The sequence below is a fragment of the Silene latifolia genome, chromosome 7, assembly GCF_048544455.1.
Source record: "Silene latifolia isolate original U9 population chromosome 7, ASM4854445v1, whole genome shotgun sequence".
In the NCBI taxonomy this organism is placed as follows: Eukaryota; Viridiplantae; Streptophyta; class Magnoliopsida; order Caryophyllales; family Caryophyllaceae; genus Silene; species Silene latifolia.
In genome coordinates, this window is record NC_133532.1 from 18,353,163 (window position 1) to 18,425,251 (window position 72,089).

General features: G+C 40.0%; 1 protein-coding gene across 1 annotated transcript; it reads left to right on the forward strand.

The window, feature by feature from the left end:
- The first annotated feature begins 25,956 nt into the window (after positions 1–25,956).
- On the forward strand, positions 25,957–57,916 carry LOC141589812 (uncharacterized). Its single transcript, XM_074410436.1, has 4 exons — positions 25,957–26,083; positions 30,597–31,092; positions 56,887–57,178; positions 57,389–57,916. Exons 1-4 carry the CDS (start codon positions 25,957–25,959, stop codon positions 57,914–57,916), a joined length of 1,443 nt encoding a protein of 480 aa, XP_074266537.1.
- Positions 57,917–72,089: the final 14,173 nt, after the last annotated feature.

A 72,089-nucleotide genomic window follows, 5' to 3' on the forward strand; every position in this document is an offset into this window, starting at 1 on the left:
TCGATGGAGGGGAGCAACAGGCATAGGGATACGGGCGGTCGTCACGGACTCACCCGGCATCTCGGATAGCCTTAGCTGTTCGGGGGCCAACTATTGAGCCTTTCCTCCCTGCCATCTTTTGGCGCTTCAATTGACATGCTCGTAATCTTTTGCTTTTCTTTTCCCTTGTTTGTAAAAACTTTCTTGGTAGGTTGTGTTTAGGCTTACCCCTATGGGGACGGCCGTCGTCTGTATTCTTCTTACAACTCTTTTAACAAAGTTTATCCTTTTGGCCTTTGGCTTGGCCGAGGCATTGATCAACCATCTTTGTTTGTCCTTTTTGCGTTATTAATTGAGTGCCTTCGTTTTTACCTTTGGTATGGCCGAGGCAGTTCGAATGTATATCTCAACTGCGTAACGTCTTTGGTGTACTGACCGGTGCGTCCCCGTCGCTCTCGGCAAGTTGCGGAGGTAACGGGGGTTATGGCTCGATAGCAATTCTTCTAGCGTACCGGTCATCGTGTCCCCGTCGCTCTCGGCCAATTGCCAAGGTAACGGGGTTATGGCTCGGTAGCAATTCTTCTAGCGTACCGGTCATCGTGTCCCCGTCGCTCTCGGCCAATTGCCAAGGTAACGGGGTTATGGCTCGGTAGCAATTCTTCTAGCGTACCGGTCATTGTGTCCCCGTCGCTCTCGACCAATTGCCAAGGTAACGGGGTTATGGCTCGGTAGCAATTCTTCTAGCGTACCGGTCATTGTGTCCCCGTCGCTCTCGGCCAATTGCCAAGGTAACGGGGTTATGGCTCGGTAGCAATTCTTCTAGCGTACCGGTCATTGTGTCCCCGTCGCTCTCGGCCAATTGCCAAGGTAACGGGGTTATGGCTCGGTAGCAATTCTTCTAGCGTACCGGTCATTGTGTCCCCGTCGCTCTCGGCCAATTGCCAAGGTAACGGGGTTATGGCTCGGTAGCAATTCTTCTAGCGTACGGGTCATTGTGTCCCCGTCGCTCTCGGCCAATTGCCAAGGTAACGGGGTTATGGCTCGGTAGCAATTCTTCTAGCGTACCGGTCATTGTGTCCCCGTCGCTCTCGGCCAATTGCCAAGGTAACGGGGTTATGGCTCGGTAGCAATTCTTCTAGCGTACCGGTCATTGTGTCCCCGTCGCTCTCGGCCAATTGCCAAGGTAACGGGGTTATGGCTCGGTAGCAATTCTTCTAGCGTACCGGTCATTGTGTCCCCGTCGCTCTCGGCCAAGTGCCAAGGTAACGGGGTTATGGCTCGGTAGCAATTCTTCTAGCGTACCGGTCATTGTGTCCCCGTCGCTCTCGGCCAATTGCCAAGGTAACGGGGTTATGGCTCGGTAGCAATTCTTCTAGCGTACGGGTCATTGTGTCCCCGTCGCTCTCGGCCAATTGCCAAGGTAACGGGGTTATGGCTCGGTAGCAATTCTTCTAGCGTACCGGTCATTGTGTCCCCGTCGCTCTCGGCCAATTGCCAAGGTAACGGGGTTATGGCTCGGTAGCAATTCTTCTAGCGTACCGGTCATTGTGTCCCCGTCGCTCTCGGCCAATTGCCAAGGTAACGGGGTTATGGCTCGGTAGCAATTCTTCTAGCGTACCGGTCATTGTGTCCCCGTCGCTCTCGGCCAATTGCCAAGGTAACGGGGTTATGGCTCGGTAGCAATTCTTCTAGCGTACCGGTCATTGTGTCCCCGTCGCTCTCGGCCAATTGCCAAGGTAACGGGGTTATGGCTCGGTAGCAATTCTTCTAGCGTACCGGTCATTGTGTCCCCGTCGCTCTCGACCAATTGCCAAGGTAACGGGGTTATGGCTCGGTAGCAATTCTTCTAGCGTACCGGTCATTGTGTCCCCGTCGCTCTCGGCCAATTGCCAAGGTAACGGGGTTATGGCTCGGTAGCAATTCTTCTTTTTGGGTGGCGATTATGGAGGACAGGCACTTGGATGGAAAACTTGGTTGTTTCTTCATTCAAGATCACGCGTTGGGGTGTCCACATTGGGTTTGGACACCTCCGCCGCTATACAAAGTACTTTCTTAAGTTGTCGGTGTTCCAATGGCTCATCAAAGGCACACCCTCCATGTCCGTCAGCCGGTATGTACCCGGTCTCATTTCTTCAATCACCTCATAGGGACCTTCCCAGTTGGCCGTTAGTTTACCGTGAATATTTCCTTTGTTGGTGGCGGCCGACTTTCTTAGGACTAGATCTCCTACTTTTAAGTCCCTCTTGTGGACTCTTCGGTTGTAGGCTCTTCTCATCCGGTTTTGGTATACTGCCAAGTTGAGGCGTGCCGTATCTCGGCTTTCTTCGACCAGATCCAGGGAGGCTTTAAGGCCTTCCTCATTTTCGACTGGATTAAAGGTAGCCGTTCTGAATGTCGGCACCGTCGCTTCAATTGGTAGGGCGCCGGATCCGTAGTAGACTAAATGGAAGGGAGTGTACCCCCGTTGCTTCTTTCTCGGTGGTCCGTAGGGACCACGGGGACGCCGGTAACTCATCGGCCCATCTTCCTTTAAGGTCTTCCACTGTCTTCTTCAAACCGTTGAGGATTGTCTTATTGGTCGCCTCACTTTGTCCGTTGCTCGTGGGTGGCAGACGGAGGAATACGCATACTTGATGCCAAGCTCTTCTAACCAGTTCATTATCAGGTCACTCCAAAATTCTCGGCCGTGGTCAAATACCATGACTTGGGGCAATCCAAAACGGGTTATAACATTTTCCCAGATTACCTTTCTGACGGCCGCTGTGGTCTTTGCCGGTACTGCTACAGCTTCAACCCATTTGGTGAAGTAATCAACGGCGACGATTAGGAACTTCCTTCCTCCGGAGGCCGTTGGAAACGGCCCTAGCATATCCATCCCCCACTGTGCGAAAGGGAGGGGGCTAAGCACCGGTTGTAGGTCTCGGGAAGGAGCATGTATCACCGGGGCATGCATCGACGGTTCGTGCACTTCTTGGTCTTTGTTCGGAGTCTTGAAGCATGGTGGGCCGAAGTAGCCGGCTCGGAGAGCTTTGTGGGCTAGTGTTCTTGCCCCCATGTGGTGTCCGCATATGCCCTCGTGAATCTCTGTCGATTAGCTCTGCGTCGGTCGGGCCGACACATTTCAAGAGTGGTCTTATTACGGACCTTCCGTACAGTTCCCCTTCGAATACCAAGTACCTGGCGGAGATCCTTTTGAGCTTAGCCGAGAGATTGCGGTTATCCGGTAACTCACTTGTGAGTTTGTATTTCATTATCGGAGTCATCCACGTTGTCTCGGTTTCTACGTCCCCTATCATGCCGATGGTCTCGGTGATGCTCTTCGCATTCCTGATGTCTACAAGCACGGTTCGGCTGACGTTTTTGACGGTTGAGCTGGCAAGTTTTGAGAGAGCGTCGGCTCGGTTGTTCTCGGACCTGGGGACACATTGGATTTGGAAAGATTTCAATTTTGCTATGTCGGCTTTTACCCTTTCTAAGTATCTTACCATCCCGTCATCCCGAGCCTCAAACTCTCCTCTGATTTGGTTAGTAACCAAAAGTGAGTCTGTCTTCAACACAATGTGTTCTGCTCCGGCGGCTCTGGCCATCTCGACTCCGGTTATCACCGCTTCGTATTCGGACTCGTTGTTCGACGCCGAGAAGGTAAATTTCAAAGCGTACTCAAACTCGTCTCCGTTTGGGCTGATGATAAGGATGCCGGCTCCCGAGCTGTTCGTCGTGGAGGAGCCGTCGGTGTAAACCTCCCATACACCTGGGTTTGGCTCTTCTTGATATGTGCATTCGGCCAGGAAATCTGCAAGTGCTTGCCCCTTTATCGAAGGCCTTGGTTTGTCGAATGCCGAAGCGAGAGAGTTCTACCGCCCATTTGATAAGCCTACCGGATTGTTCGAATTTCTCCAAAGCTTTTTCCAAAGGCTGGTCGGTTAGGACCGTCACGGGATGAGCGTCGAAGTAGGGTTTTAACTTCCTTGCGGCGACGACGACGGCGAAAGCTGCTTTTTCAATTAGCGGGTAATTTCTCTCGGCGGGCAGCAAGTGTATGGTGACAAAGTAGATTGGGTGTTCTTTGTTTGTCTTCTTCCCCGATGATCACGGCAGACCGACCGTGGCCGAGGTAATCGCTATGTAAAGGTATAGCGTCTCCCCAAAGATCGGCCTGGACAGAGTTGGGAGAGTCTGAAGATGAGCTTTTAGCTGCTTGAAAGCTGTGCTTTGTTCCTCCCCCCAGCTGAAGTCTTTATTCCCTTTCAACACTTTGAAGAATGGAGTACTTTTGTCGGCTGACCGAGAGATGAAACGGGCGAGAGCCGCCATTCTCGGTCAAGCATCATAACCTCTTTTCGATTCCTTGGTTCCGGCGTGATTTAGGATTGCTTGGACTTTAATCGGATTAGCATCAATGCCTCCCGCACCGACGAGTACACCGAGGAATTTACCTGCCCGGACACCGAAGTTGCACTTCATTGGGTTGAGCTTCATCTTGTATTTCCTTAGCGAACAAAACGTTTCCCGTAAATCGGCCAGGTGCTCGCTGTCGGACTTGCTTTTCACGATAGCGTCGTCGACGTAAGCCTCAATGTTTCGCCCTTTTTGACTTTGGAATACTTTGTCCACCAGTCTGGTGTACGTTGCACCGGCGTTTTTCAAACCAAACGGCATCATTTTGTACATGTATGTGCCGTTCGCGGTGATGAATGCGCATTTAGGCATGTCCTCCTCATCCATGAATACCTGGTGATATCCCGAGAAGGCGTCTAGCAGGCTCAGCATGGTGTAGCCTGCCGTGGCGTCGATTAAGCTATCTATCCGAGGCAAAGGGTAACAATCCTTGGGGCATGCTTTATTAAGGTTGGTAAAATCTACGCACATTCTCCATGCCCCCGATGATTTCTTCACCATTACGACGTTGGCTAACCACTCAGGATAAGTACAAGGCATAATAAAGCCCGCTGCTAGTAATTTATCTACCTCGGCTTTGATGGCGTCATCTTTCTCGGCCGAGGAGTTTCTCATCCTTTGCTTGACAGGGCGAGCGGTGGGGAGTACGTTTAGCTTGTGAATGATTACCTCCCGGCTCACGCCTGGCATCTCGGCCGCTGAGTAGGCGAAGACGTCTTTGTTTTCCCTCAGCAGATCTAGGAGAGCGGCTCTGAACTTTGGTTCCAAGTCGACACCGATAGTCACGGTGCGGCCTGGGTCAATCTCTACCTCCTCGGTCTCCGCTCCCTCTACCATGCCGACGGTGGTATCCGTGTGTTTGCCATCCTGTCGTAAGGATGGGCTCTTCCCCTTTTCTGATTTCTTCGCCGCTTTGAAGGATTGCAGGTTGCACCCTCTGGCGGATACTTGGATATTGACCACCTCATCGGTCTCGTTCTTCGAGACGAGCTTATGCGCTTCCCCCCGGTCCGAGACATACATCAATGTCAGAGCCCGGATGGACATCACCGCGTCTACCTCACTCAGGGTGTCTCGGCCTATGAGGACGTTGTAGGCGGATGATCCGTCAATGACCACGAATTCCGACATAACGCTCTTGGCTGCACCTCGCTCTCCGAACGTTACTGGCAGCCTGATTGACCCCAGGGGTACCATGCCGGCCCCAGAGAAGCTGTACAACGGGCTGGTGCAGGGGGTCAAGTCCTCAACCTTCAGACCGAGGCTAAGAAAGCATTCCCCGTACATAATATTTGTGTAAGCGCCTGTGTCAATTAGGCACCTCTTCACCAAGTGGTTGGCTATGTCCAGGTGGACTGTCAGTGGATCGCTGTGAGGAGCGACGACTCCTTCGTAGTCCTTCTTCCCGATTGTCATATCGGGGACGTTGGAAGCGGGGGTTGCTAAGTTGGGCACAAAGTTGATGGCTTGATATAGCTCATTCAGGTGCCGTTTGTACCCACGAGTGGACTCGCCGCCCTCGTTGCCCCTGATGACGACATTAATTACTCCTTTTTGTTCTAAGACGGGTTTTTTATTTGATCCGCCGGCATCTTGCTCTTCGACCTCCGGCAATATATTTGCCTAGGCTTCCCTTCCGGATCAGTTCCTCAATGGCATTTTTCAGATGTCGGCAATCGTTTGTTAAGTGGCCGGTGTAGCCGTGGTACTCGCAATATTGGCTTGTGTCACCGTCGCCCCTTGGCTTAGGGGGCCTTTCCCACTTCTGACCTTCGCTTTTGCTCAGAGCGAAGACTTCTGCGGCGGATACAACCAGGGGGGTGTGATCATCGTACTGCTTTCGGTAGTGAGGTGCCGAACTCCCCCCGGCGCCCGCCGAGTTCTGTTTCCTGGCGGACTTATCGGACCGTGACCTATTGTCGCCGCGGCGTCTCTCATCCGGGCTATCATCCCGGCGGCTTTTCCTCTCTGAGGGCTCGGCGTCGCTGGGGCCTACCCAGGTCTTGTGGTAATCTTCTACCTTGATGGCCTGATCGGTCATTTTCTGGCGGCGTCCGTGCCCAAACCCCGTGCTTTATGAGCTCGTCTTTTAAGTTTCCCTTTGGGAGGCCCTTCATCAGTGCGAAAGCCGCAAGTTCGGGGTTGATTTCTCGAATCTGCTGGACCTTGCCGTCGAACCTCTTCATATAGCTTCGTAGAGACTCGCCCTCCTCCGCTGATAGTCGGGAGGTCCGACGTCTCCACGACCGTCCTTTTGTTGCAAGAGTCTTGGGCTAAGAAGGCGTCTTTTAAGTCGGCGAAACAAGATACCGAACCGTCGGGAAGCCCCTTGTACCGGTTTTGAGCTATCCCATGCGAGTCGTTGGGAAGACTCGGCACCAGACCTCATCAGGCTGCTCCCATACCGACATGTAAGACTCGAAAGCCTCGGCGTGGTCGGTCGGGTCGCTGTCTCCTTTATATGTGAACGCCGGCAACTTCAGCTTGGTTGGCACGGCGGTGTCCAGGACATAATCACTGAGGGGCTGTTTGACCACGTGTCGGATGACACGCGGCGACCGACTCCTCGCGTTCCTAGTCCGGCTTCTCTCCTCGTAGCGGGAAGGACTTCTTCTCCGGCTCGGGCTTCTTCTCCGGCTCTCCTGAGTCGGGCTTCGCTGGTTCCCCCGGGGTGTGCCTCGTCGGTGTTGCGGCGGCGATGTCCTCTCCCGAGTACGAGAAGGACTTACGTTTACCACGACCACTTTGGGCTCCTCCGGCGTCTTGGTAGGGTCTGCTTCTCCCAGTGCTCCGTTCAGGTTTCTTGGAGTCACGCTCTGAGCTGGTGCACTCCCAATTAGGTCCAGGAGTGTCTTCAGTTTTGCTACGTCAACCACCTGTCCCATGATGGTGACCTGGTTGGCGGGCGGCGGCGTGTCCGATGTTATCGGCATTCCGAATTCCGGTTGGACTACTCCGCCGGTGGAGGGTTGCACTACTCCAGAATGGTGAAATGTATCATCTTGGTAGAATGTGGCTTCGTCGGTTGCGACTATCTCTTGTTGTTTCGACATCTTAGCTTTTTGGGTGGGTTTTTTGTGTTTTTGTTTTTGTTGTTTGGGAATGAATGTGACTAGCTTCTAGTTTGCTCTTCCCACAGACGGCGCCAATTGTTCCGGGTTTAATTCCAGAGCAGGTGTTTGTTACCACTCGTAGCTAGTAGAATGATGTCCTTGCTTGAATCCTCCTTGCGGTCTCCTGAAACGATGAACAAACTGAGGGCTCGGCTTTGGCCGAGCGTACTCACTCCGACGCTCAAGTCAGTGAACTTAGAGAGAGGTTGTTGTAACCTGGCTAAGAGTGTATTGTAGAGAGATAAGGAAGATATTACCAGATGAATAGTGGTTATTAGGTCAATTTGTGGATCCTTTCCTCAATAAAGGTTGAGGAGTATTTATAGGCTTTCGCCTTTTGTCACGTAGTGGCCAAGTGGCTATCAGGTGAAAAGACCGTTATACCCTCGGCCGATGGACCTGTGGCAGGCTCGCCGAGGGTCTTGGATATGAGTACGCGGATTTGTGTCCCGGCTGGCTAGATGTCTGGCCGAGACCCAGGTGACAGGCCGATGGGCTTCACCGGCTAGACTGTCTAAGTCGTTGACTTTGCTGTGAATACCCTTGACCTTGCTCAATGTGTTGACTTGGTCAGCGGTGCAGAATATGCCCCATCAAAAATATTACACCCCATGATCAATTAAACCCAGTTTAAAAACAGTACAAACAGGATGATCAAAAGCCAAAACACAACTTCCTCAGAAAAACAAAAGAAGCCAATACACAATGGCTCTATATATACACACTCGTACATAAAGCATGAGAAAACTATTGAGACTCCGCTAATGAAACAACATAACTTGCCCACATATTTTCCCAACTGGGTGATGTCCTCTGGCGAATATTCTTGGGCTTTGTTGAGTATTAGTGGAAACTACAATTCAAAATATACATAATCAAAATAGATATAATACATGGAAGTATACAGAATTGAACTCAATTTACGTCTGAAATAGTTTTCAAATCACACTAACCCGTATCAGAATGGTAGAAAGTTTTCTGTTGATAACCTCCCACAAGGACTGACAAACGTAAAAGGCGCATTGTTTGTCGTCTGGTGCTTTAGGAGACTATTATATAAATCACACACAAATCAGCTGATTTAGATAATCAACCTCTTGCAAAAACATAAATTAAATGATACGATTAATTATTAAGAATACACTTACTAATGGCGTGATAAAACTGGGAACATCGTTGCTTTCATATTTCCCAAGTGGACATAATCTTTTTTTCTTGCTTCAAAAACACTAATTCATAAATATACACACATGCCATTATTATTTACATATATATGGCTCAAGTAAAAAACGTGTACTGAGATGAATAATTATAAACTAGCAGCTATTACCTTTTTCGGTGTTGAGAAGAACGTCTGATCATCAACTACCTCAATCTCATCATGTGTCACGACCTTCCTGGCTTCCTCTTCCTCTTCAACTGCCTGATATAGATCCTCGGCTCCCACCTCAGTCTCCTTTGCCATTTCCTTCTCCCTTGCCATGTGCTCCTCGGTTTCCTTCTGTACATTAACACTTGTCCATATAACACGTACTGATTTTCCAAATCATATAACACATTGTATATATATAAGACATAAATATTATTACCTCTTTTTCCTCCTCCCCCCCCTCCTCCTCCTCCTCCTCCTCCTCCTTCTCCTCATCCTCCTCCTCCTCCTCCTCCTCTGCTTCCTTTATGACTTCTTGAACCATATCCAACTCTTTTTCTGATAGCTTTTCCCCAGTTTCCAACATTCTCACCATCAACCTGGCTATATTCTGTAGCTGTGTAGTAGAAATTAATGTCACCATATATAGTTAAAAATTACGTTGGTTCAAATACAGTATTTATATATTACCTTCTTGGAATCATCACCACTTCGAGTAGTTTTCCCAAAATACTTAATGATACCAACATGTGTCGATACCCCTCTCACACGACCTGGATACTCTGCTTTGCCGATTGCCCTAGCAAGAATGTCATCACGTCCTTGAGGCTTCCATTTTCCTTCCTGTACCTCCTTCTCACAGATCCTCTACATACACATAAAACCATTAAGCAACTAAATTTTATTTAAACTCACAATTATATAAACCCGACCACCATTTTGCCGTAGGAGTGACATATTAAGTCAAACTTACAATTTTCTCTTTGATGTCCTTATCATATTCAGTTTCCGTCTTTCCGTTCTCAGGAGTGTGACCTTCCACCCAAGCGTCGTGACGACTGAATTTTCCAAGTTTTGTCTACAATTCATTCATCACATTGATATCCTCTCAAAATATGTATGATTACTATGGACATATATAACTTCCGACTAAAACACCTAATAGTCTAATACTATAAGAATTATGTACTTACAAGTTTCGTCTTAATCAATCTATAACCACCTCGGGAGCCGTAAAAGACGGTCTTTTCTTTGAAATGTTCGCCTTGTTCCTCTCACTCATAGCCTTCATCAAATAAATTGTATCAAGAAACGTAAGCATGACCAAACACTAAACTAAGTACACTTCTTTACTTATTATTATTAAGTTACCTTAAACTTTTAAAATTGCCTATAAGCGATATAGCTATCCTAATGGTCCTGACTGACATACGGATACTTCTTTGTTGGTGGTTTCTTGTTCATCTCCTCGCTTTCCTTGTTGAACAAGTGGTTCTCAGCAATCTTTAACATTCAAGAACTGAGGGCTTCCTCTGTCTTTTTTTTAGCTTATCATACTTTTCGGGGACAACGTAAGCTAACTGCATATATGATGAGCATAGTTGGTACAATTGTTTCGGCTAATACACATATCAAGTAGTAACTTAATTTTAGCTAAAACATTTATTATTGTATATACATACCTTTATTCTGTTTATTAGCATGGTGTTCCGTATTTTACTCAGTTCACTGATACGCGGCGTACCGAGAGGCACATACTGTCTTACACAACAACTAATCCACCTCGCAAAATACCCGGCATTCTCACCATATGGCAACCCCGTATCTTTATCCCATTGTAAAGGATTAGGTATCTTTGAATGTATTACTTCTAGGGAAACCCTGTGGCGCATTCGACCCGCAGTGTGTTGCAAATTATTCTCATCACCTGAGTCGTCGCCTGACGCATTTCCATCGTTTCTTTTCCGCTTTTCGACCATATCTAAAGCATAAATTAATAAACAAATAATAACAATGCATACTTATAATAACAAACAAATCTGTAGAGAGGGAGGTTTATTACTTCTTTAAAGAGGAGAATCCGGATTGATCTTGCGGCGGCAATGGCGATAATGACGATGACTGCGACGGTAATGGGGTAGGCTGGTGGTTGAGGGGAATCTCAGTGTTTGAGGATATTATGTGGGGCAGGGGAAGCTCGGAGTATATATGTGTGATACAACACTTGCAAGACTTTGTTTATTGGAATGTAATAAACACGGTATAAGAAAAACCGTTATATTTTGTTTCCAAACAGACAACGGTTTTGTTTGAAACTGTAATTGATTAGTATTATCTACAACGGGTTAGAAATAACCGTTGTCTTAAAGATTTTCATTTTGTTTTATTTTTCCGCCAAGAAATAAAGCATCATTTTTATATACATAACAACGGCATGAACCGTTATAACTGTATATGTCCTGAACAACGGTTTAGGTATAACCGTTTTATTTTATATTTTATTGTGTTTGATTTTATCGTCAAGAAATAAAGCATCGTTTGGTATATGCCAGCTAATTTCAATATGTTTCTCAGAAAATCTTGCTTATTTCCATTAATTTAAAGGATTACAAATTTACACATAAAGAGTACAAACTACCACCATAAATAATAGGGTTATTTCATGGGAATAATCCAACCTATACCTCTCCTTCTTATATTAATCCAACCTATGTTTTAACCCATATTAATCTCACCAATACACTCATTTATCTTTCACTGAACTTACCCTAATTTTTACCTGTTACAACCTGTAAAGTTTCCAGTCATAAGGCTATCGACTCTATTTTCTTTTGTTCTTCTTTACTAAACTGAGCCAATTCATCTTTTTCTTTCAACTTTTCCCAAATTAAAAACAAAATCCAGAAAATCACTTCTCCCTTTTATCTTATTCTTCTTCTTCCTGGATCTATTTCCTCTTCATTCATTTCTTCTTCTTACTTCTTCATTATCATTTTCCAATAATCAAAATGCACAACTGAAATCAATAATAAACAATACCTGCAAATCCCAAATCTTAATATTAAGCATAAACCTTAAATCTCAAAATTAAACACAATACTTATCCATCAAAATGTATAACTACGACAACTCTAAATAATTGAAATATAAATGCAAAAAATCAGAAAAGGGGAAATCGAAAGGTTAAAACTTAGCTTGATTGTAAAATGCAATACCGTGAGATTTGACTATGCGAGGTTGATTGTATTTGGTGGCATAACTATGACGCTTACGATAACTGAGACATTCCATCATTTTCCCAAATTTATTGATTTATGACTTGCACTCTCTAAATTGAGCTGCAAATTCTCCTACAAGTCACCACCACCATTATCCACATAAATTTCCATTGATTAGCCGTATAAATTCATTAAATAATCACCTTTGTGCCTTAACAATCTCTCTATAAACCCTCATTTGATGGGGTTCGATGATGGTGGAGCAGATTTATGGTGCGGTTTAGTAGCAGTGGTTTTGGGTGTTTGTTGTTTGAAGATTGTTGATGGAGGAGACAAGAGAATGAAGATTGAAAAGGATGAAGGACTGTTAGTCTGTTATTATTGCCGCTTTATTGATTTTATTATTTATTTTTTCTTAAAGGGTGACCTGACAAACAAGTAGTCGGTAACCTGGGGTATTGGGAGATAAATGAGTGTATAGGTCAGATTAATATGGGTTAAAACATAGGTTGGATTAATATAAGAAGGAGAGGCATAGGTTGGATTATTCTCATGAAATAACCCTAAATAATAAACTAGGTAAATAACAATTAGAAGAAGAATTTTGACAATTAACTTGAGCCATGCCTCATTATTTTCGAGTTCTACGATATCCATGGTTAACTTCTTGCATTCTTCTTTTGCCTTCAATATTTCACTGTCATTTCCCCGCTTCGATTCTTCAAGTTGATGTAGTATACTTCTCACTTGAGTAATCTCGATAGCCATGCTCTTTTTCTCATTCACTAACCAGTTTATAACCTTCCTCTGCCACTCAATCATTGGTTCATCAACCCACTTGATGTAATTGCATCCACGCATTTTAGTCTCGGGATTATAGAATTTGCAAGTAAGAAATTTTATTCCCGAATTTTGCAAAGTCCAAGAAGTCCGCAATGCTGCCGGAACTGAGCAATTACATGTCCCTGTTGAAATAGAGGAAGAAGAAGAGCTAGCACTTGACATAATTTGAGTAATGAGAGAGAGAGAGAGAGAGAGATAGAGAGAGAGAGAGAGAGAGAGAGATAGAGAGAGAGAGAGAGAGAGAGAGAGAGAGAGAGAGAGAAAGAAAGAAAGACAGAAGGTTATTTAAAATATATGTTATTCAGTAATTGCATAATCTAACATGGTTCTTGTAAGAACCGTTGTAATTATCTTATTAATATCTTCCAATTTTCATTTATTTTTAGAGGTGTTTATATTCTAACACGGTTCTTATGCACTACCGTTGTCATTATATTATATGTTATTGTTTCATTCATTTGTCTATTTGCAAGTTATTTAAAATCTATGTTAATATATAATCATTTGCATGTAATAAAGAGTAGAACTATATATTAAAACGTGCATATTATACAATGGCACAAAAAAAAAGTACAAGAAGGGAAAAAAAAGGAAACACAATAACAAATAAAAAACCACAAAAGCATATAGCTAACTAAGTAAATTAATTAGACACCCTAACATGAGTTTGACTAGGAGGTGGGTACTGAGGATAAACTTGATTATAAATCAAGCTTACTACATCGGCATCAAGACGGTGATCAAAATGAGGCACTCTTCGTCTTCCCATAATTTCGGTACATTAATAAACCTGTACGAAATGAACCTTCTCATCAGATAAGAGTCCTCAGCGGTGGGAACCCATAATTAAGGCCCAGCGTGTACATAACGATCCTTAGGGTCATCGGCATAAAAGTCACTTTTTCCCCTTTGATGGTCACGTGATGCATACCTTGCATCGAGTTGTTTTGCTTGGCGAAAATCGTCAAGACCATCCCCTCGAAACTCGATCAGAGCATATCCAAGAAACCCACGACCAGAAATCCAAGCCGGGTGGATTGCCCTAACATTTGAAAACCCATTCTCAATGAGGATGTCTCTTAATGGGGTAAGAGACTTAGAAGCTGGCTTCCCAGCAGCATCGCGTATGACTGGGAGATTGTGAATTATGCACGTAATCGGGTTGATATAGCAGGTTACCGATTGCTGAGGAGGTGCGACGGCGGATGATGAAGTCGACGACATTTTTATTATGATATGCATGTATATGTATATTATTTAAAAAGTGAAGTATAAAGGTTAGTAATAATAAAGTGATTCTTATTCTTACTGCAAATGTGATGCTATTTATAGTATAATAAAGCTATAATTAATTAGATTAATTTCATCCATACGTTAAATTCAAACTTCTATTAATTGTGCATGCATGCATGAGGTGAATAATGGTCAAACAACCAATAATAATAGGGTATGCATTGGCAAAACCACAAACTTTTCAGTTTTTACAGTGGATCTGTATTTACAACGGTTATAAGAAAAACCATTGTTTATTGGTGTAATATGACAACAGATTTAAAATAACCGTTGTTGATATATGAAATATGATAACGGCTAAACAAAGAACCGTTATCATTTTGTGTTATACATACGGTCAAACAATCAATACTGCAACTTTGAATCAGAAAAAGTAAAAATTACAGGGCATGCATTAGTCAAATCACTAACACTAGAAAATCACAAATAATTAAACAATTTTTTTTAAAACGGGTTCTGTCCAACCGTTGTTGATATATATCATGTGATAACGGCTTAACAAAGAACTATTATCATTTTGTGTTATACATATAGTCAAACAATCAATACTACAACTTTGAATCAGAAAAAGTAAAAATTACAAGGCATGCATTAGTCAAATCAATATCGTTGTGTTTTTAGTCATTGGACAACGGTTTTTTGATAACCGTTTTGTTTTTACTAATTGGACAACGGTTTTTGATAACCGTTGTGTTCTTACTCATTGGACAACGGTTTTTTGGATAGTCGTTGTAAGGTTATATGTTTAACACGGTATAGTTGACCGATTCTTATTTAACTTGTACCGTTTCCACTTTCCAATTCTTAACTTGTTAAGTTTCCAATTCTTATCTTATTATTATACCGGTTCCAATTCTTACTATCTTAATATACCATTTCCAATACAACCCAAACTCATTATAAGTAGAATTATAATTTTCACAATCTTAACTTGTACCGTTTGAACTTTCCAATTCTTAACTTGTTAAGTCCTCCATTAATTTTCCACATCGATTATGTCGTCAAGTTCATCAACTTATAGTGGTTCATATTATTCATCCACTGATGATGATGATGATGAAGCATCATATGAACCTTTTCCAGGACCCCCAAGTAGATTTATGTACGCTAAACCGTTTACGTGCGTCATTCACAATCTCTCGTATAGCCTTGACTGGTTAATAGGTTTGATTCGATTAGCTGAATTGAATTTGGTTCAAACTATCTACCCGGACAATGATGCGCATGATGGCTTCGGGCTGTGCGCCCTCATCGAGTTTGGCGGGGTTGAGGAGCGGGAATGCTTTCGCCAGGCTCGCAAACTTGAGCGGGCATTCTATAACAATGACTCTTCAAGACTCGGGTTTGATCACGATGATCAGCGGTAGGCCCATATTTATGGGTTGCGAATGAATCTAACCGTCTCCTACTACTTCTGATTCTGCACCGCCAACGTTGCATTGCCGAGCAAGGGACAACGCCGTTGGAATGGGAAAACGTCTCTGTGGATTGGGCTGAAGGTAAAAGAGACATATATGGTGATATTGTCTCTGAATTCCAGAGGATAGTGATACGCGCATTTTATATAGTCTTATTAGCCTACTTTATGCACGTATTTCTATGCTTTTATCGTGGTTTTATGCTACGAAATGCCCCGAATATGCTACTTTGGTTTGTTTTGTCTTATTTGCAGGAATGAACCCAAAAGTAGTGAGATCAAGCCTTTTACCATCCTTTTAGCATGCATTTGGAGGAAGAGTGAATTTGGAGCAGGAATGAAGCTATTTTGAGATGCGCATTGGAGTAAGGAAGTTAGGCGAGCCAAGAGAGTGCTTCAATTTGATAGTTCCTGATTTTAAGAGCCATATCTCGAGTTCTACAATAGATATTCAGGTGATTCCAATTGGAGATGAAATTTTGTCCTTTTAGCTTTCCAATGCCACCGGAATCACCCTGTTTGACCAAGTAACGAAGAAATGGCAGCCGTTTGAAGTTCAGTGCGCAAAGCAGGAAAAGTACTCGATCGAGTACATAAATCACTCGATCGAGTACTAGCTACAGCGAGAACAATAGTGTCGAGTACAATTAGATTTTATCTTATGTTTATCTTATATCTAGTTAATAATAATGATACTACTTAGTATAAATAAGAGTAGTTTAGACCTAATAGAAAATCATTCATTCCCTGGACTCAGTAGAGGGGATGGACGACGCTTCTTCTTTTTTCTCTATTTTCGGATTAATTGTTACTGGTACTTTTCATTCTTCTTTAATCTCTTAATAATTTTTATTGCTTTAATTCCTTCTTCCCTATATTAGTTATCGTAATTACTTTAATTCAATTCTTATTAGTCTTTTATAATGCTGAATTTCAATTATCTATTTGTTGTTGTTGTTAATTCGATGGTAGTGAATAGCTAATTTTCTCATGCTAAGACTATAGGGGATCCATAATTATGAAGGGAGAGTAATCGATTTATTGGGTTAATGCTGGTATTGTCTTTGTTGGTTAAATCTTTTGCAGATTAATTGTATCTGTCTCGATTGAGTCGACGCAATTAGGCATTTATTTCTTAGTGATCCTCGACCTGGACCGAAAGGTTGGAAGAGGCGAGACTAGTAGCGAACAATAGGGTATTGCAGTGAGGGCGAAAGTTAAGCTGTTTACACTTTAGGGTGAATTAAGGACCGAAAGGTGACGTTCGCTACCCCTTAGAGCGTAATTGCATTGACCTGAGACCTAGATTACTTAACTGAACGATTATGGTGAACCGTCTGTCTTAGCTGTTCCTCTTTATCTGTCTGCTTCCTTCTTTTTATTTCCCTCTTCCTTATTCTCTTTAGTTTAGAAAATCACTTTTAAAACCCCCACATTGTGACATCCGGCTGCAGACCAAATTAGACAGATATTTAGCAACTTAGCCTCCCTGTGGAGATCGACCCTACTTTTCGCTAAAACACATTAGTTGTAACTTAGGTATTTATTTTTGGTACATAACGACCGTATCAAATTTTGGCGCCGTTTCCGGGGAGGCGACGCTTTTTAACTGTTTAAATTTTGTCATTTTTCCGCCTCAAGGGAAGACCGAGTACCTTGAGGCCGCTCTTATCTTTTTCTTTAGTCTTTGTTTTGATAGGTCTTACAGTCTATTAGACAGATTTTAGAAAGAGATTGTCGAAGGGAAGGCTTGAGTACCTTCGACCCTTTTGCCAAGATGACGTCCGTCTCTCGACTTATTGCTCAGTTTGAAGCTCAAACTGAAAGATCTACTAATTGGGAGAGGAAAGAATCTTGGGGTTGTGGTAATCATTACGACGCTGCTCCTCTACCGAGGCCTAGACCGCAACCGTTGCTGCAACAAGGCTACCCACCACCTTGTTATTCTTTCTCACCGCAACCAATTCCCCCACTTGCTAGGAATTACGCGCTGAGAAGTGCTCGATCGAGAACTATTTCTATTCGATCGAGAGCCCATTTGCTCGATCGAGAGCCACTTCTTCTCGATCGAGTGGTTTAGGATGAATAAGTACTCGATCGACTATTTTTCCTTTCGATCGACCAGTTCCTTTTATGCCTTTGCTCGATCGAGTGATTTAGTTACTCGATCGAGTGGATTTTATTTGTGGCTGGGCTTTTTAGTTATTTTCCGTCATTAGGTTTAATTAAACTCCTAATTTCTTATAAATAGGAGTGAGGTCGTCAGTTTATGTATCTCCTTTTATCCAAGGATCACCATACGTTACTTTTCTTCTTTATACACTGTTACTTTTATGCTTGCTCAAATTCCGGATCTCTTTAATTCAGTAACTTACTTCTTCCTTTCTCTCTTTTTATTTAAAAGTTATTATTCCCTCTCCCTCTTTATTTATTGCTCTTATTAATTCTATGTCTAGCTAATTTCCCCGTAGTATGTTAGGATTAGGGAAGCCGTGGTAGCATGCTTTAATTGTATTAAATAGATTAGCCCTGCGATAAGAATTGTATTAGGCAATTTAATTGTTATCCGGTCGAATGAATGCATGCAGGAGACCATAAATCTAGTTAACCCCGACCTAGATCGAAAGATTGGAAGGGAAGGCTTGCTTAATTACAATAGGGTATTGCAGTGAGGGCGAAAGTTAAGCTGTTTACGCTCTAGGGCGGTTTAAGGACCGAAAGGTGACGACCATAGCTCTTCTTATCAATAGTCTAATCGCCTTAGTATTCTCGATAGTATAAGATCTGATAGCTGCCACGGTGGACCGACTCCTAGCATACTCCCTTTCCTTCTGTTAGTTTCTCCTTTTTATTTCCCTCACTTTAGTCTCTAGTTAGTTAAATCAATTAAAACCCCCATTTCTGTGACACCCTGACAGACCGAGTTTAACAGATAGATAGCAACTTAGCCTCCCTGTGGAGATTATCGAAGGGAAGGCTTGAGTACCTTCGATTCTTTTGCCAAGATGACGTCCGTCTCTCGACTTATTGCTCAGTTTGAAGCTCAAACTAAAAGATCTACTAATTGGGAGAGGAAAGAATCTTGGGGTTGTGGTAATCACTATGAAGCTGCTCCTCCACCGAGGCCTAGACCACAACCGTTGCTGCAACAAGGCTACCCACCGCCTTGTTACTCTTTCTCACCGCAACTAATTCCTCCACTTGCTAGGAATGATGAGGCTGAAGAAGTTAAGTCACTGATATTGGCACTTGCACTACAGTGTCATAATTCTAGTGCGGAACTTGATAGCCGTATGAAGAAGCTAGAGGCTCGGTATGATCAATTAATTACCGAGCAAGAGCAATGTGAGACGGTGTATGCTATCAACACCGACACCATTCCATTTCATGAAGATACCCCGGAGGATGATTTAGACGAGTTTTTGGAATTAATACTTGCTGCGTGCAATGCAGACACTCGATCGAGTGAAAAATCAACTCCATCGAGTGAACTTCTTCATCCCATCACTCGATCGAACGAAGCTGTAAGGGATCACCACGATCGAACAGACTCGAATCTTGTTCGATCGATCACGCTGGGAAGGAGAACCTCGATCGAACAGTCACCAAGTCTGTTCGATCGAGCACGGCTGAAGAACAAGATCTGGATCGAACAGTCTCTGTGACTGTTCGATCGAGCAATATGAGTGAAGAAAGCTCTCGATTGAGTACTGTGATACCTCGATCGAATTGCCTTGCTATGGACAGCACTGATACGTCAATAATGCCTATTTCTAATGACGATAAAAAGGAACATATAGTCAACTCCTATTCTGTTCAAGTTCCTTATCCACAACAATTGCTACCACACCGTGCATTCCTGGACCGTATCCGAGATCTCAATGTCGCTGATCATTACAATGCAATGATTGCTCAGGTACCCTCTTATTCTGAATTTCTTGATCAAATTGATTGGTCTAAGAGGGATGTTAGTAATGTTAAGACGGTAATGAATGTTTCTATGATGAAGAGTGCGGCGCACTTCTTGAAATGGGACTCCACCCAAATTGTCGACCCGGTCGTTTTTCTATACCATGTTCAATAGGGACCCATTCGTTTGATAATGCTTTATATGACCTCGATTCTAGTGTCAACATTTTACCTTTGTCTCTTGCCTTGAAATTGGGTTTGACTAAGTTTACACGCGCTAGAACGACTGTTCAGCTAGCTGATCATTCTTATGTTCGGGTCAAGGGAGCTTTACATGAGGTACCTGTTAGGATCGGGAATTTCTTTATTCCCGCAGATTTTATTGTCTTAAATATACCCGAAGACCGTGACATTCCCGTTATTTTGGGAAGACCATTTTTGTGCACTGCTGGCGCAATTATCGATGTCGGGGTTGGGACACTTACCTTTCAGGTCGGAGGGGAGGACTTGGTGTTTACTAAGTCTGATGACCCTAGGGAACCCATACACATCACGCCATGTGATGATGTCCCTCATGAAGAGTCCTTTGATATACCGTCCGATAGTCCTTCTGAGTCACATATTGTTCTTTGCCGTTATGACACCTCCGCCCCATTCGGGAGCAAATTGGAGGAACATTTGTTTGTTTCTCTTTCTACAGTCGCGACGAGTTCAAAGACCAGGGAGGTGAGATGGGTACTCCTAGTTTGAAATCCGGAACTGCCTGGATAGACGACCCGGGAGGAGGTGTTGATAAAGCTACACCGTCTAGGAAAAAGCTGCGTGATGAGGTGATAGATTGGGACCGGATCTTTGTGGGAAGTCGTTGTTCTTACATTGCCAAGTTGTGGAGACCGGATGTCCGTTTGACGATTCTTTGAAAGCTACCGCGTCCGATCGAGGCCTAGTAGTGGACCAATGATTTGTGGTGTTGGGTGAGAAGAAGAAGGTCGAGCGGGACGATGAAGCTAGTGCTACCGGGAGGCAACCCGGCGATTTTATTCTGCATTTTATTTAATTTCAGTTGAATTCTGCTCGTTCGAGTTACTCGATCGAGTAACTTCCTGCTCGATCGAAAAAAAAAAAAAAAAAAAAAAAAAATAATTTTTACTCGATCGACCGCTTTTCTACTCGATCGACCACTATTCCTCTCGATCGAGCTGTTTTGGACGCCCATTGCTTGGATAGCTTCTTGTGACGATGTTTCGGAGCTATTAGTGCCCTCCCATTTCATGGTCGGTTTGGGGAGGTCCCCTTATTCGCGCATTTTGTGAGTTTTTTTTTTTTCGCTTTTACTCTCTTTCTCCTTTAGTTTGCATTTTCCTTTCCATGTTTTGGTACAATGGGGGCATTGTACAGTTTGGTTTGGGGAGGTTATGCATCCATATCTGTGTCTGCATGTTGTTTTCATTGCATTTCAGTTATCACGTCTAATTTATGTTTGCATTGTTGTTTATTTTTGTTGAAAATTCAAAATCACATAAAAAATGAAAAATTTTCAAAAATTCAAAAAATTTCATGTTTATTTTAGCATATAGGTTGAGTCGGAACGGTAGATTTCAATGATGAAATTGCACTATATCTGTCTTTTTGCTTAAGCCTTGCATTGAACTATTATCTTATTAGCTTTGTCTTATTGCATATCTACGAGTTAATGTTTAATTTAGCTGAACATATAGACTTGACCTGAAATTTTGGCAACCTACTTATAATTTCTAAGGATTTAGAGCCTTATAAACTGGTGTCACTTGTGACCGATTTCATGTAGGATTGTGAGTAGTATACTCCTTGCATATCATGTATCATTAATTTGCACATATATGAAATTCAATTGCTTTTTGCCGTCATACATTCGGGTTAGTGGTTGGTGTCACATGCAGGGAGGTGCTTACATTTTCCCCTTTCTTTCATTTTTACCCATTTAACTCCACATTAGCCAAATTTGCCTGTTGACCTTTAGCTACATCCCAAATTTAGCCTGCCTTGTCAAGCTAGTTTAGTGTTTGTTTTGCGGTATATATTTCATTGCGCCGAGTTTGGCTCGTATTCTGTTGATTCGGAGTTGGTAATCTAAGAAGAAAAGAAGGTTGATGAAAAAAAAAGTTGAAAAAAGAAAGAAAAAAAAAAAGAGAATTTGAAAAAGGAATTCGAAAAAACAGGAAAAGAAAAAGAAAAAAAAATGAAAAGAAAAATTAGAAAAAAAAAGGATTTCGAAAAAAAGATGTTGTTTGTTAGTCAATTTCACTCTTATGCTTTATCTATATCTTTTGAGGAGTTAGTTCAGTTTGGTTTGGTGAGATTTTATGCCAAGTGAAGGGCATTGTATTTAGTTCATAATTGAGTTGGAAATGGATATGTCTCATATGTTTTTTTTTAGGTACTAGCTTGACCGCCTATACCTCCACATTCCCATAAATGTTTTGCCTTTTCTTACCCATTGCCTCACTTTACCATATTTTTGTAAGCCCTCGGCTGTGACAGGACCTTGTTTGGTTGGAATGTGTGTACGGTAGCTAGAATTGTCTATCATATTAGTTGCATGCATGTTTATGTGGGTCGTAGTTTAGGTGAGCGACTATTTTTCTTTCTCTCTTACATATATATGTTCACCCTTTGCTTCATGAGAGAAAGAGTGAACCGTGAGAGTCCACTATTAAAGGTCTTGCAAGGTCGACGGCTCAGCTTTATTATAAACATCCTATAACTCGTTTGCATTTGACTGTCTGTTATAAGTGTTAGTTTGCTTGCATTAAATTGGCTTAAGTGGGCATTTGTAGCTAGCTCTGAGTTATCTTTTTCCGTTCCTTTAGTTGCATTTTAGTTTACTCGGGGACGAGTAAAGGTTTGGTTTGGGGAGATTTGATACGTGCATTTTATATAGTCTTATTAGCCTACTTTATGCACGTATTTCTATGCTTTTATCGTGGTTTTATGCTACGAAATGCCCCGAATATGCTACTTTGGTTTGTTTTGTCTTATTTGCAGGAATGAACCCAAAAGTAGTGAGATCAAGCCTTTTACCATCCTTTTAGCATGCATTTGGAGGAAGAGTGAATTTGGAGCAGGAATGAAGCTATTTTGAGATGCGCATTGGAGTAAGGAAGTTAGGCGAGCCAAGAGAGTGCTTCAATTTGATAGTTCCTGATTTTAAGAGCCATATCTCGAGTTCTACAACAGATATTCAGGTGATTCCAATTGGAGATGAAAGTTTGTCCTTTTAGCTTTCCAATGCCACCGGAATCACCCTGTTTGACCAAGTAACGAAGAAATGGCAGCCGTTTGAAGTTCAGTGCGCTAAAGGGAAAAGTACTCGATCGAGTACATAAATCACTCGATCGAGTACTAGCTACAGCGAGAACAATAGTGTCGAGTACAATTAGATTTTATCTTATGTTTATCTTATATCTAGTTAATAATAATGATACTACTTAGTATAAATAAGAGTAGTTTAGACCTAATAGAAAATCATTCATTCCCTGGACTCGAGAGGGGATGGACGACGCTTCTTCTTTTTCTCTATTTTCGGATTAATTGTTCTTTGGTACTTTTCATTCTTCTTTAATCTCTTAATAATTTTTATTGCTTTAATTCCTTCTTCCCTATATTAGTTATCGTAATTACTTTAATTCAATTCTTATTAGTCTTTTATAATGCTGAATTTCAATTATCTATTTGTTGTTGTTGTTAATTCGATGGTAGTGAATAGCTAATTTTCTCATGCTAAGACTATAGGGGATCCATAATTATGAAGGGAGAGTAATCGATTTATTGGGTTAATCTTTGGTATTGTCTTTGTTGGTTAAATCTGCGAGATTAATTGTATCTGTCTCGATTGAGTCGACGCAATTAGGCATTTATTTCTTAGTGATCCTCGACCGGACCGAAAGGTTGGAAGAGGCGAGACTAGTAGTGAACAATAGGGTATTGCAGTGAGGGCGAAAGTTAAGCTGTTTACACTTTAGGGTGAATTAAGGACCGAAAGGTGACGTTCGCTACCCCTTAGAGCGTAATTGCATTGACTCGAGACCTAGATTACTTAATCGAACGATTATGGTGAACCGTCTGTCTTATTTCGTTCCTCTTTATCTGTCTGCTTCCTTCTTTTTATTTCCCTCTTCCTTATTCTCTTTAGTTTAGAAAATCACTTTTAAAACCCCCACATTGTGACATCCGACAGACCAAATTAGACAGATATTTAGCAACTTAGCCTCCCTGTGGAGATCGACCCTACTTGCTGCTAGCTTCTGTTAGTTGTAACTTAGGTATTTATTTTTGGTACATAACGACCGTATCAGATAGGGTAACAAAAAACTTACTCCCTCCATTCAACTTCACACTACACATTTGCTTTTTCACCTTTGTCAATGCTTGTTTTACGCGATAAATATCTTTAGCTTGATATTTTAATGTACTCCTAAAAACCTAAGTCATTATAATAAAAGTTAGATATTTTTCTGGTGATATTGTCTCTGAATTCCAGAGGATGGGGTAACAAAAAACATAAATAATTAAACTTTAATCAAACAACCACCATAATCCAAATACAACTTACAATGCCAGATAATAATTAAAGACTTAATTATTAGAATCTGATGAAGTATTAGGATACTCATCATGAATTTAGGTATAGAGCAAGTTGTAGATTGACCCTTCATTATCACCGGGAAACGCAGGTGGAATGACCTCTTTCTCCCATGACATAGGCACGGTGGCAAGAATGTGATGCTTCCTGCAATGTTTCAGCAGATGATGATCAAGATGGGTCGCAACCCATAGATAAGGGCCTTGTTGTTTATCATCCGAATAGAAGTCCTCTTTCTCCGCATCTTCCCCCGTAAATCTATCCCCTAAATTTCTTGCCTGACGAAAACTATCATGGCAGTTGGCTTCGTCAAACACGATAAAAGCCAAGCCTACAAAACCTTGCTTGTTTGTAGACACGGGGTACACTTTTTTAACCGTGGTGAAACCGGAGTCATGAAGCATTTGCGTCAATCACCCAAAATTAGGGTTTAAACCCTTTCCATTCACCCCATAATGAACTGGGAGATTATGGAGAATGCAAGTAAAAGGCTGTGCGTAACGAGAATGTGATTGTAGCTCCGATACACCAGCCATATTTTTTTAGAGAGAAATTTAGAGAGAAATTAAAGAGTAAATGTTTGATAATTTAGAATTTGACCTAAAACATTATGAAGATATATTTATAGAATTATTTTGGTCAAATTGAATATTATTGGTCAAATTGAATATTTTTTAAAGTTCTGATAAAGTTTTGAATGCAGTAGTCAAACTGAAAAATCTAATCAAATACTGACAACGGTTGAACTGAAAAACCGTTATTTCATAATAGAAAATAATAACGGTTACAAAAACTCCGTAGCTATAACATAACAACGGGTAACAAAAACCGTTGCTGGTGTTAATTTAGTAACGGTTTTCGAAATGCCGATTTCTTAAATTGGTAACGGTTTTCTAACAACCGTTGATAAGAGTGATTCTATAATGACTTTTTGAAAATCGTTAAACGTTTTTGACAACGGTTTGTTAAGCAGCCGTTGTCAAATTATAATAACAACGGTTTTCCAGGGAAACCGTTATTCCTATTAGCGCGGTCTAGGTTTCTGCCAATATTTTGAAAACGGTAATCTAAGTGTCATTATTAAATGCATTAAACCGTTATGATACGCTCCTTATTAATCGTCAGATTTGGCGTAGTGTGTATATGTATATAAATATCCTCTTATAATGGAATAATATAAGACAGTTCTCTCTCTCTCTCTCTCTCCTAATTAAGTACGAGACTTTGATCGAACTGAAATGGGAAATCATCTATTATTCAAATCTGATAAACAGAAGGTTTTTATAAGATCTTATTGTATTATTTAGCTGATTCAGGTACGTTTTATATAATTTGTTTAATAAATTTTTAACAAATTATAGTGTTTTAAAATGTTTGATTCATAAAATTGATAAACGACTCTAACCTACTTAAGCAAACGAAAAAATTTCTTTCATTTGAATAATAAAAGTGAATAATAAAAGATCGATTCGTCTACAAAATTATCCTAGCATATATATAATTCGTTGACTAATGTACTTTTCTGTTATAATTGTGTACCGCATAAAAGGTATGGCTAATGCAGCAATTGATTTATAAATTCCAAGATTATCATCATGAGAATTGCATGTTTGGTATGACGGCTTCTACCAATTTGTTTTTCACAAATTCTCATTTGTGACGGAGATACCCGTCGCAAGCTTAAGACGGGTCAAATATATACCATATTGCTTTTATTTGGTACCGGTTTCATTTGTCAAGTGACTAACAACACAATTGATCTAGACGGCTGATATAGGAGATTGTGTTGTACTCTTTGTATTATTTAATGAGCAATAAGTACTTGCAACATTATTTAATGCCAATAATTAGCCATAAACTCAATATGCATTTAATACTCTCAAATTTACTGTGCCATTCATCATCAACATCATCTCCATGTTTTGCTTCCAAACTTAAACATCTACTCATATTTTTCATCCATCTTCTCTCCATTTTCTACCATTTTGCAATTTGACATTCCCAAAATAAAAAAAATGGCGGATGTTCATCAATCTTTGACGGAAATGGTAGCTGATGGTGCCATAATTGATCAAACAATGGACGTAAATGATGATGGTGGGATAATTCATCAATCTTTGACGGAAAAGACGATGAGTATAGGTATGTATTCTTAGGGCATTTATGTTGTCGAGAACTTAGAGCATATTATCTTTCAATCAATGGACGTAAATAAAAATTTGTGATTATCATTATGATTATTATTACTATTATCATGCCTTAACACAAATCAAAGAATAAGATTTTTTATGTTATTATTATTGCATGTTATTGATGTTTTTATGGTATTATTGCATGTTATTGATGTTGTCATCTCATGGAGTATAAAGTTTGATTTGTGTAAATTTTTATCATTGTTAACTTGAATATTGGTGGATAGGTTTTGAGTGTAGTATATATGTTTGAATATACGTATGTATGTTTGAATATAATGGATGTTTATAATTTTTGTGTTAATGCCACCGTGTCAACTATTTTTAGTTACAGATTATTTTAAGACTCATGTTATCGTATATCACATTAATGTCTGTACTTTTAGTCCTAATGTCACCCTGCTAACTAGAGTGCAACAAATTATTTAAAGGCGCATGTTGTTGTATATCTAGTTAAGGTTTATATTTTTCTTCCTAATGTCACTCACTCACCCTGTCAAGTATCACAAATTCTCATTGAAGACATGACATATCCGTCACAAGCTGAAGACGGATACCATTTTACCTCACAATGTACCCACTTTTTCTCTCTCTGCAACACTATTCATGTGGTCCCCTTTCTCCACTAACCCATTTTGTTACCATTTTATCTCACAAAATATCCGTCACAAATGGTAACCCGTCACAGGGAGACCAATTGGTCAAGTATAAGAGGCCAGATTATTTGAAGGCACATGTTGTATATAGCTAAATGTGTCTACTTTTTCATAATGTGACCTAGTAACTAGAGTAGGACAGATTATGTAAATGCACAATTGGTGATCTCATCAATGTCTTCACTTTTTGGGTTAATGTCACCCTATAAACTTATGTGGGTACAGATTATTCGAAGTCACTATTGGGAATAAAAGTACAAAAATGAGCACTTATTTACGAGATGTATAAGAAACAATCATATGCTTCTGATTTCAGCATTCGAAAAGCGAGATATGTAACATTTTGACATTTTGCAAACGACGATGAATCATTGTTGCTGCCACTTAGCCATTGGGCTTGGAAACACAACATTACTTTTTGCTTAGCTGAATACATGTGTTCAATTATTTGTCTCTCTCAAATAATTATTTGGCATTTGTAAATAATGTGGCGAGTTCTCATTTGGCATTGTACTTTACAAGTTATGTTGTCATTCTTGAACATTATGTTAGTATTTACAATTTGGTAACATTATTTTAAAAAACGAAGTGTTTTCAAACATGTGATAAGAGAGACAATTTGTAATTACTAATATATATGCCCATTATGTTCACATTTTTTAACATAATGCCATTGCCACAATTTCATAGCAGGTTACATTATATCTGTTTACTAACATAAATAATTTGGGGTCATCCTCTTTATACTAAAAGAATAAGAGATCTCAAATATTTTTCCACCTAAATGAAAACTACTCTATAATTGGGCTTCATTATGTCATATCTAAAATTGGGCCACATTGTTTAATTTTATATACGGAGTAATAAGTATATATTTCTAGCCCATTTAAAAGGGATAATATTTTTTAATTTGATTAGACATATTAATAGAATATTCTTATTCTGTTACATAAATAAAATTGTACTGATGATAAGTATGATGTGAAAATAATATTTTATTATTATTATTTTTAAAACTAAACTTGATGACTACAATAATTACTTAACGATTATATTATGCCTTTAGTGGATATAATAATATAATAACAATATTTTTTTAAAATAAAATTAACAAAATAGTTCGAGTAAAACCGACAATCTTATACGGATTAAAAGTGTTGAAACTATTCTTTTCTACCTTTTAATATAAAATATGACTATACTAATTTAAATTTTATAATTAAATGTCAACCGGAGTTAAATACTATTAATATAATTATTATTTTCTCTAATTTGCTCATCTACAAAACCGCGTATTCCCGCGAGATCTACACTAGTAAATGAATATGTGAACAATAGACCTGTTATCATTCTTGAACAATATGTTAGCATTTACAATTTCGTAACAATATTGATAAAAATGTGAACAACTTTTTTCAAACATGTCCCAACTTTTTTCAAACATGTAAACGTTATTGATAAAAACGTGAACAACATTTTTGCTAACATAATAAATGAATATGTAAACTTTATTCAAATATGGTAACATTATATTTGTAATTACCTATATAAATGCCCACTATGTTCACATATTTGAATTACCATAATTAATTTGCATTACCAAAAATAATGTGAACAACTTTTTTCAAAAATGTGAACAATGGATATGTTGTCATTCTTGAACAATATGTTACACCATTTACAATTTGGTAACATTATTGATAAAAATGTGAAGAACTTTTGGCTAACATAATAAATGAATATGTAAACTTTTTTCAAACATTGTAACATTATATTTGTAATTACCAGTATAAATGCCCACTATGTTCCCATTTTTTAATAATATGTTACCATATTTAGAAATGTAAACAACTCTGTACAACACGTGATCACTCAAACCAATTGTAATAACCAATATTCACATTCCATAACAGGTTAAATCTTGGCAGAATGTAGAGAGAATTGTTCAAAAGTACATGCCCAAGGCGGTGTCCTAACTACTAATCGATGTAGTGAACACGCCTAACATAAACTAACTAAGCATGTCCTAACTACATAATTGATGTCCAAAAGTGAGCCATAAGTTTACATACCACAAATCATGTTCAAAATAAGGCCATAAAAGACGTCCAACAAAAGGCCATACACAAAGTCCCAAATAAATAGAACATTCACAAGGCTACGATGTCTTAGCAGCGAACCTTTTCCCCATGGTGCGGGTATTGGTCTCGCTGACCTTCGGATAGTCTGCCTCCTCATTTGGAACGCCAATATCATCAAGGCCCAGGTCAAAAAAAGCGGCTGCACCTTCTAACCTACCAACATTTGTAACCTACCTCCTCATTTGCACCTTCTAACCTACCAACATTTGTAACCAATGTGTGAACATGTAAAATGTATAAAGATACAAACAATCCACCCAAATTAACTCACTGTGTGACCATTTCACTTATACAACAATGAACTCTAAAATAGGGACATTATGAAATGTATGCAATAAGGTGAAAGATCAGCTTACATCATCATAGGAACACAGAACAAGTACCTATTTTATCAAACTATGTCACCTACCTACATTTTTTTTACCAAATTCACCACATATTAAGTAATGAAATATTTCAAAACTGTAAACAATTAAAGACAATTTGTGTCCATTTCAATTATAAAACAATGAAGTCTAAAGTGGTTACAAATAACACATTGCCCAAATATACAACAAACACATGTTTTATCAAACTGTGTTACCTACCTACATTTTAAACAAAATTCACCACATCTTAAGTTATGAAACATACAGACACTGTAAACATTTTAAGTCATTTTGCGACCATCTCACTTATATAACAATGAAGCCAAAAGTGGTTACAAATAACACATTGCCATCGATAGGAATAATCACTTCAAATCAAGAAAAAAATAGACCCAAAAAAAGCCTTAACCCGACTCCGACAGGAAAAATAAAATAAAAAGATCAATGAAAATCAAAACATAAACGTGCATGTGTCAATGAAAATCAATTAAAATGACAAAAATAAATGAAAAAACCGCCATAAATATTAATCCAACACAAATCCATGAATAATCCCACAAAAACCGCCTCAAACATGAATATTAATCCAACAAAAATCAATGAAAAAAAACCAAAAACAAACATGAATAATCCAACAAAATCAAAACAAACTTTGAATCACTTGCATGTGTCCATTATACACCTAAATGGTTCACTTGGATGTGTCCATTCTTAAACAAAAAACGAGAAACTGAAAAAAAATATATGAAAATGAGAAACTGAAAAAAATATACGAAACCCATTATATAAACCTGGCAAAATCAACCCGATCCGATTGCCCCGACTCGAAAAGGCTAACCTGAGACCCGAAATTGACCTGAAATGTCGCACCCGAATGACATCCGAAATCCGAATGGACCCGACCCGAAAATAACCCGAGCTTTCATGGACCTGTAACAGACTCAATTCGAAATGACCCGATCCGAAACCACCCAACCCGAAAATGACCTGATAAAACATAACTTTAATTGGCCCAAAAAGACTTTAAATGCCTTTTTTCTCTTAATCGTTGACCCGAAAATTATCCGACCCGAAATAACCCGACCGGATTGACCCAAAAAATACCCGACAAACATACCCGAAACAGAAGAGTGGCTCAGTATGGTAAGTGTCCCATTAACAGAAGAGTGGCTCAGTATGGTAAGTGTCTCATTAACAGAAGAGTGGCTCAGTATGGTAAGTGTCTCATTAACAGAAGAGTTTAAGGAGTGTGTGTTCCATTAACAGAAGAGTGGCTCAGTATGGTAAGTGTCTCCCAGATAGCCATTGTGAGATGCTAACTACCCCCATCACTGGTGCTGAGATTAAAGAAGCCATGCTCTCCATTCCTGGGAACAAGGCTCCTGGCCCAGACGGCTACAATAGCCAGTTTTTTAAAGACAATTGGGAGTTGGTTGGGGGTGAGGTGATTGCAGCTGTTCAGAATGTGATTAATTCTGGAAAACTCCTTAAACAATGCAACAATACTATCATCACTTTAGTCCCAAAGGTTGTAGTTCCTGATACTGTATTACAATTCAGGCCTATTGCCTGTTGTAATACAGTTTACAATTGCCTATCAAAAGTTTTATTTAATAGAATTGGCAAAGTTTTGCCTGATATTATTAGTCCCTCACAAGGAGCCTTCATTAAGGGAAGAGATATTGTTGGGAACATCTTAATTTGCCAGGATCTAATTAAGCTGTATAAGAGGAAGAGTTGCTCTCCTAGGGCTATGATGAAGATTGATCTCCAAAAAGCCTATGACTCAGTAGAGTGGGTTTTTGTGGGCAACATGATGGCAGCTGTGACACCCTCATTTATTGCGGAAAAGTAAACACGTAATTCTACAGAAAAACTGACAGGATATGTTTGTAATTGGTTCAACTAATTAAAACCTGTCATTTTTAAAACTTTTCTAAACCATTCACAAACATCTCCAGAAGGAGGATGCCAACACCTGCAAATACTAACAGACTAATTTACATAACTATGCTAAAGCTGCGAGAATAAAGTGATACAAACCAAAGAAAAAGAGGGAGACATATGTCCCTAAAATATATGTGACACAAAAAGGGTTTAAGGGTCACAATGAAATAAAACCAGTCTAGGTCCCAAGGTTACTTTGCTCGCTAGCTCGTCCATGTACCCCATATATGCATCACCTACCTGTCATTCGCATTTTATACAAATACGAAAGCCACGGTCGAGTGGGGAGTAACTCCGAGTTCTCCCGACCCACGAAATGTCATAATTAATGTAACATGTAAACATAAGAATATGAATATGAATAACACATAGCCTTAGCATATAGATGCTAGACAATCGTGCTTATCATGTGAACAACAATATAACAACACATAGTCCTAGCATGCGAATACTAGACCGACTCATACTACACTATCATGTGAATCACATAACATCCAGGAATCCAAACTCTATCAACCATAGCCGGCTTGCATCTCACCTTCTATGATTCATAGAATCACCATACAAGAAAGGGCAATATATCAAAGACAGGCATAAGTTCTTAGCACCGTCAATAGCCATTTTGTAACTCGAGTCTATACCACGAGGTAGGGAAGGTAATCGAACCGGTATCTTGGCTCAGCGGTTACTATTAAGAAAACATGGCCAAGAGACAACATAACCCTAGCCTAAAATCTGCGCAGACCTAGACATGCGGATACACACCACCGCACCCAAGACCCACAACTTTTTTTAAAACAAAGTGAAGTGAGTACCCTAAGGACACCACCGAAGGGTTGGCTAGTACTTAAGCTGACCCCATACTATCAAAATAAGTACCTGAGGTCATGCCCCAACTTGGATATAAATCCACTAGTCAGGAACACAAAGGCTATCAAGCAGTGAACATATACTCGTCAGAGACTATAAAGACCTATCTATGATGAAGGCCGAAATACTCACCTAAGACCTAGTCCCAGCTAGTCCCAGCTTGAATACTTTAGCCCACACCACACAAGACAAATAGGACACCCACTTAACCATAAGAGGGCAAAGAGTTCAACTTACCAACATAAATGCTAACATTCTATCATGAGAAAGGCTATATAAATGTCTATTCAGCAGACAATCCAACAATATCCTCAATATCCATAATAATCCAAATTCCATTCTTAACCGTTAATCTCATAATTCATGAGAACAAGCTAAAATGGCAAAGAGGCAACAAGACTAAGCATAAGGCATCCAAAGTATCCAACAACCAACATGTGAAATGATAATTACCAATATCAAGGCATAACATAAAACCTCCAATAACAACTAATCTCACCTCAAAGACAAACCCTCGACCCGAGTCCCGCGACGGGTCATCGGTCAAATCGAGGCTGACTGGTTTAAACCTAGCTTGACCAAACTCGTTCGGTCAATCTGGCCCAGCTCAGAGTCTTGGCCTACTTTGGCCCCAATTACAAATTTTATCGCTATATTATTCTCATGCTATTTCCAATTTCTATCATGTGAAAAATGAAAGTAAAACATTATCAATCACCTAAACACTTAACAACCAACAAGCACCACATTTACTACTAATGTGACATTAATTCGTCGAGTAACTCGGAATAGTTACCTTAAGCTAGCAAAGAGACAAGCAATAAACTTGAGAAAGCTTCTAAAACCCAAAATTACTCTTCATCTTCAACCACATATGAGCCACCTAAAATAATTATGTGAAAGGACGATATTAACGAATTATCTTTATATAAAATATGAGACAGAAATTAATTTAATTATATTTTAAATAAACCAAACTAGCGTCAAAACAATTTATGGACACGGCTCAAAAGTTATTATGACAACCTCAAACTCGGACTAACCACCAACTACACATGGCCCCAAACTCGTGACTTAGCTAGGCCACTGCCTAGGCACGGCCGAGCCCTTGCTAAGCTACTGCCCAGAGCCACAACTGTCTCCAACACTCCACCTAAACAACTACCCATCTCAGCCACTAAAACCCATGCTTGACTGTTCTAAAATGAGCCCACTCAATCACGTTAAAATAGTCCCAAAACCTTGCAACAGAACATCCCAAAACAACCCCACCACAGTCCATGAACAACTCTGAAAAACCTGCACAAAGTGACCTCAAAACAGTCCTAAAATAGTCCCTCATCACCCCACGAAACAGCCTACTCAACACATTATAACGGTCCCAAAAATACACAGGAAACCGTCCAACATCAGTCACTCTTACGCCCTAAAAACAGTCCCAAAAGGCACCATTTATCCATCCCAAACTGCCCCAAAACAAACCCTACATGTCAGTATACACCGTCTCAAATATAAAAGACAACAATTAGCACCCAAAACAATCCATACATGTCAGCATACACCGTCTTAAATATACCACTTACTAGCTAGCATCCCAAATGATCCCTAGAGGTCAGTATACACCGTCTCAATCATCTCCACATATCAGTATACACCGTCTCAACTATACAACTGACTAATTAACATCCATAAGGATCCCTATATATAATTATACACCGTCTCAACTATAAAACAGACTAACAAATCTTCTACCAGACCGTCAATTTTAGTACATACAACCGTCTTATAATAAATAAAGCTGAAAATATAAATGGGTTTGTAAAAATACATAACGAAAAAGAATTTTACTTACAACGGATTGACGGAAACGACGAGAGGAATGCTATGGAACGAAAATCGTCGAAAACGGATGAGAAACGGACGACCGAAAATCAATTTTGCGATTGACAGAAAAAAAATGAAACGTGAAAAAGAAGAACAAAGAAGGAAGTAGAAGAAAAGAAGAAGACGTGCGTTGTTTATAAATGAGACAGCGGCCTGCTAGCCTGCTATTTATTATACGTACGTTTCTTCGTCGTTAAGAAACTTCGATCGTTATTAAAACCGTTTCGAGTTAAATTTAACCGATTTAAGTAAAAGTTTCAGTAATAAAATGGAATCAATAATAAATAAATTTAATGAGTGAAAATAAAATAAACTCAGCTAGTTAACGGAAATAATACGATATCCGCTTGAATCGGAATTATTAGCGATTTTTACGAAACTAACGGATATTAATAAAAATTGCTAATTTAGTGAAATAAGTTCAAAATAACTAATTGGACGGTTTTGTTCCCAAAATCCATCTCGGGTTTACTTAAAACAACTTTCATAAGGACTCGTAAAGAAACGAGAATTATTAAATAAATAAACCCGAACTAACTTCAATAAATTCGAACTAACTTTAAATAAACTTATTAATGATTATTAAAATTAACGTATCGAATTATGATGAAATTAATTAATTAGCTAAGCATATATATATAAATCGTTAAATGATGTAATTAAATTCAAAATAGCAATTAAAAGAATTTTATTCAACTTAATAAAATACGGGGTGTTACAATCACCCCATCTTTTAAAAAGTTTCGTCCTCGAAACTTGAAAGTATAAATGAAAGGTTATAAAAATAAAACTGAAATTGGAACCGGTAACCAAAACATTTAAAAGGTCACTTATCGTAAGAATCAAAATTCTTTCAAAAGTTTCAAATAAAATTTTCCAACAGAACCAGATTCTCATCAGAGGAACGGAAGTGTTCTCGTTGCGAATTCAAGAACATCACATTCCAAATCCAAGATAAGGTCAAAGGCAAATCATTTGTATAAATCGAAAATCAAAATACTTTCAAAAACATTAATGAAAAGTTTTCAAATGTATAAGTCTCATTCATGGAACGAAATTGCCCTTGTCGTGCACACAAGAGCACTAACTTTCCAAGTCGAAAATCAAGTAGAACAAGTTTTAAAACTAATAACGAGTTCTAACAAAATCACGTTAAAATCAAAAGAAAAGGTAATTTACCCGACAAGCCAAAATAGAAATAAAGGTTTCACTTTTAAACCCAATTGGGGGTCAAATCCCTAAAAGTGTAACATTAAACTTTGACAAAAGCATCATAATTAGATCAAAGTGAATAGAAATTGGATAAAATTTACAAAAATCTCAGGTTTAGCAACTCAAAACTATGATAAAGAAGTCTATACTCAAAGAGCAATTAGAGAATTAAATCGAATTTTCATTTTTCCAAATCTTTACAAGTAGGGAAAATTTTGTAATAGTAACATAAAATTTTAGCAACGAACCAAAAATGGTAGCTTGAAATATTTAGAAGTTGTACAAAAAGGAAAGTAACTTATATAGCATAAAAACAAAGTATGTTAAGAGAGCTCAAACTTAAGCCACAAGAGAGCTATAATGACTTTCATAGGGTAAAAATTGAAGTCAAAATTACAAGGATGTCAAAGATATAGTTTCACAAGATACGAGTGTCAAATTTAAAGGAGGAGTAAGATGAAGCAAGGAAATGAGGTATGAACGGTAACGCTTATGAACGAGGAGAAAGGGAAATTTAAACAACAAAGAAACGCCAGACACTCTTATCTCAAACAACAACATCACTCAAAACGGTTCCGAAAACTTCCTAACAACAAAACTCATAACCACATCACTCCCAATGTTTTCCTCAATCGCTTATGTTACCTCATCCTAATCTATTCCCTGAAACAAGGTACTCCACTATAAGTGTGATTTCATCGCTCCAAATCCTCAAACATCCAGAAACAACTTTCACAAGCCTAAGGTCAAGGCTTCCAACAAAGCTATATTCGTATCCAACTAGTGACAACTATGGGTTCCTAAAAAAAAAATAAAAATAAACCTTCAATCAAGAATCCCAATACCAAGCTCTAAACTCCAAGAGAAGGTTCCTCAAATATTCCACAAGGTTCTCATTTCAAAACAAGGTAGTAACATACCAACCCCAAAATCTGAAAAATCAATAGGATCTCAAGTTTCTCTATCCTTTTACTTATCAAGGATTCCCAAAAGCGGAACTACACTCAGCTACACTCAGCTACGACATCATCTCATCATCTCAAGTACTCAATGCGACCTCAAGGTCTATACAACTATAGGGTTAACAAATTCTTCTCAATACTAAGTCTCTCTCAACTCAAGAACTCTCAAAAGCCAACTAATACCAAATCACATCACCAATCCATTATGGTCATCAACATCCCAAGGAGTATTCTTTCAAATTTGACATCCTAAAACTTACTTACCATCAAATTCCCAAGAAACAAGGTCTTAATTGTAACAATACTTTATCACCCCAAAGTTCCTAAAACCATAAATTGAAACTATGTTCTTTAACCTAACAATTGGTGTCAACCATACCGTTACCCTTTCTAGTTATTAAAACAAGTGCTAAAACTTCCCAATAATGTAGCTTACTCTCACTCTCATACAATACCTCAAGAGTCAAGTTTTCCAACCAAGGTCAACATTCCTCACAAGAAAGAGTACTATCAAATGGCGTTAAGGGAGGATTAGCAAGGAACAAAGGACAAGTTAGGAGTACAAGCGTAGCTTTTAAAGTAAAACAGAAGGGAGTTTAGTAGGAGGATAAGCACCAAGAGATTAAGAATAAGGCGAGATACAAAAAGAACGAGAAACATCTTCGTAAAATATAAGTGTCCTTTCAATGGAACGGAGATACTCTTGGCGATCACTCAAGAACATCCATATTCCAATTCAAAGACATAAAAATACATTTTTACACCAACAAATGATAAAACTAATTATCAGACGTCTCCAATAACAAGCTTTAACACTAATTGACGTTAAAACCAATGAAAAACATTAAAATATTTTCAAAACCTTTAGTTCAAATTTTTTTTTTCAAATTTTTTTTTTTATAATAAGGGTAATAACTCCATTAGCTATAGATAAGCTCACGGTCATTGATCTAAGAACGCAACAATTATTAAATGACAATCAACAAACATGTAATGATTATTAAAATTAACGTATCGAATTATGATGAAATTAATTAATTAGCTAAGCATATATATATAAATCGTTAAATGATGTAATTAAATTCAAAATAGCAATTAAAAGAATTTTATTCAACTTAATAAAATACGGGGTGTTACAGCAGCTCTGGGTTTTCCTTAGCAAATTTGCACTCTTGTAATGGAATGTATAACTACACCATCTTATTCAATTTCTCTCAATGGAGAGACTTTTGGGTTTTTCAAAGGCAAATGGGGCTCAGGCAGGTGTAGATACCTCATTTCTGCACCTCTCGCAAACCACCCGGTGATGATTGGGCCGCATGTTTGCTACACGGAACGATTTGTGACAGTTCGTAAGTTTATCGTCAAGTGATTGCTCAAACACTAATGTCTACCTCTTGGTTGTCATCTACGTGCCGATACGGTCGTTTTGACAGTAATTAGAGTACATTTGGAGTCCGGGCCTAAAACCGTCTTCATTTTCTGATAACCGTTAAATCCCGAGTCAGAATGTTCTGGAATGTTCCGGATATTTCTATTCCATATTTTATAAATATTTCATAATCTTTATCCTTTGGTAAACAATTTCCCGTAATATTCACATAAAATATTAAGGAAAACCAAATTATTCCGTCCTACCATAACTTAAACACGGAAATCTTTCTTCCGCAGGAGGAAACCACTTGGGAACAGACGCAGCAGGTGCTGCGCCTCTTCCAAGAGACGCAGTGGCTGCTGCGCCTCTTCCCAGGTCCTTTTCTGCGTAATTTTCGTATCTTTTTCATATCTTTCCGAGATTCACTTCCAAAGACTCTCCGAAACCCTAAATCCTTCACGTGATTAGTATAAATAGGAGCCTTCGCTCCTCATATTTCTCACGCGAGTGTCCGCCCTTCTCTTCTCCCTTTGCATTCTAGACCTTTGTTCTTACTTTTTGGCGTCTACGTGCTTGAACATTCGACCACGTAAGCTCGGATCCTTCTGAGTACCAGCCTCGTTTGCATGACCGACCAATTTGACCAACTCCACAATCAATCAACTTAATCAATTTGTTTTAATTCCTCTTACGAGGGCACTTTCGTTACATTCGCGTCGAGCATCACTAATCGATATCTTAGTCCTTCTCGTTTCGTCAAACATGTAAGTCTGAGGGTGTAAATCTCTCTTTATTTATTGTTATTTACTTTTTGTATCGTTAATGTAAGGTTTATGTCGAAAATACCAATTAAAACCGATTTCTAAAACCATGCTTTAAAACCTATTTTTACGGATTTTCAGAAGACAAACCGTCGAGAAAGGACGCAGCAACTGCTGCGCCTCTTCGAAGGAGCGCAGTACCTGCTGCGCCTCTTCGTGAGGCTGCCGCAGTTCCTGCTTCCTTTCTTCTTCCTTCGTCCTCTATAATTCGTTCGTTTTATTTGTTTTATTTGTTTCCTTTAATTCTTTGACACACAATCACATGATAATCTCATGTATATTATTATCCATCGTTAACACGTTCAATTCGTCATTAAATCCGACTTAAATCCCTTATAATCTCATATTTGCGGGTTTTCGTCATTAAACTCAATCCGGGTTGTAGAAATTCGATCCTTTCATATTGAGTTTCTGGAATTCGACCTTTGGTATATTTTCATCTGTTATTTATGCTGTTCGTCATTTATTTGTCGTTAATTCGTCATGTTTAGTTTATTTTATTCACCCATGTCACTAATTAATTATTCTTTCATATAAATAATTCGTTTAAATCCGTTTCCTCCATGTTTTATTGCTTTTATGACTATCAATCACATGTAAATAACCTAGTAATCACTTCCATCCGAGTAAATACCATAATCAATCCTTAAATTAACCAATTAACATTAACGATTTGCAATTCCGGCTTCACAGCCAGAACTCACCCTTGGAACAGACGCAGCAACTGTTGCGCCTCTTCCAGAGGGCGCAGTCCTGCTGCGCCTGTTCCAGGTTAATTTCTGTCTCTGAACTCCGTTGTTGCCTGACCTAGTTTAATTAGCTTACGTATAATGGACTATTATCCGTATTATCACCTTCTCATCTGATCGTTAATTCTTTCTTTTATTCTTTTTCTCAAGTTATCCGTTTTAAAGGTATTTTCGACATAAATCGCCTATCCGTTGTAATTATTGTAATTTTCATTATTGTAATTTTATTTATTTGTATTTATCGTATTTCTTGCATCGTTTGTATGTTTTCACATGTAATTGAGCATAAAATCTTACTTTGACCCAATTGTATGCTAAACTACGTGATAACCGACTTAGCCTAATTCTTCACATGTTAGGATCAAAACTTGGATGTTGCATGGCATGCATACGATATATCGAGTATAGATGATGTCCCTAATCATTAGTAGAGGCCGCTATCGAGGCGGGCGGGATTAGATGTTCGATCAAAAGAGCTTCCTAATACGTACCCTCACCCCTTACTCCAGATCTCTGTGAACATCCGTGTTCATTGGCATCCACGAGAGTCATTCTAGACATAGAATGCTAAGGGTAACGATTGCTTGGTGTTCATGTCTCTACTTTGTGTCTAGACATGGCACGAGGTATTCGAACGGTTCCAATTTCCCATAAAAATTGGTGGCGACTCCAACAAAAATGCAAACGCTTGTTCTCTTCCTCCCAAGCGCCCCCGTGGGCCCCCCGCTGTCACGGTTTGGCGACTCACTGGGATAATATACTTACGTGTAGCCAAGGGTGAAACTTGAACAAGGTTAGGGAATAGTTTGTACAAGACAATTGTCGGTTTTCATAACTCGGTCTTCCTAGACCATTTTATTCGGCCTTCCTAGGCCCAACCCAACCCATTCGACCAATCGTCCCATCTAAACGGTTCTAATTCTTATTTGGGCCTAAGGATGGATAGCGATTGACGTCATCCATACCATGGTACTACTCTTGTTTGTATCAAGGGCCTTCACTACTTGAGGAAATTGACTAGGAATCGGCCTTACTCTTGTTTGGTACGAGCCTCTCCACAGACTTCGGGTTTGATGGTTCGGTATGGCAACCCACCCTTTAAACCAAAACCCTTTTAAATGCACTCAGCATCCTGTTATAATGCTTGTATGAATGTTTGTACCTTATGTGATCACCATTTCTAAACAAAACCATGATGATTTTGCAAAAATCAAAACCCTTTTTTTAAATAAATATTTCGAAATAGGTCATCGATTAGCGCAAAACCCAGTCAAAACTCTGTCCGTTTGTCGAGTCAAAATTCGGGCCACAAGCCCATTTCAAAACCTCACTTCGAGTCCACTTCTATAGTTGACTAGGATACACATTTTCAAAATTCTTGTCCTTTCTTCAAAAGCTCACTCAACACAAGTGGCACACACCCACTTTACGAGTCAAAACATTTCTTCGTTTAGCAAGTGTATTAGAATGGTCGATCATGTTTTGATTCGTCATCGATCTCTTATCCAGTTTTCAAGATGCCTGGATCCAGCGAAACAAACCTCCACCAACTTCAAGATGGTAATGATCGAATCCTAGCCGCGTTAGCCTAAATCCAAATTACCCAAGACCAAGTCCATGATCGCCTTGAGACCATCGAGGGCCGGATCTATGCCGTAGAGGGAAGGTTGCCTCCCCATGAAAGTGAAGTAATAGGTGACTCCGCGGATGAATCCAGGGATGAAAATCCTCCCATGGGACTAACTGTAGCCGAGAAAAGACTCCAATACTTAGAGGAACAATTGATGTACCTTAAAGGGGATGACATTTATAGGGAGAATAATCGCAAGTATGAAGCCGTCAATTCCAAATTGCCAACCAACTTCAATATGACGGATATCCCTAAATTCAAGGGGCACGAGAACCCTTTGAACCACATCCGTGCCTTCAAGGATTACATTTCTATCAAAGGCATCAAACCCGAGATGTTCTTAAGGATCTTTCCTTCATCTCTTGACACCATCGCGAAGCAATGGTCCTACTCTTTAGAGCACAAGAAGGTCGCTACTTGGGAAGATGCCGCAATCGAGTTTGCTAAGCAATATGCGGATAATGCCGAGATCCAAGTTAACATGCGCACTCTAGAGGTTCTTACCCAAAATGACAAAGAAGGATTCACCGACTTCCTAAGTAGGTGGAGGAAGACTAGTACCTAACTAGTTGAACGCCCGGATGAGGCTACCCTTGTGGAGAAGTTTGTGGACAATCTCAAACCCATCTATGCCAATCATTTGAGATACCAAAATATCAAAACTTTCAAGGACTTAACCGTACTAGGGACAAGGATTGAAGATGACATCCGTAAAGGACTCTTGTCCAAAACGGTAGGTCGAGGATATCAAGGCTCAACAAGTCGTTCATACGGCTCCACTAGCAAGGCTGATGAAGTTAACCTTCTCGAGCCGTCCAAGAAAAGTACCCCATCGAGGAAATTCACAAATCTTGGAGATACTTACTCCAACACTCTAAAAAGGTTAATGAAGCAAGGCAAACTCCAACCCATTGGACCTACTCCCGAACTCGAAAGGAAATCCAAATTCTGGGACGAGAACTCGTACTGTGAATACCATAGGGGCAAGGGGCACGACACAGAAAAATGCTACAAGTTGAAAAATGTGCTTCAAGACATGATTGAAGATGGTCAATTGCCAATACCGCCGGGAGGTAAACCCAACAACACTCAGAATCCTCTTGGAGTTCTAGTGATTACAAGTGACGAATCTACCTTAGATTGTTCACACCTCATTTCTCCAATTGAAGATGAAATCCATACAATCGAGAATGAAGGGTTCTATTCTACTATCTCCCCTACCATTTCCGACTTCATCACATGGGCAAGGAGTGTGGATAGGCAAGTTTGGGAATTAGGAAATATGGTGACAACTTTACGCGATCCCAACGCAACACCCAAGGAACATATGCCACTAATCTCCTCTCAAAACGTTACTATGCAAGAAATAGTCGTCGTGGTTGATAAACTAGTCGACCAAATCATACGACTAGAAGATGAAATCATGAGAATGAGGAAACTAGCTACAATCAATGGAGTTTGGGCCGACGATGACGAGGACGAGTACCTCATTGAGAACTCCCTAGTCAAGGAAATAGTCCAAAATGGTGAAGACCAAGATGTGGACCACCTAACTCGTTCGGGACGTCCATATCAAAGCACTACTCAAAATGGTCCAACCAACGTTGTCACACCAAATGATAACGAAGAGGACTCTACTGACCATTTGCTCAAGCAATTACAGAAGACAAAGGCTGATCTTTCAGTCTGGCAATTAATAGCGAGCTCATTCCCACATCGCCAAGCTTTACTGCAAGCTTTGGCCAAACTAAATGTAGCACATAACTCGACACCCGAAGATGTAGTCAACTTGGTTTTCCAAGAGTCACCAAAGCTAAGTAATCCTATTACTTTCTCAGACGAAGATTTGCCACCTTTTGGCGCTAGTCACAATTTAGCTCTTTACATCACTGTAATTTGCCTAAAGAAGAACGTGCCAATGACCTTGGTAGATGATGGCTCCGCGGTCAACGTCATACCCCTCAAAACGACATACAAATTAGGCATGAAAGAGTCGGATTGGACCCCTACCAATCAAGGTGTGCGTGCATATGATGGTACACGACGAAAGGTGGTAGGACTTGTTAACGTAACCATAGCCACAGGGCTAGTTGAGCGAAAGGTTAATTTCCAAATAGTGGACATCGAAGCTTCCTTCAACATACTTCTAGGAAGACCTTGGATTCACGCTTCCAAAGCGGTAACATCCACCCTTCATCAAAAGATCAAGATCCCACTAAATGGCAAAGTGGTGACGATCACTTCGTCACCCATCAAGGCAATAATCGAAAAGCAGTCGAACAATCAAGTCCTTGCAAATCCCGTATACGAACTTGGGGGCTTCCAAAGCATAAGTGTCATAGAAAGCGAATTGGCACCCTTATACTATGATCCCTACTCCAACTTGGTGGTCAACCACATGCTCAAAACCCAGGGATACTTCCCTGGAATGCCTTTGAACCCTACCCGAAGAAACACCTTCGCACCATATAAGGAAGGCAACTCAAAAAGGATACCACTTGGACAAGGGTACAAACCCACTAAAGAAGAGGTTCTCGAGATGCTTGCTCAAGTCCAAAACCGTAAGCATGTAGGAGTCCAAATGCGACCCTATCTCCCTACCCTAAATGGGTACTTTGTTGAAGAAGGAAGTCTAGATCTCTTTCAAGGATTTCCCGAGCCTTGGCATTATCTCGAGAGGAAGCTAGCCGGAATCGAGATCTTTCACGATTGCTACTTCATCCCTCCAGAAACGGTTCCTACCGTCAAAACCCGTCAAGCACCTTGCTTAGACGAACAAGCTGTTAGCCTATTGTTTGGAGAAGATCGATTTGTTAGGGCCGCGCAGGATGAGATCATTACCATGATACTTCAAGACGATCGTTTCAACCCCACCGTGTTAATCACAGAAACCAACGCAAGTCAGCAGAAAGGATGGAGAAAATCAATCAAGTGGACCAACAATCAAGGAAGACTCTTCAAGCTTACCACTAGAGAAGGAGAGATGTTCAAAGGAGAACCATAAGACGATGAGTTCGAGTCGGAGTCGGAGTCAGAGTCGGAGTCTAGATAAGTCATTAAAGAGTCTCCTCCTATCGTCATCCCCACTCCCTTTGTTTCTCCTAGCTTAGCCTCGAGTAGTCACAGTAGTTCGGGAAATGTCCCAACCACTGTCCCTTTGCCGCCACTGACCATGGATCAGTTGGCTTCTTTGTTTCAACTTTACTCAAACTTTAATATGAATAAATCAGGTTCTGCTTACTCTTTGTGTTATCTTGAGTGCATTCATTTACGATGATACTGAGGATGACCAAGACCCAGAATCGATCGAAATACCTCCCTACGTAGCCAAAGAAATACTACAGGAAGGGGAAGGGGGACCAGTAATAGAGGACACCGAACCCATCAATGTAGGAACCGAACTAGAACCCCAAGAACTTAGGATAGGGACTACCTTGAGCTCTACCGAAAGGGCCGATTTCATAGACCTCCTGAACGAGTTCAAAGACGTTTTCGCTTGGTCCTACAAAGACATGCCAGGGATCGACAGGGATATCGCCGAACATAGAATCCCGATTAAGCCGGGTTTCAAACTCAGAAAGCGAAGCTTCGACGAATGAGAACAGAATGGGCTCTCAAGATTAAGGAAGAAGTTGACAAGCAATTCAAAGCCGGGTTCATCAAAGTTTCCGAGTATTCTGACTGGGTAGCCAACATAGTACCCGTACCCAAAAAGGATGGGAGAATCCGTGTTTGTGTTGATTTTAGGGACTTAAACAAAGCAAGTCCTAAAGATGACTTCCATCTACCACACATCGATATATTGGTGGACAATACTGCAGACCATGCGTTACTATCCTTCATGGATGGGTATGCGGGTTATAACCAAATTAAGATGGCCATAGAAGACATGCATAAGACCGCCTTTGTCACTCAATGGGGAACCTATTGCTATACGGTCATGCCATTTGGATTGATCAACGCCGGAGCTACATATCAACGCACCGCAACTTCACGCTTACATGATATGATGCACAAAGAAGTTGAGGTATACGTAGACGACATGATTGTCAAATCCAAGGATAGAGAAGGGCATATTGCGAACCTTCGCAAATTTTTCACAAGGCTACGAAAGTACAACATGAGGCTCAATCCTCAGAAGTGTACGTTCGGAGTAACATCTGGTAAACGCCTGGGATACGTCGTTATCCAACGAGGTATAGAAATAGACCCTTCCAAGATCAAGGCTCTGATCGAAATGCCACAACCTCGAACAGAAAAAGAAGTCAGAGGATTCCTGGGAAAAGTGCAATATATAAGTCGATTCATATCGAAACTCACCATGATTTGCGAGCCTATCTTCAAGAAACTCAAGAAAACAGACCACACCATGTGGGATGATGATTGTCAGAAGGCATTTGACCGAATCAAAGAGATATTGGCTAAATCACCAGTGCTCATGCCACCTCAACGAGATCAACCTCTTGGTTTATATCTCACAGTAACCGAAACAACCATGGGTGCCATGCTAGCTCAAACTGTAGGAAGTGAAGAAAGAGTTATCTACTACCTTAGTAAGGAGTTCTTGGAGTACGAGTGCAAATACTCACAACTCGAAAAGACATGCCTCGCTCTTGTGTGGGCAACGAAGAAGCTATGCCATTACATGCTTAGCTACTCCGTCAAAATATACTCCAAAATGGATCCAGTCAAATACCTCTTCGAGAAACCCGTCCTCAACGGACGCCTAGCAAGATGGACCTTGATCCTCTCAGAATTCGACCTCAAATACGTGCCTCTGAAAGTTATAAAAGGTCGCGCCGTCGCCGAATTCTTCGCAGAAAATCCCATCAATGACGCACAAACGATAGACACTTGGTCATTTCCAGACGAGGATATACTCCAAACTGATGTAGACTCCTGGGACCTTTACTTTGATGGAGCATCAAACTTAAGAGGATTTGGAATAGGAGTGTTACTCATTTCTCATGAAGGCGAGCATACACCAATTGCTGTCAAACTCGACTTCGAGGTGACAAATACCGCTGCAGAATACAAAGCTTGTCTCATTGGACTACAAGCGGCAGTGAGCTTAGGCATTAAAAACCTCCGAGTACATGGGGATTCATCCCTGATCATCAACCAAGTTACGGGATCTTGGAAAATTGGAAGCGAAAGCCTAGCACCTTATCAAGCCAAAATAGACCAAGTTGCCCAATTCTTTGATCACGTGACGTATCTACACCTACCTCGGGAAGAAAATCAATTTGCAGATGCTCTTGCGAAACTTGTATCTTTGATTAATATGCCAGATGACATGGTGGAAATGCCTTTGTGCATCGAACGACGGTCAGAGCCGGCTTATGTACACCAAATCACCGACGAAGAGGAAATCGCACAGGAACCCTGGTTCCAAGCAATCCTGAATGTTAAGCTCAATGGTACCTATCCACCCGATATGGACAAGAGGGGACAACGTGCTATACGCCTACTAGCTTACCAATACGTTCTCATGCAAGGAGAATTATACAAAAGAACACCTCTTGGTGTAATCCTACGTTGCCTTGATCATTCACAGGCGCGGAAAGTGATGGAAGAGGTCCACGATGGAGAATGCGGTCCTCACATGAGTGGGCCCATGATGGCAAAGAAAATCACACGTTTGGGGTATTATTGGACCACAATGGAATCCGATTGCATCAAATACGTAAGACATTGCCACAATTGCCAAATCTTCGGGAATGTACAACATGTCCCTCCTTCATTGCTCTATACGATGACATCTCCTTGGCCGTTTTCTGCTTGGGGAATTGACATAATCAGGAAGATAACCCCAGCCGGAACAGGAGGTCACTGTTTCATCCTAGTGGCAATCGACTATTTCACCAAATGGGTAGAAGCAGCTTCCTACACCAGTCTCACGGCTAAAAATGTGGCAAAGTTCATACAAAACAACATCATCTGTCGATACGGTTGCCCACATGAGATCATTAGTGATAATGGATAACATTTCCAAGCTGAGACTGAGCAATTGCTAGCCAAGTATAGAATTAGGCATCACCACTCTTTGCCCTATAGACCACAGATTAACGGCGCGGTAGAGGCGGCAAACAAGAATGTTGTCACGATTCTCAAGAAAATGATTGACAACTATCGAGATTGGCCAAGCAAGATACCCTTTGCTTTGTGGGGATATCGTACATCTGTTAGGACGCCCACTGGGGCTACTCCTTTCTATTTGACCTACGGCATGGAAGCTGTACAACCAGTCGAGCTAGAGATACCATCCTTGCGTATTTTACTCGAAAGTCAAATCCCAGAAGCCGATTGGAAGAGGGATAGATATGAAGAACTCATCCTCCTGGATGAACGTAGGCTACGCGCCTTGCATAATGTCCAAACATATCAAGCACGTATCAAACGAGCTTTCAACAAAAGGGTTAGGCCAAGAAACATCAAGGAAGGAGACTTAGTACTTAAATCGGTTAGAGCTCTTCTACCTGTCGACCCACGGGGAAAATTCAAACCAAATTGGGCCGGGCCATTTCTAGTCAAATCCATACTTCCACGGGGTGCGGTTAGAATCACAGACCTAGACGGGAATGAGTTTTCAAACCCAACAAACCTTGACCAACTAGAACGGTACTATGCCTAGAATAGGAACAAAAACGCGCCTCGCGTAACCCCACGTGTCGCTCTTGTGGCACTAAATAAACGGCCCCTGGCCAAGCTGAAATAAGCTAATGTCACTGTGCTCTTGCATTTTGACAAATTTGTCATCCTCATATCATCAAATAAACTAAATTTGCACCTTCAGAGTAAGCAAAAAGCTCATGCTTATTTTCTAAGTTCATTACAAGCTCTTGCTTAGAACAATTATTCTTTTACATTTACTCGAACTACGCGCAAGGGTTTGATTTCATTTTTTTAAGTGAATACGTAGGCAATCCTTTACAGGATACAACCCATTATATTTAAAATGTAAATAGAAGGACATTTGCATTGCATTTGGATTTCGACAAGAATAATAAATAGAAAATCACAACGGTTTCATAACCATTTAGCCTTTTTTATTTCATTCATTTTCTAATAATAATAGTACGCTACATAATAAAAATAGAATAGGCTAGGATTTTAAAAACCCCACCTTTTTATTAGAACAATAAATAATAATAATAACAAATAATAAATAAAGACTCGGGCTATTCCTCCATCTTCCCTTTGCCCTTGTCATTCTTGTCATACTTCTTGTCACGACCTCGAGCCGGACGCTCTTGCGCCACTTCGGACCTAATCACCAAAGGTATTTCTCGAGGCCTAGACTTTCCAGGCCAATCACCATCTCTACGACAGGAGAGGTCTTCGGTTTCTTCGAAGGATGAACGACTCGAAACCCGGCTTCTTCCTCTCCCTCAGTCAAATGCTTTTCTTTCTCTTTCTCTACCTCGCGCGTCTTATAGTCAACGGGCTCGCGCTTCCTCAATCTCTCGTGCTCTTCCGGAGTAGTAGCTTTCCTCCATCGCAGATAAGAATCCGACACCCACAAGGCATTTGCAGAAGAGTTCAAGAACCACACATTTCTTTGAGCCCATTTAATGGCCCACTCCCTTCGGCTCTCTGTAGTAAGCGCCACGGCGATCGGGACGGTGTCAAGCTTCGGGTTTGTCTTTTAGTCCCACCTGTCTCATCAGCCTCTCCGGGAAGATGCACACCATAAACTCCAAGCCAGGAATGCGCACGGACCGAGTAGGATCCAAAGAAGACACTCCAGTGACAGATTTGAGGTGCCACCACGGCACAATCCACCTAATCAACGGGCCATCATCGCTCTTCAGTTTATTCTCCCAATAATTGCAGACTCGGGTGAAATCCACCATGTAAAGCCTAGTCCTCATTGCAATTGAACGAGTATGATAGGAAGGAACATGAACTGGGGGCTCGATCAATCGGAGCCGTTCCATAAGCCAAACCTACCAAAAGCGGGTATTAGACATCAAAAAAAAAAAAAAAAACGAAAAAAAACGAAAAAGAAAAAAAAAAGAAAAGAAAGAAATGTCTTTTGCCTGCAGAATGACGGGACTTCCCAAATACGGTAGGTCACGATTGGCTTTCCTATTATCCAAGCCCAAAAGGATCTCTCCTAAGCATAAACAAGCTGGGCTCCTGCGCAGCTCCATTTGCTCAACAAGGCCCAGAAGACGGGGATTACCTCTCAAGTCTTCATCAACATGCCCTTGGAAGAGATACACATGCAACAAGCAAAAACCAAATGCCCTCCGCCTAGCAACATAAGAAACGGTGGGGTCGGCCCTGTTAATGAATCGGTCAATGAAGTCCAACATTCGCACTCCCTTTGAGGTCACTAGACGGTCCACCTCGAGTCTAGTCAACCCAAGCAAGTCTCTAAATTTGCTCTTGTACCCTTGCGAAGTAGAAGGAATGGCAGGCAAGTGTTCAGGGTCCCACCCACCAATAGCGGCAGTTTCCTCAGGAAATGGGCAAATATCGCCTCCAGGGAACGCAAAAACATGGTAATTCGGGTCCCAATAATCAAGACAAGCATCCAAGAACGGTTTGACAACCTTGATGAGTTTTAAACTCAACAATGATCCAAGATTATAGGCGCCCATATCATATTTCTCCATGTTCGAAAATTCGTTGGTCCATTCCTTCAAGCGAATCTCCAAAGTATTCATGATGAAGAGTTTATTTTGAGAATTTTATGTAATAAGACGAAGAAGAGACGGAAGAATTGTGTGAATAAAAGCTCCATCGACGTTTCTATTTATACTAATTTCTGTTTCCAAAAATCTGCCAGAATAGAACCACCTGGGAACAGGGGCGCGCAAAGACATTTGCGCCTCTTCAAAGGGACGCGACTCATCTTTGCGCCTCTTCCTCAGCTTAACTTCTGTGATTTTCCGCGTTGGATCTTTCCTAAATCCATGACGAATAATTTCCTATTCCTACGGGTTATTATTTTCGTAAATACGTGAAAATTACCATATTTCGGGTTTTCTAATTCCGCGGGCACGCATTTCGAGACGACGTCGACATTTTCGTCATTTTACCACACTTGTACATTTTCATTTTGGGAAATAATTCTCATGTTAATATTTTTCATTTTAGGAAATAATTTTCATTTTTATAATTCATTTTTGGAAATAATTCTCATTTCGATTTACATTTATTTCATTTTTTTTTTATCATCTCACTTCTAACTTATAGATTTCTATTTTTTCCTTTTTTTAGGGGGTAACCCTCCCTACCGTCCGGTCATTTTCCGGCAAATTTTTTGCATTTTTGCATTCTTTTGAGTCACTCGTTTTGCGCTAATTAAGGCCATATGTATATAAAAATGTATGTTTTGCGTGATTTCTATGTAAATTTCGGCGGCATGACGGCGTAAACCGTCATCTACCAAACCTGTTCAAAGCTAACCTGCAGGCACAAGCAACGCAACCCAGCAGCAAAGGCACTCAGGCCATCTCATATACAACCAAAAAGGGAAATTAACACCAACTGGGGGGCTGGGCCCCCAAACAAAGCCAGAATGTTCAAAATAAAGGTCCAAATGTACAAGCGTGCAAAAATACGGCCAACAAACAAACAAAAGCGCACAAAACTCTGCATTGGTCGCCCTCGACTCTGCAGAACCCTTGCGCGAAGAGCAGCAATCTCGGCGTCTCAAACCTCGAGCTCCCTCAACAAGCGAGCTGTCTCCTCCCGAGACTGGGTCAACTCTCGCTCCAGCTCGCGGTCACCCTGTAAACAACAAAATTGGCTCATGCCAATCTTTCAAGAAAAATTGGAAAATCAAAATTCAAAAAAATGAAACAGGCACAAGGTTCATACCTGACGGCCTCGACCGTCGATAAGTGCCTCGACGGCAGTAGCTCGCAGCCGGTTGGCCACCCTCCATAACGCCACGAACCGAGACGGCGCGACCTGCATTTTTAAAAAGAAGTTCTCAATAATTGAATAAACTCAATCAAATGTGTTCTTACACAGAAAGTTATGCAAAATTAGAGGTTTACCCTCCGAATCAGATGCTGTCAGTCGTCCAGGCCAGCATCCGTCACAGCCACGTCAAAGTCACGCAGCTCGGAGATCGTCGTCCTCCCGGTCGCGTCAGTGTACTCGAGGGTCTCGGGGTACTCTGGGGGCTCGATTCCCGCCGCCTCCACCTCCTGCAAAACCAAATGTTTCTCATTAATCGATGATCTTTCATCATAGTTCTCAAAAAATCAAGTAAAGAGGAAGAGTAAAAGATGCTCACCACTACCGGCCAGTACGCCAACCTCCCGTAGAGGAACGCCGAGTAGTCCTCGCCAGGAAGAAGGAGGGCGTCACCACTAGCGCCAGCCAAGTCCGCCTCCCTCTCTGCCTCAGAAGGCTCCCTGAACATCGTCCTAGGAGGATCGATGGGAACCGTCAACACGTCCCGAGAGCACTGACGAGCCAAGCGCTCGCCCAAGTACCACACAGGACCCATCGACGTCCTCAACAGCAGCCGACTCGAGCTCCTAGGTCGAAGGACCTCAGCCACAAAAGGAGGCGTGTCAGCGTACTCTGCCCAAGGCCTGGGCACCCACTGGGACAAGATAACCAAAGGAATCATTCTTATGATCAATTTAAAAGCAATATAGAAGCAAATGAATATGAGATGCTTACGCTGTCTAGCTGAAGAGCGTTCACGCCCCGCCGGTAGACACCGTGAGAAGAACGCTTGCTCTTCGTCCTGCACATCACCCAATCCCTCACCACGGGATAGGCCTTCTCCAGCGGCTCCGTCCTCTTGGGCGCGAGGCCCGGGAAGTAGGAGTACACCGACGCCTGCGAAGCAAGATAGTCAATGACGATCTTTCGTAATTTGATAAGGAAAGGAATTGATTTTGGTCTAAATGAAGGTTCATACCTCCGGCGAGTAGTCCGGTCCGACGGCGCCGGGGAGAAGTCCCTTTCTCCATCAACTCCGGACGAACCATGGCCCTCATGAAGCGGATGAGGACCGCAAAACCAAGCGATGACCCGGTCCCAACGCCCTAGGGAGCTCGGGTCAGAAAGGAAGGGAAGAAGCTTCGTCGACAGCCTCTCGCCCTTGTCTCCGAGGTAAATCGAAGACAGAAACCACCAGAGCCACAAACGGACCCTCTGCTCAGCTGTACAGGGAGGAGGAGCCGTCTCCCTCCCTTCAATCGTCACCAGCGCCGGGATCTTTCCCGCGAAGTAGTCTCGAACGTAGGAGCTGGGCACCAAACCCAAGCATCGTGACCCCTCGGCGACAAGTTCCAGCCGATCAACCTCCTAGCCTCGGCCGAGTCCACCCTCATGGCAGTCTCCGGCCACTCCACAGCCTTAGTCCCGCACGGCAGACCAGAAATCATGCCGTAGTCCTCCAGAGTGACTCCCACATCACGAAAAGGCATGTGAAACGTGGAAGTCGCATCCCAGAATCGGTCCAAGAAAGCGCGGACCAGGCTAAGGTTAGCCCGCAGCTTCCTCTTCGCGATATCCCTTCAGGCCTGCACCAAAGCACCGAACGCTCCGCGCTCGATCATTGCGCGCTCCTCCGCCGACAGTCGCTCGTAGCACTCCATCGCTGTCGTGTAACCCGAGAACGACCTGATGTTCCCGGCCTCCTATTGTGATGTGAAACAAAAGCTATCTTTAGTTTCTTTTGAACGAAAATTGAAAGAGATGTGAACAAATGAATGAAAGAAGATGGGTGATGAGTAGTGAATTCCTATTTACCAAGCTCTTCACCGTCCTGTAGGACAGGTGACCCTCTGCAGCCCACAGCAAGTGCCTACTCTCCCAGGTCTCAGCCCACGCAGTAGCTCCTCTCAGCTGACGACCTCCTCGTCCAACGTTGGCCCGCCTCGGGGCCTCCTCCTCCTCAACAGCCTCCTCCTCATGGACCTCGTCCCCAGCAGCCATCACCGCGGCGGTGAAGGCCTGCTCTAAAGCCTCCTCGACAACAGCGACGTCTATCTCCATAGGAGTCCTCCCAGAAGTAGAAGCCTCATCACCTGCAACATTAAAGCAAATTTAGGCCGCGTCACGTGACGACGAGCCTTGGTTAAGGGATTTTCGAGCCTTTGGAAGCCCTGAAACCGCTCTTTTCTCGCCATCTTTGGCCATATTCTCACAAACCCGATCACTCATGTGGTATTTTGGGTCAAGTCAAGCCTAAATTTGAAGCCTAGTTCTGGGTTCAAGTCGAAATTTCGGCAGCATTTCGTTATAACGGCAATTATGCCCTAGAAAAGTGTCTTGAAAAAGCTGTCACAAACCAAAATTCCGAGATGGTAGGAAGTTTACCCATCATCCAAGGATGCCAAATATCAAGTTTCATCGCAAATGGACAATCCTAAGGCTATTTTCGAAGCAATTTACGGTTTAGCTGTGAAACCGTCTCAAATTTCACTCAAAAGCTCAAAACTCAACGAAAATTCGAGACAAATACATGGTTATGTTCCTTATACTACCAATTATCCGTTTCTAATGTCAATTTCATAAGGCAAATGCATTTGGGGGAAAAGCCCCAAATTTTCGATTAATTGGGTCATAAACCCTAATTTTTCGATCCAAAATTGGACAAATACAGAAGATTAATGCAAGAATGAGACACATATCTCGATTAGTCATGATTAATGCAAGCTTTTGGATCAAACCTTGACGGAAATGGTGAATATTTGAGAGAGAAATGTGTAATTTATGTTTCGAACAAATGATTTGCAAACCCTTCTGATTATCGCGTTTTTACGCAGAAAATACACTTTGGGGAATAGACAAAGAGCGGCGGCTGCGCCTCTTCCAAGAGACGCAGCTCTTGCTGCGCCTCTTTCTTGTGTTCCCTCCATACGAATTTTCAAAAATTCGTTATGAGTTCGTTATTTGTGGGCCCATCTTTGGTGCGCCTCTTCCCCGATGCTATTTTATCCTTTTGGTCCGTTTGACGATTTTCTTTCGTTCCGGCCCGCATTTTCCAAGCCAGCAGCAGACTGTTGCATATTATTTATTTCTTCCAAGACCTTTGCTTGTTGCAACGAGCATTTATTCCTTCACAGGTGTTTCGACACGCCTTCATTATAACGAGAGTAAGCGGATATACCTTCCCTCTCGAGACATGGAGATCAACATTGTTTCCTCTCAGCAGTTCCCGCCTGTGTCCTGCTACTCGCAATTATTTCTCGAAGACTACCCAAGCAGTTTTCCCTCAGCAGTTCCCGCCTGTGTCCTGCTACTCACAATTATTTCTCGAAGACTACCCAAGCAGTCTTCTCTCAGCAGTTCCCGCCTGTGTCCTGCTACTCACCATATTTAGCCCCCACGCTTGACCTTAGCTCAATAGCTCCCATGCACCTCCGGAAGCATCTCGAGAAAGAAGTCTCAGGTATGGTTTCCTCTTATGGCTGGCGAGCCTCCTTACGTAGTCTAATGGACTTTAAACGACCCTCCCCGATAGTCGACAGACTCTAAAATGTTCCCGACGACAGGTCCTTGGCTCAGACCCCTTGAGCCGCCTCGCGTCGCCATAGTCGTCAGGTTGTAATCTTCGATTGACCTGATGGCTATACTTTGACTTTCGCCTTGTCCAAGCCTCAGTCAAAGTGGGGGCTCTGTAGATACCTCATTTCTGCACCTCTCGCAAACCACCCGGTGATGATTGGGCCGCATGTTTGCTACGCTGAAAGATTTGTGATAGTTCGTAAGTTTATCGTCAAGTGATTTCTCAAACACTAATGTCTACCTCTTGGTTGTCATCTACGTGCCGATACGGTCATTTTGACAGTAATTAGAGTACATTTGGAGTTCGGGCCTAAAACCGTCTTCATTTTCTGATAACCGTTAAATCCCGAGTCAGAATGTTCTGGAATGTTCCGGATATTTCTATTCCATATTTTATAAATATTTCATAATCTTTATCCTTTGGTAAACAATTTCCCGTAATATTCACATAAAATATTAAGGAAAACCAAATTATTCGTCCTACCATAACTTAAACACGGAAATCTTTCTTCCGCAGGAGGAAACCACTTGGGAACAGACGCGCAGTGTCTTTGCGCCTCTTCCAAGAGACGCGATGGGCTGCTTTGCGCCTCTTCCCAGTCCTTTTTGCGTAATTTTCGTATCTTTTTCATATCTTTCCGAGATTCACTTCCAAAGACTCTCTGAAACCCTAATTCCTTTACGTGATTAGTATAAATAGGAGCCTTCGCTCCTCATATTTCTCACGCGAGTGTCCGCCCTTCTCTTCTCCCTTTGCATTCTAGACCTTTGTTCTTACTTTTTGGCGTCTACGTGCTTGAACATTTGACCACGTAAGCTCGGATCCTTCTGAGTACCAGCCTCGTTTGCATGACCGACCAATTTGACCAACTCCACAATCAATCAACTTAATCAATTTGTTTTAATTCCTCTTACGAGGGCACTTTCGTTACATTCGCGTCGAGCATCACTAATCGATATCTTAGTCCTTCTCGTTTCGTCAAACATGTAAGTCTGAGGGTGTAAATCTCTCTTTATTTATTGTTATTTACTTTTTGTATCGTTAATGTAAGGTTTATGTCGAAAATACCAATTAAAACCGATTTCTAAAACCATGCTTTAAAACCTCTTTTTACGGATTTTCAGAAGACAAACCGTCGAGAAAGGACGCAGCAACTGCTGCGCCTCTTTGAAGGAGCGCAGTACCTGTTGCGCCTCTTCGTGAGGCTGCCGCAGTTCCTGCTTTCTTTCTTCTTCCTTCGTCCTCTATAATTCGTTCGTTTTATTTGTTTTATTTGTTTCCTTTAATTCTTTGACACACAATCACATGATAATCTCATGTATATTATTATCCATCGTTAACACGTTCAATTCATCATTAAATCCGACTTAAATCCCTTATAATCTCATATTTGCTGGTTTTCGTCATTAAACTCAATCCGGGTTGTAGAAATTCGATCCTTTCATATTGAGTTTCTGGAATTCGATCTTCGGTATATTTTCATCTGTTATTTATGTTGTTCGTCATTTATTTGTCGTTAATTCGTCATGTTTAGTTTATTTTATTCACCCATGTCACTAATTAATCATTCTTTCATATAAATAATTCGTTTAAATCCGTTTCCTCCATGTTTTATTGCTTTTATGACTATCAATCACATGTAAATAACCTAGTAATCACTTCCATCCGACTAAATACCATAATCAATCCTTAAATTAACCAATTAACATTAACGATTTGCAGTTCCGGCTTCACAGCCAGAACTCACCCTTGGAAACAGACGCAAAGAATCGCCGCGCCTCTTCCAGGGCGCGATCTCTTGCGCTGTTCGAGTTGATTTTGTCTCGAACTCCGTTGTTGCCTGACCTAGTTTAATTAGCTTACGTATAATGGACTATTATCCGTATTATCACCTTCTGATCTGTTCGTTAATTCTTTCTTTTATTCTTTTTCTCAAATTATCCGTTTTAAAGGTATTTTCGACATAAATCGCCTATCCGTTGTAATTATTGTAATTTTCATTATTGTAATTTTATTTATTTGTATTTATCGTATTTCTTGCATCGTTTGTATGTTTTCACATGTAATTGAGCATAAAATCTTACTTTGACCCAATTGTATGCTAAACTACGTGATAACCGACTTAGCCTAATTCTTCACATGTTAGGATCAAAACTTGGATGTTGCATGGCATGCATATAATCGACGATATATCGAGTATAGATGATGTCCCTAATCATTAGTAGAGGCCGCTATCGAGGCGGGCGGGATTAGGTGTTCGATCAAAAGAGCTTCCTAATACGTACCCTCACCCCTTACTCCAGATCTCTGTGAACATCCGTGTTCATTGGCATCCACGAGAGTCATTCTAGACATAGAATGCTAAGGGCAACGATTGCTTGGTGTTCATGTCTCTACTTTGTGTCTAGACATGGCACGAGGTATTCGAACGGTTCCAATTTCCCATAAAAATTGGTGGCGACTCCAACAAAAATGCAAACGCTTGTTCTCTTCCTCCCAAGCGCCCCCGTGGGCCCCCCGCTGTCCACAGCAGGGGGACCCTCTCTTGCATCTCCTGTTTACTGTTTGTCTTGACTATCTGAGTAGGGTGCTCATGGTGGTACAAAAGCACAAAATGTTTAGATTTCATCCTTTATGTAACAGGATCCAGCTCTCTCACCTATGTTTTGCTGATGACCTCCTTTTATTTTGCAAACGTGAGAGGGGCTCCATTGGATTGATGATGAAAGCCTTTGACGTATTTTCAAAAGCTACAGGACTGGTCATGAGCAGAAGCAAGTCCAGTTTATACTGTAATGGCATGGATAAGCAAATTATCAGGGATGTTGAACAAAACACTGGGATGAAGAGAGGGACAGTGCCTTTCACATACTTAGGGGTCACTGTGTCTCCTAAACGTCTCTCTGTTTTGGACTGTCAATGTCTGATTGAGAAGGTGATGGACAGAATTTGAGGACTTGGGTCCTGAAAATTATCCTATGCAGAGAGGATTGTGCTAATTAAGGTAGTGTTGAGCACTCTCCATTGCTATTGGGCAAGAGTTTTTATTTTACCCAAGACTGTGATATCAAAAATTGAAGCTATTTGCAGGAAATATCTTTGGCATGACAATGATCACAAGGAAAGTCCTTCTCTTGTTTCCTAGGATCAAATTTGTCAACCCAGGAAGCAAGGAGGGTTGGGAGTCAAAGACTTACATGTTTGGAACATTGCTACTGTTGGAAAGTATGTGTGGTGGATTGCCAATAAGGAAGATCACCTGCGGGTGAGGTGGGTGTATGCAGTGTACATAAAAACCTCGTCCTGGTGGGAATATGAACCTGGTACTGGCTGCAGTTGGGCCTGGAGAAAGATATGCCAGGTGAAGAAAACTCTTAAACCTTATTTATTATCTATTCCTAGTCTGGAGCATTATTCTATCACAGCAGGTTATCAGTGGATCAAGCCTGATGGAGCAGTGGTCCCCTGGTATCCTTGGATGCTGAATGAGTGGATTATTCCAAAGCAGAAATTCATTTGTTGGTTGATAGCTCATCAAAGATTATTAACCCAAGATAGATTGATGAGAATGGGAATTTTACAGAGCAATAAGTGTTTTCTGTGTGGGTTGCGGGAGGAAAGCCTGGATCACCTCTTCTTTGCTTGTCCTTTAGCAGCCAATGCAATAGCCTAGTAGGGGACTGGTGTAGGGTACAGCTGCCTCTGTAGAACAATATCAGATGGTGGACTGAGCTCAGGCAGGCAGCTGTTTGTAAGAAAAAAGTGATTGCAATGATTCTGGCAGGTTTGATGTACCATGTTTGGCAGTGTAGAAATAGGTGTCGAATTGATGGCTATGTTCTTAGGCCAAAATTTGTGTTAGCAAATGTAAGGAATGATGTAAATTTGCGACTAGCTCAATGTGATGTTAAGAGTAAAAGTGATCTAGCCTTATCATGGGTGGAGTATCTTAGGAGCTTGGCTCTAAATTTGTTTGTATGGGACAATATTGGCTATTTTAATGAGAATTTACATTTTCCCCAAAAAACATACCCGAAACAACCCGGAAAGCCGAAAGGACCCTACTTGATCCGAACTAACCCGATAATGTGACAAACCATAACTGACCCGACCCGAATTGGCATGACCCGAACCCGACCCATTAACCCATCATCATCGATTGTATTTGCCTCTCTTGTATTCTTCTTAGGTACTGCCTTTTTTTGTTATTGTTTTCCTCACCACCATGGTACCAATATTTAGGGAAATGTTATGGATTTTGGTTTATTTGTATGAAACATGTTAGTTGAAAGAGAGGGAGAGACTTTTGAAATGAGAGAAGTTGAAATGAGAGAGAAACAGAATGACGGTAAACGGTTAAGAAAATGAGAGAGAAATTGGAAGGAGGTATTAAATCATGTGATTAAAAAACTACCTTAGGAAAGCAAGAATTAAATATAATTTTTTAATACCAAGGAATCAAGTCACAAATTAATGACTCTAAAAATCCATCACAATACAAAATAGTGGGCCTTATTTACCATTTTGATTTTATACGGTACTATCCGACTCGTCGCAAGCTTGTGACGGATACTTCGTCACAAGCAAGGCTGTTTGTTTATTTTTTTACATGATTCGGGTACGTTGTCATCATCAAACAATTTCATATACTTATGAACTTAATTATGATGACCGTGTATTAGTGTATATTATTGTGGTATTACATAAAGAATGTAACAATTTTATAGTCATGTTTCCCATTGTAATATTAATGAGTCTTACCTATATATATGAGAAACTTGTTGTGTCCTATGTCACATAATTTATCTAACCAGATATAAAAATTTTAACTTAAGTTTATATGATACAAATATTGTTAACCAGAATATTAGCATGAGAAATATAGTCAACTAAAAATATGGCATATGATAAGTTAATTTTCGAAACACGGTCAATGCTTATGAAAGATTGCCATGGATTATGGGCAAACTAAGAAAGTTGACATAAAATGGTTAACATGTGATAGTTGAGGCCATTCGGGTTCCTATTATTGTAACACCCCCATCTACCAAGGAACCTTAACAGGACCTTCCCTAGTAGATAAGGACATTACCATCTCGGTTGCCCGAAGAACTGTAATAATCAAAAGTCGATAGAAGAACAATTATATTAAATTACAAGTGTTAAACCAAAATAAAAGATACATCTCGTGACAACTATCAACTATGTGAAACTATCTCTGCCATGACTCGTGGTAGACTTGTCCCTCCAAGCACCCAGCTATGATCCAGACATCAACCTGCTAAGACCGACTGCTCACCATTGTGGATCACGGCAGACACAACACAAAAAGACAACACACCAACACCACACAAGGTCAGTAACTGAAGGAACACACCAAAAGCAGACACAACAAGACACATCAACATACACACACCTCCTCTTCCAATCACCCACACACCTCTGACTGCCCGAAGGTCCAGTCCTGCCAGATTACCAATCGCAAGCAGTAATCCACACCGCTAGTGGGGGACCGCAGCCGTTCCCACCTAAGTCCCGCTCATCTAATCCGAGCGATAACCCATGTTCCTTAATGTGCATATCCCCTTCTGTGGCGGGTTCCACAGAGGACAAATTAAGGGCGTGAAGCCACTCTCGCAAGTGACTCCACTCAGCCGAGGGCGCACCTCGTGAACTAGAGACACACAAACAATAATGACCAACCACAACCAATCTATACTACCAACAATGATACGAAACCAAACAGACAACACAACCGACACACTAAACAACCAACAGTACTGAGTAGGAGAACCTACCTTTAGTAAACCACAACGATTCCACGCACGACCATAAGACAACAAGCACTCACCATAACCACCTATAACAAATAATATAACCATCTATTACTACTACCATAATCACAACTGAAACCAAGGAAGACGATGATGATGATGACACATACCTATACATAGCACTCCGGCGACAAGACCGCTACCCGACTCAAGCATCCCATCCCCATGGTGTCTCCACCCTCCAAAGCTCCAAAAGGGTGACTTAAGGTGAAGGAGAAATGATATGACGACATCTAGGTTTAGGAGAAAAGGAAAAGAAATGATTTGGGTTTCACGACATCACGATTTATATTTCCCCGCTAAACTCCCGTTACTCGATCGAGTAAGTAACTTACTCGATCAAGTGGCCTCTACTCGACCGAGTGACTAAGCTACTCGATCGAGTAGCCTTCGCTTGATCGAGTTACTAGAACACAAGGGTTATAACATCACAAGGTTGGCTCGTACGGTTTTCGAAGGTCTAGATAGGTGTCTATGGTCAGTCAACGGCTCTCTAAAAGGATGGGTATTACAGTTATACCTGTTTTGATAAGCATGAATTTTATCCTAAGGAAAAAAATGAGTGTTGAAACTCTCTCATGTAGGATTTTAGTAAAGGCAAGACATTACGCCGAGATTAAGTACATTTTATATTGGGGATCTAACACTACTTGAAGTTGAATAAAGAACTTAAATATTCATGTACTAGTATAGAGCCCGTGCGAATGCACGGTATTTTAGAATGTCATGTTAAGAGAACTTAACAATTAGAGATAATAATAATATATAAATTAACCTTGAATTTTATTTGTAATTATCTACAATTGTTAATGTGTAAAAATACTAAGAATTAAAATAAAACGAATTTTACATTTTTACTCGGAATAAGTTTATGATTAAAAAAAGAAGATTGTTAGTTTAATTACAAAAACTTATGCTTATTTTTACGTATTTGAAGCATATAACTATTTTTGTAATTTTTGTTACAATATACGGAGTAACAATTTAAACGGAGTAAAAATTTAAAGAATAAAAAAATGAAAAGCACACACTGATTTTAATAATATGAGTAAAATCTGCATATGTTTTAAATAGAAAATTTACGACATTTAAAATACATATACTTGACTAAAAAGATAATAATGAATAAAATAAATTTGGCCAACTATAAAAGTTTCGTTGTTTGATAAGATACTTTGACACATAAAGCCTACATATTAGGTCCAATACATATCTAGATAAAATTAGGCCCAATTTCTAGTTAAAAGCATTTAGGCGGGAAAATTTTCAGTTTTTCTTATTCTTTTAGTTTAAGGGGGATGGATTGACACTCTATTGAGTGACTTGTAGGCACATAATCATTTTTCTGAATAGTTTTATGAGTAGAAAATCACAATTTGATTATTATATGAAATCGTTGATTTCCTTAATTAGGCATTCTGATCCATCACATTAAAAATCCAACAGCATTACATGTTACTCTCTGAAACGATATCAAAGTCTCATTATGTTATGAGAAATTAAGGTCTAAGGTGGATATAATGATCTATTGGCCATTAAATCTATCTGGTATAGATAGTTTTTACCACCTTAGTGGGATAATGATAAGGAAAAAAGCCGGTAAAAACAAACAAGTATGTTATCCCAAACTGAATCTGAAGTTCAGCAATTAGTTTTCATTATGAAATACATCAAATAGAGGTTTACAGAATTATAAATGATGGTATTTATTTGATTATGAAGATGTATTATAATACCAATTTGATTACCTTATCAAAATGTGATATGCTAATAGATTGAAATTATCTATGATTTAATTATAGACAGATTAACCCCATATGTGGTATAACGAGCTATAAATTAGTCATGGATGTAATACTACGGTTTTCTAAGTCTGTAACTCAGCCGAATATGGCTTACTCGGTCGAGTAATGCGTCGTGTATTTCTGGTCAGGCTACTGTCCAGGAATACTCGGCCGAGTATGGGAATACTCGACCGAGTAAGTGATACTCGGTCGAGTATACTCTATACTCGACCGAGTATCCGATCTGAGGGTGTTTATTTCCGCGGTTTGATTAAGAGAGGATTAGAGTTATATAAATGAGATTTACAGTTCTTAATCACTTTTACCAAAACCTAAACTTACAACGTAACTCTAATCATCTCCAAATCTCTCTCAAGTTCGTGGATCTTTCGTGAGTCTTGTTCATCCTTCTTTCGCATCGATTGTGTCGGTAAGCCTCTAGTTCTATGAGTTTTGTAAATTCGTCTCTTAGAGTTTTGCCCTAGTTTTATTATTTGGGGGAAGGGGTTTTTGTGCATGTTTGTGATTCAATTGTATGATTGTTGTTAGGTGGAGACTTCGTAGAGGAGCCGTTTTCGCTTGCTTGATTGCCTCGTGTCAGATTTGTGCTAAGGTAGGGTTTCCCTACCCGGTTTACTGTTTAATTGATTTTAAGATATGTGTTGTAATTGATTGTACGATTGATATTGTGATTGATTGTTGTTGGTGGATTGGAGTATGGGTGATGTGAACATTATTTGCGCACATTTAGTCTCCTAATTGAACCTATTTTGCATACTTTTATAACATTTCATGACCATTTTATCCGTCAAATGCTTTCTATTTTGCTTTCCTAGTGCATTTTATATGTTTTATAGGAAAGGAGATAATAAGGCGGAAATTACCGTCTTTTTTGCATATTTGGAAGCTTGTTGACGATATTTGATGGACTAAGTATTAAGAGGAGGCAAGAATGATAACCAAGGAAGAAGAAATAAAGAGTATATAGAGGCATCTTAGGCTTAAAAGCAAAAAGAAAGGGAATAGCAGCTCAACCCGCATGGGTCAAGCCTATCTGGAGCAGGATACTGATGAAGCCGCTCGAGGCAATTTCAACCCGCTCGGGTTGAAGCTCTGGATGCTGGTTTTCAGCTCGGGATGAGCGTATTCCTAGACAGGAAGTTCTTCTTTGCTACGTGAACCATGATCCGCGCATATTTTTGAAAGACTAGCAAAAAGGAGACCCGCATCTTTTTTTGAGAGGAGCGATTCCCTACCCAACAATTATCATTGTTAATTTACTATTTTACCCTTGCTTAACCTAATGATGCTCTACTATATATACCCCACTTGTAATAATCAAACAATCAAGTTTTTATTAGGTTAAATCAATCCTTCCTTAGATTAGATTAGGAGTAGATTAGAATAGATTATCATTTAATCTTTCCACAAATTACACATTAATCTTTCCTTAATTATTGTTCAAGTTTATTATTGAGTAATTCAAGTTTATTATTGGGTAATTAGAAGATTATTAGGTTTATTGGGAGATTGACAACCTTCCATCAATCATCAAGTTCTTCTATTATTCTTTGCATTATTATTTTGGAATCTCCATAGGTATAATTCTCTTAATCCTTGTTTTAATTATTGTTAATCTTTCTTACTTGTTCATCATGTTTGGCCTTGTTAATATGATTGACAACCTTGTTAGTATGCTAAACTTGATAATGAGTGAGTAGTCTCTTGAAGGAAATGTAGATTCATATACATACTAACATACTCATATATGTTAAAATTAATTTGTCATAAAATTAAATACGGATTTTATGCATGCAAACAAATGATAAAAATAGAGGAGAAATCATGTTCTTACATTGGTGATTTCGGTTCAAATGGGCACAAAAGAAATCTCCTTTTTCTTTTGTTCTTGAGCTTTCCTTATGGATGAACAAAGATCCAAGTGTAGGATCTCTCCCAAGGAATTATACCCAAAGCTTACTCTTAATAAAATTAATATAATGTATACTAGATGATATTAATTTTATAAGAAAAATGACCCAAAAATATTATAAACTTCTTAATATTTTCGGCTATGGAAGAGAAGAAGAAGAGAGATTTTTGTCTCTCTAGAAATCTTATTTTGGATGAGTAAAAAATGAATGAATGAACACTACTAACTACTTAGTGAATATTAGGCAAAATGATAAGAAAAATCTCCAACATTTTTCTTCCCAAAACCGGTGGGAGTGGAGGAAATAAAAGAGCCAATGCATGCCCTAGTTGTTCTTCACAATGAACCATAGGCATGCAAGGCTAGTTTAGTAGGTAATTATATTGTTTACCACTAATAAGAACAACTTAATATTTGTCTAATATTCCTCCAATTTTCGGCACATAGGATAATATGGTATCCATTTTATTTTTGTCAATTTTGTCTTATGTCACATGTCATATGTCACACAAATTTGTTATGTATTTTTAACGTATTAAAAATCAACGTATTAGTAAAAATACGTCATATACAAAATCGACTTAGTAATTCATAATTACTTGTACCAAAATATTTTACCGTTTATAAATCGCATTTATAATAATTCATTCAAATTTAATTGTTTCCTTAAACAATAATTTCATCCGAGTAATGATACAATTCAATTACTCAGACCGTATCTCATTTAATCACATTTTAATGTGATACGTAAATTTTACTTCCAAAATCGTCCGTCAATTTTCAAGTAATTTAATTAACTCGTAACATTATACGATTAATTAAATAATCAATTAAGAGTGTCGCCCTATAGGTATGACCTAGGGGGTCAACTGATCACCACCGTCGCACGACAGTAATGTCAAACTCTAGTCAGCCAATCATTACCGATATATGTTGACCAGTTGACAGTAAAAAATACTTCCCAATTGTATTCTTTAAAATGAGATTTAATAATGATATTTAAATCATGTGATCGCACTATTGTTGAGGACACATTTCCCAACAATCTCCCACTTGTCCTCGACAAGTGTGCGTCACCAATTCTCTTGTCCTATTACTATCTCCCACTCAATGCAAGGTGTCTTTCAGGTCGTACTTGCAAGTGATCATATCGAGAGTGGTTTCCTCGATCTGGAGAATAACTGATTGACCGGACTTATCTATTATAGATACTTTCCGAGCGTGGCCACGCATTTCCAGTTCATTACTCCTCGAGTGGCCCTGAGATATTGTTATAACCCTTACTAGGGGTGGACAATTCCTATCGCACTCATTCCCTTCGACTAGCCACAGCCATCATAACCCAAAATATGCCCATTTGACCCCATTTACGAAGGTCGTAGTAACACAAATCAAAGTTAATCTGTAACTATGCCATCTTAGACGAATAGTCTTTAGTCAAAAGAATCGACTCATTTGAATACTATAGTAGCTCTCGCCACGACCAGGCTATATAAATTTGCCAGAACTCTATAAGCGGTCATTAGGCCCGACAAAAAGTTTATAACAGTCTGCCTATGTGATCGACTAGTCATCTCACATGACTCTATGGCACTTGAACTTGCCATCAATCGCCTCACACTCTAGTCACTTCGAGACGTCACCTCATACAAGTGACTATGGGCAAATACTATGTTAATCCGTGTTCACTTTAACGGGGTTCAATTGTCACTACAACCCGTTTGGATGTAACAATGTATAAATTAAAGATAAAAGACAAATGTGATTATGAACATGAACAAAAACAACACTTTTATTTCATTTCAAAATCTAACAAAAACTTGGTACACGTTTAAGTCCCATGGACGTAACATGTCCATCATGCTTAGCCTGTGATAAAGGCTTGGTGAGCGGATCGGCTATGTTGTCATCCGTCCCAATCTTACAAATCGCAATTTCCTTTCTTTCAATGAAATCTCTTATTACATGATATTTTCTAAGTACATGTCTAGATCTATTACTAGACTTCGGCTCCTTAACTTGGAAGATCGTCCCACTATTATCACAATAGAGAGTGATGGGATCATTGACGGTAGGTACTACTTTTAGACCTTCCGTGAATTGTCTGATCCACATAGCTTCCTTGGCGCCTTCGATCTTTGCTATGTACTCACCTCCGTTGTCGAATCCGCATGATTCTGACTTCTTTGAAGCTTCTCCACCTTACGGCACCACCATTGAGCATGAAAACAAAACCACTTGTGATTTCATGTCATCTCTATCTGTTTGAAAACTTGAGTCCGTGTATCCATTAACACGCAACTCGGTGTCTCCTCCAAACACAAGGATAGAGTCCTTAGTTCTTCTTAAGTACTTAAGGATGTTCTTGAAAGCAATCCAGTGACTCTCACCTGGATTTCCTTGATATCTACTCGTCATGCTCAAGGCATACGAGACATCAGGACGTGTGCATATCATGGCATACATGATTGATCCAACAGCGGAAGCATAAGGGATCAACTTCATGCGTTCAACATCATGGGGTTCGGAGGGACATTGAGTCTTGCTTAATATCGTCCCGGTTACCGTAGGTACCAAACCCCTTTTGGATTTGTCCATGCTGAACCGTCGAAGAATCTTATCAACATAAGACTCTTGACTTAGTGCCAATATCCTCTTGGATCTATCTCTATAGATCCGGATACCTAATATGCGTTGTGCCTCTCCTAAATCCTTCATTTGGAAGTGGTTACCTAACCACTTCTTAACGAAAGACAACATCGGAATATCATTTCCAATGAGTAGTATGTCATCGACATACAAGATTAGGAACACAACATTGCTCCCACTGAATTTCATGTATAAACATGGTTCCTCAACACTTCGAGTGAAACCATTTTCCTTTATAACATGATTGAATCGATGATTCCAACTTCTAGATGCTTGCTTAAGACCATAAATAGATCTCTTAAGCTTGCACACTTTATTAGGATTTTTAGAATCAACAAAACCTTCGGGTTATATCATGTACACCTCCTCTTCTAAATGCCCATTTAGAAAAGCGGTTTTGACATCCATTTGCCATATTTCATAGTCATGAAATGCGGCAATCGCTAACAAAATCCGTATGGATCTTAGCATGGCTACGGGGGCGAAGGTCTCATCATAATGGAGACCTTGGACTTGGGTAAATCCTTTTGCCACTAGCCTAGCTTTGTAGACATCGTCATGTCCTTCTATGCCATTCTTGACCTTGAATATCCATTTGCATTGGAGGGGTCTTGCCCCTTTAGGCAAATCTACCAAGTCCCAAACTTGGTTTTCATGCATAGAATCCATTTCGGACTTCATGGGTTCAAGCCATAAGGAGGAATTTGGACTAGAGATTGCGGCCTTGTAGGTGGCGGGCTCATCACTTTCCATAAGCAATACATCGAGTGTTCCATCTTCCTCGATAAGTCCCACATATCGATCGGGATGGCGAATTACTCGGCCCGTCCTTCTTAGTGGAGGAGGTACAACCGCGTTAGATGACGAAGGAACATCTTCTTGCGTCTCTATCTCGGTTTGTGGCTCTTGAACTTCATCAAGTTCAAAATTTCTCCCACTCTGTCTCTTAGAAATAAATTCTCTTTCTAAGAAGACAGCCTCGCAAGACACAAACACTTTATGATCTTGAGGTTTATAGAAGTAATATCCTCGAGAGGTCGAGGGGTAACCTACAAAGATGCATTTTTCGGATCTTGGGGCAAGCTTGTTGTCGTTCTTAGTTTTGACGTAAGCATCACATCCCCAAATCTTCATATAGGATATATTCGGGATCTTACCCGTCCACATCTCACATGGAGTCTTTTCGGTGGACTTTGTGGGACTATTGTTCAAAGATCGAATTGCGGTTTGTATAGCAAATCCCCAAAACGAGTTCGGTAACTCGGTTTGACTCATCATGGATCGAACCATATCAAGTAAGGTTCGATTTCTCCTTTCGGCAACACCATTAAGTTGAGGTGTTCCGGGTGGAGAAAGTTGTGATATAATACCACGACTTTTCAAGTGTGAATCAAATTCAAGGCTAAGGTATTCTCCACCACGATCGGATCGTAGTGCCTTAATCCTTTTATTCAATTGGTTCTCTACTTCGTTTTGAAATTCCTTGAATTTCTCAAACGCTTCACTCTTATGTTTCATTAAATAGATATACCCATATCTACTTAAATCATCGGTGAAGGTTATGAAGTAGTCATAATTACCACGAGCGGTGATAGTCATTGGTCCACATACATCGGTGTGTATGAGTCCCAATAGCTCACTAGCTCGTGTCCCTTTACCACTAAAAGGATTACGAGTCATTTTGCCAATTAGGCAATATTCGCATGTACCATATGATTGATAATCAAATGGTATAATCACATTAGTCGAAATTAATCTTTTGATGCGATTCTCGTTTATGTGACCTAATCGACAATGCCAAATGAACGCTTCACTTGGGTCACTTGTTTTGAGTTTCTTTGATTGAATGTTATAAATATCATTTGTCGGTTTTGAGGTCTCTAAAATGTATATGCCATTGATTGAGGAAGCTTGGCCTATAATCAAGTCGTTCCTAGAAATAGAGCAACGATTGTTCTTAATGACAAAACAAAAACCGTCCATGTCTAGCATGGCGATTGAAATAATGTTTTTAGAGAGCGTAGGCACATAAAAACAATTATGTAAATACAACTCAAATCCGTTTGGCAAAGCTAGAACATAAGTTCCTTTGGATTCGGCCTCTACCCGAGCTCCATTTCCAAGGCGTAGATCCACATCTCCCTTGCTAAGCTTCTCCACATCTCTTAAACCCTGTAAATAATTACAAAGGTGAGAACCACAACCGGTATCTAGTACCCATGTCGTAGTGGAAGTATAATTTATATCAATAACATAAATTTCTTTAGGAATTGTACCTTTTGGAGTAATGAGTCCCTCCCTTATATTTCGCAAATACACGGGACAATTCCTAAGCCAATGTCCCATGCTATAGCAATAATGGCACTCATCATTAACTTGCTTGAAGTTTTTGATTTTCTTTCCCTTCTTCTTGAACCTCTTGCCCTTTGAAGTAAGAACTTGATTGCTAGAGCTCCCACTAGCTTTGGCATCTTTATCTTCCAGAGACAAAGACCCTATAGATTGTATGAGGTAGTCTTCCTGAGACGAACTCACACGAGGTCTAGTAGTAGTGGGTGGTTTAGAAGAGGTGATGAAGTTAAGGTTTCCATCTGAACCTATCCCGAAATGAAGTTCTCTAGTAGTATCGAAATCATTGTTGGAGCATATGTCGTCAAGAACATTGTGATATGACTCAATAGTTATTGGTGCGGTAGCATTTGTTGGATTCATTGTAATGCACTACAAATATGGAGGAAAGGAAATATTAACATATGTCTTTTAAAATCATACTTGCAAATTAACAAGATATGAACATTTATATAGTGACCTCTACCCAACTATAATAAATGATTCCAAGACCCAAATTCATATCGACTTAGGCACGGTGGGGCCGATACATCCTTTATCAATATAACTCGATGGATTACCGTTTAATCGATTCTACTTTTAGAACTCTTGGTCGATAATATTACATTAACAATTATCTTTAGCCCAAAACACATCGACAAGGGCACGGTGGGGCCGATACATCCCTTATCAAAAACTTTTGTTGAGTTCAATCCAAATTTCGAATAAATGTGTCCATGATCCAAACCCACATTAACTTGGGCACGGTGTGGCCGATACATCCCTTATCAACATGAATTCGGTGGATTAACATTCATCACCCACTTCCCCTACGTAACAAGGTTTGTACCCCGGTGGGGTCGAGCGCACTCCCTCGCGAAATAGGTTTTCATGGTTTCTACTATTTGGTAAGGCTATGTCTCAATTAATTGTTTTAGCGAGAGGTCATGTCAATTTATTATCTATCACGTTTTAAGTTAACTAAAGCGGTGAACTACGATAATTCTAATTGACACGGTCGATAAACTCGATAAAATGACAATGCATGTTTAGTTATGGCGATTTAGCAATGCATGTGACATAAAATAAAATGCAAGCATAAAAATAAATAAACAAATCCTAGTATGGCCTTTCCTAGAATAGAAAAACTATTTAACTATTACATATTCGGAAACCAACTCCATTGGTCCCTTGATCTTCGGTTGTGGCACGCATCTCGAGGTAACACCGTCTTTATGTATCGCCATTCTTGAAGAAATCCGTCTTTGGGAACTCCGGAATGAATAAAATTACATAATAAATTACATAATTTCCCATTATACATTTGTAACTAAAATAAAATAAATCTATTAAATTACATAACGGTGATACGAGATCACAATAAAATTACAACCGAATCGATATTCCCATACATTTCGGGAAATACCAATTAAAATCTAAGGCCATACTAAGTAAAATTACATAATTCAAAATTACATAAATTAAAATTATGACAATCATAAAGGAAAAATGCAGCATTATAATATGTATGAACATGCTTAATTTTATGCTAAATCGCCTTTAATTAGCCAATATCGTATATTACTCGGTTTTTACGGATTTGCGTGATTTCAACATTTTTATAATCACAAAAATACATAAACTCATATTTATGCATAAGTTAATTACCCTAACCTCTTAGGACTCAAAATTTAGTCTTCACTAATAATTTGACCATAATTAACCTATATTTTATAAAATTGTTCATAAATGGACCAAAAATTACAAAAATAAGCTATAAACTTCAAATAAATCACAAAATTTCAAATAAATTCAAAATTTGAAATTTAAACTCATGAACATTCTGGAAAAATACCATAACACTCATAATGTTCAAAATCTTAGGTTAAAAATTTCGAAATTTTTCCGGAAAAACAATGTTGCGGTTTATCGATTTTTAATAAAATAATCATAAAAACATGGAAAAATTATATTCATTAACTTTTCAATTTTAGATCTGAAAAAGATAATAAAATGCAACATTAGACGTTTTTCCTAAGTCATAGATTATGTTTTATTAATTTTTCACTAATAATGTCACTATTTATGCTATTTTTCTTCAAAAATCCATAAATCATGCAAAAAGACTTCTTTATATCCAATTATTTTACACACATCTTGTAAAATTGCATGTGACAACATATTAATTTTCTATGACCAGATTCGAAATTTAACTCATATTAACCTATTTTTCACCTAAATCCGAATTTAATAATGAAAAATCCATTTTTCGAGCATAACAAGTCCAAAAATTATGAAAATTTACAGGTTATCTCAAAATAATATATGTGACAACATATACAAAAATCAACCCACAATTCGAAGTATAGCTAATTTTAGACCAAAAATGACATTTTTACTCATAAAATCATATTTAAATGTCATTATAGAATAATATGAACAATAAAAATCCGTAAAATTAACCAAAATATCCTAAAACATTTTAGGACCAGAAATATTAACATGCATGGATTAATTTCGTGATATATCATAATAACACAAATTTTACAAGTTTTATTGGTTATTCTTATAACTCGGAAAAACTTTTAACCGATTTGCATGCAAACAACCGTGGCTCTAGATACCGATTGAAGGAAATGTAGATTCATATACATACTAACATACTCATATATGTTAAAATTAATTTGTCATAAAATTAAATACGGATTTTATGCATGCAAACAAATGATAAAAATAGAGGAGAAATCATGTTCTTACATTGGTGATTTCGGTTCAAATGGGCACAAAAGAAATCTCCTTTTTCTTTTGTTCTTGAGCTTTCCTTATGGATGAACAAAGATCCAAGTGTAGGATCTCTCCCAAGGAATTATACCCAAAGCTTACTCTTAATAAAATTAATATAATGTATACTAGATGATATTAATTTTATAAGAAAAATGACCCAAAAATATTATAAACTTCTTAATATTTTCGGCTATGGAAGAGAAGAAGAAGAGAGATTTTTGTCTCTCTAGAAATCTTATTTTGGATGAGTAAAAAATGAATGAATGAACACTACTAACTACTTAGTGAATATTAGGCAAAATGATAAGAAAAATCTCCAACATTTTTCTTCCCAAAACCGGTGGGAGTGGAGGAAATAAAAGAGCCAATGCATGCCCTAGTTGTTCTTCACAATGAACCATAGGCATGCAAGGCTAGTTTAGTAGGTAATTATATTGTTTACCACTAATAAGAACAACTTAATATTTGTCTAATATTCCTCCAATTTTCGGCACATAGGATAATATGGTATCCATTTTATTTTTGTCAATTTTG

Bases quoted from the DNA above. Each gene is read 5' to 3' on its own strand.
- LOC141589812 (XM_074410436.1), top strand. From the start codon at position 25,957: ATGGCGGATGTTCATCAATCTTTGACGGAAATGGTAGCTGATGGTGCC. The intron at 26,084-30,596 runs GTATGTATTCTT...AGTGTCTCCCAG, and splicing joins GGAAAAGACGATGAGTATAG to ATAGCCATTGTGAGATGCTA. The intron at 57,179-57,388 runs GTGATGGACAGA...CTTGTTTCCTAG, and splicing joins GTCAATGTCTGATTGAGAAG to GATCAAATTTGTCAACCCAG.